This window comes from Sciurus carolinensis, chromosome 8 (genome assembly GCF_902686445.1).
Source record: "Sciurus carolinensis chromosome 8, mSciCar1.2, whole genome shotgun sequence".
Classification (NCBI taxonomy): domain Eukaryota; kingdom Metazoa; phylum Chordata; class Mammalia; order Rodentia; family Sciuridae; genus Sciurus; species Sciurus carolinensis.
In genome coordinates this window covers 125,024,414-125,096,502 of record NC_062220.1, presented here as the reverse complement: position 1 = coordinate 125,096,502, position 72,089 = coordinate 125,024,414, and the positions used below count along the sequence as shown (strand labels likewise).

At 37.7% G+C, this 72,089-nt stretch overlaps 2 protein-coding genes and 2 pseudogenes across 2 annotated transcripts; all 4 read left to right on the top strand.

Annotated features, from left to right (window-relative positions):
• Positions 1-27,596: 27,596 nt before the first annotated feature.
• LOC124991506 (olfactory receptor 2L13-like) lies at positions 27,597-28,523 on the top strand (annotated as a pseudogene).
• Positions 28,524-31,174: 2,651 nt separating this feature from the next.
• On the top strand, positions 31,175-32,067 carry LOC124991656 (sideroflexin-1-like). The gene is given in 2 exon segments (XM_047562390.1): positions 31,175-31,847; positions 31,850-32,067. Coding segments are annotated over 2 exon segments (888 nt in total). The 5' UTR covers positions 31,175-31,177.
• An 8,477-nt stretch (positions 32,068-40,544) lies between these two features.
• On the top strand, positions 40,545-41,483 carry LOC124991902 (olfactory receptor 2L13-like). Its single transcript, XM_047562781.1, has one exon. It carries the CDS (start codon positions 40,545-40,547, stop codon positions 41,481-41,483), a length of 939 nt encoding a protein of 312 aa, XP_047418737.1.
• A 27,821-nt stretch (positions 41,484-69,304) lies between these two features.
• Positions 69,305-70,242, top strand: LOC124990186 (olfactory receptor 2L13-like; annotated as a pseudogene).
• The last annotated feature ends 1,847 nt before the right edge of the window (positions 70,243-72,089 follow it).

The window sequence follows — 72,089 nt, the reverse complement described above, 5'->3', positions numbered from 1 at the left end:
CAAGAGCGAATACACTTTCTTCTCAGCAGCACATGGATCCTTCTCTAAAATAGACCATATATTATGCCACAAAGCTAATGTCAGCAAATACAAGAAGATAGAGATACTACCTTGTATTCTATCAGATCATAATGGATTGAAGTTAGAAATAAATGAAAGAGTAAAAAACAGAAACTACTCCAACACCTGGAGATTAAACAATATGCTATTATATGATGAATGGATAACGGAAGATATTAGGAAGGAAATTAAAAAATTCTTAGAGGTCAATGAGAACAAAGAAACATCATATCAAAATCTCTGGGACAATATGAAAGCAGTACTAAGAGGAAAATTTATTTCATGGAGCGCATTTAATAAAAGAAGTAAAACTCAAAAAATAAATGACCTATCACTACAGCTCAAAGCCCTAGAAAAAGAAGAACAGACACACCAAAAGTAGTAGAAGAGAGGAAATAGTTAAACTCAGAGCTGAAATCAACAAAATTGAAACAAAAGAAACGATACAAAAAATTGACAAAATAAATAGTTTGTTCTTCGAAAAAATAAACAAAATTGATAAACCCTTGGCCACACTAACAAAGAGAAGACAAGAGAAAACCCAAATCACTAAAATTCAGAATGAACAAGGAAATATCACAACAGACACGACTGAAATACAAAACATAATTAGAAGCTATTTTGAAAATCTATACTCCAACAAAATAGAAAATTTTGAAGACATCAACAGGTTTCTAGAGACATATGAATTGCCTAAACTGAACGAGGAGGACATACACAATTTAAATAGACCAATTTCAAGTAATGAAATAGAAGAAGTCATCAAAAGCCTACCAACAAAAAAAAGTCCAGGACGAGATGGGTTCTCAGCCGAGTCCTACAAAACCTTTAAAGAAGAGCTCATTGCAATACTTCTCAAAGTATTCCATAAAATAGAAGAGGAGGGAACTCTCCCAAACTCAGTCTATGAAGCCAATATTACCCTGATACCTAAACCAGACAGAGACACATCGAGGAAAGAAAATTTCAGACCAATATCCTTAATGCACATCAACGCAAAAATTCTAAACAAAATTTTAGCAAATTGCAAACAAAAACATATTAAAAAGATAGTGCACCATGATCAAGTGGGTTTCATCCCAGGGATGCAAGGTTGGTTCAACATCAGGAAATCGATAAATGTAATTCACCATATCAATAGACTTAAAGTCAAGAATCACATGAATATTTCAATAGATGCAGAAAAAGTATTTGATAAAATACGGCACCCCTTCTTGCTCAAAACACTAGAAAAAATAGGGATAGTGGGAACATTCCTTAACATTGTAAAGGCCATCTATGCTAAGCCCATGGCTAATATCATTCTAAATGGTGAAAATCTGAAAGCATTCCCCCTAAAAACTGGAACAAGGCAGGGATGCCCTCTTTCACCACTCCTATTCAATATCGTCCTTGAAACTCTAGCCAGAGCAATTAGACAGACCAAAGAAATTAAAGGGATACGAATAGGAAAAGAAGAACTCAAACTATCCCTATTTGCTGATGATATGATTATATACTTAGAGGAACCAGGAAATTCCACCAGAAAACTTTTAGATCTCATAAGTGAATTCAGTAAAGTAGCAGGATATAAGATCAATGCACATAAATCTAAGGCATTTTTATATATAAGTGATGAATGTTCAGAAAGAGAAATTAGGAAAACTACCCCATTCACAATAGCATCAAAAAAAAAATACTTGGGAATCAATCTCACAAAAGAGGTGAAAGACCTCTATAATGAGAACTACGGAACACTAAAGAAAGAAATTAAAGAAAACCTTAGAAGATGGAAAGATCTCCCATGTTCTTGGATAGGAAGAATTAATATTGTCAAAATGGCCATACTACCAAAAGTGCTATACAGATTCAATGCAATTCCAATTAAAATCCCAATAATGTACCTTACAGAAATAAAGCAAGCAATTATGAAATTCATCTGGAAGAATAAAAAACCCAGAATAGCTAAAGCAATCCTTGGCAGAAAGAGTGAACCAGGGGGTATCACAATACCAGATCTTCAACTCTACTACAAAGCAATAGTAACAAAAACGGCATGGTACTGGTACCAAAATAGAAAGGTTGATCAATGGTACAGAATAGAGGACACAGACACAAACCCAAATAAATACAATTTTCTCATACTAGACAAAGGTGCCAAAAATATGTAATGGAGAAAAATAGCCTCTTCAACAAATGGTGCTGGGAGAATTGGAAATCCATATGCAACAGAATGAAAGTAAACCCATATCTCTCACCATGTACGAAACTAAACTCAAAATGGAGTATGGACCTTGGAATCAGACCAGAGACCATGCATCTTATAGAAGAAAAAGTAGGTCCAGATCTTCAACATGTCGGCTTAGGACCAGAGTTCCTCAGCAGGACTCCCATAGCACAAGAAATAAAAGCAAGAATTAATAACTGGGATAGATTCAAACTAAAAAGCTTTCTCTCAGTAAAGGAAACGATCAGCAATGCAAAGAAAGAGCCTACAGAGTGCGAGAAAATCTTTGCCAACAATATATCAGATATAGCACTAATCTCCAGAATCTATAAAGAACTCAAAAAACTCTACACCAAGAATGCAAATAATGCAATCGACAACTGGCTAAGGAAATGAATAGACACTTCACAGAAGATCTACAAGCAATCAACAATCATATGGAAAATTGTTTAACATCTCTAGTTATAAGAGAAATGCAAATCAAAACTACACTAAGATTCCATCTCACCCCAATTAGAATGGTGATTATCAAGAATACAAGCAACAATTGGTATTTGAGAGGATGTGGGGAAAAAGGTACATTCATACATTGCTGGTGGGGCTGCAAATTAGTGCAGCCACTCTGGAAAGCAATGTGGAGTCTCCTTAGAAAACTTGGAATGGAACCACCATTTGACTCAGCTATCCCACTCCTTGGCCTATACCCAAAGGTCTTAAAATCAGCATATTACAGAGATACAGCCACATCAATGTTCATAGCTGCTCAGTTCACAATACCCAGATTGTGGAACCAACTTAGATGTCCATCAATTGGTGAATGGATAAAGAAACTGAGGTATATATATATACAATGGAATATTACTCAGCCATAAAGAATGATAAAATTATGGCATTTGCAGGCAAATGGATGAAATTGGAAAATATCTTGGTAAGTGAGATAAGCCAATCTCAAAAAACCAAAGGACGAATGATATCGTTAATAAGTAGATGATGACACATAATGGGGGGTGGGAGGGGTTAGTGTTAGGGTTATAGTTAGGATTAGGGAGGGGGGCAAGAATGAAGGAAGGAAGGACTGTATAGAGGGAAAAGAGGGATGGGAGGTGTGGGGGGGAAGGGAAAAAATAACAGAATGAATCAAACAACATTACTCTATGTAAATTTATGATTACACAAATGGTATGACTTTACGCCATGTACAAACAGAGAAACAACATGTATCCCATTTGTTTACAATAAAAATAGGAGCATTGGTGTTGATTTTCCCTTGAAGAACTTCCTTTGTAGAACTCAGCTCAGAATCCATCTAGTACTGGGCTTTTCTTAATTGGTAGGCTTTTAATGATGTTTTTGATTTCATTACTTGAAATTGTTCTGTTTAAATTGTGTGTAGTTTAAACTCTAGCCAGAGCAATTAGACAGAAGTAAGAAATTAAATATATACAAATAGGCAAAGAACTACCCAAGCTATCATTATTTGCCAAAGATATAATCTATATTGAACAATCCAAAAAATTCCAACAAAATTCTTCTAGAACTAATAAATGAATTCAGCAAAGTAGCAGGATATAAAATCAATACCCATATGTCAAATGCATTACTATACATCAGTAATGAGTCCACTGAAAGATAAATACAGAACACTACCCCATTCACAATCATCTCAAAAAAATACTTGGGAATCAATTTAACGAAAGAGATGGAAGTCCTCTACAATGACAATTACAGAACACTAAAAAAAGAAATTGAAGAGGGAAAGACCTCCCAAGTTCCTGGATAGGCAGAATTAATATTGTCAAAATGGTCATACTACCAAAAACATATACAGATTTAATGCAATTCCTATTAAAATCCCAAAGACATTATTCACTGGGCTAGAAAAAGCAATCATGAAATTCATCTGGAAAAATAAGAGACCCAGAATAGCCAAAGCAATCTTTAACAAGACAAGTGAAGCAGGAAATAGTGCAATACCAGACCTTTAACTATACTACAGAGCTATCATAATAAAAGCAGCATGGCATTGGCACTAAAACAGACATTTATATCAATTTTAGAGAATAGAAGACACAGAGACAAACCCATGTAAATACAGGTATCTTATACTAAACAAATGTGCCAAAAACAATCACTGGAGAAAAGATAGTTTATACAAAAAATAGTGCTGGGAAAACTGCAAAGCCATACATAACTAAATTAAAATAAACTCTTATCTCTCTCCCTGCATGAAATCAACTCACTGTGGATCACAGGCTTAGGCAAAAACAGACACCCTGCAACTACTAGAAGAATAAGTAGGCCCAAATCTTCACAATGTCTGTCTAGGTCCTGACTTCCTTAACAAGACCCCTAATATGCAAGAAGTTAAATCAAGAATCAATAAATGGGATGGACTCGACCTAAAAAGTTCTTCTCAGCAGAATAAACAATGAATCATGTGAAGAGAGAGTCTACAAATTAGGAGAAAATTTTACCACATGCATCTCAGTTAAAGAATTAATATCTAGGATATATAAATAACTCAAAAATCTTAACCCCATAAAAACAAATAACGCAGTCAATAAATGGGCTAAGAAATAGAACACAGACATTTCACAGAAGTTATACAATCAGTCAATAAACATTAGAAAATATTCAACATTTCTAGCAATTAGAGAAATACAAATCAAAGCTACTCTAAGATTTCATCTCACTCCAGTCAGATTGGCAATTATCAAGAATACAAGAAAGAATAAATATTGGTGATGATGTGGGGGAAAATGTACAATCATACAATGTTGGTGGAAATGAAAATTGGTGCAAACATTGTGGAAAGGAGTATGAAGATTTCTCAGAAAACTTGTAATTGAACCACCATTTGACCTAGTTATCTCACTCCTTGGTTTATACCCAAAGGACTTAAAATTAACATACTACAGTGACACAGCCACATCAATGTTTATAGCTGCTCAATTCACAATAGCTAAACTACAGAACCAACATAAATACCCTTCAACACATAAATGGATAAAAAAGTCCTCTCTCCTCTCTCTCTCTCTCTCTCTCTCTCTCTCTCTCTCTCTATATATATATATATATATATATATATATGATTGAATATTACTCAGCTTTAAAAAAAGAATGAGATTCTGGCATTTGCTGGTAAATGGATGGAGTTAGAGAATATCATGCTAAGTGAAGTAAGTCAAACCAAAAGAGTCAAAGGCCAAATGTTTTCCCTGATATGGGGAAGCTAATTCACAATGTGGCATGGAGTAAGGAAGAATACAGTAACTTTATATTAGGTAGAGGGGAGTGAAAAGAGGGGAAGGGGTATGGGGAAGGAATAATAGTAGAGTGAAACATACATTAACACTTTATGTTAATACTTCATATATGTGTATGACTGCATGACTAATGTAATCCTGCAATATGTATAATCAGAAAAATGAGAGATAACACCCCATTTATGTATTATCTATCAAAATGTTTAAATGCATACTACTATCATGTAAACCTAATTAGAACAAAAAAATTTTAGAAAATTTTAAAAATGTTCATTACCTGTTACTTTTGCAAGATAGGCACAGGGCTCTACACTTGCTACACCTAATATTTATTAAACCCTAGGGTTTGGCTGTCTCTACATATTTGAGCAATGTGACTCAGGAGGATCAAGGTAAACGCTAATCTTAGACTCAACATATAGTCATAGGAAAAGTATTATCCAAGGGTTAATGTCCCCAAGAGTGTGGCGTTTCACGTATGAAATAAGTTCCCATATCCAATAAAGAAAGTCACTTGTCATTCATGGAAATAAACACTCATGTCTAACTCGAATGTTACAGATCCTAAAAGCCTTAATTACAAACACATGGAAACCCAGAAGGAACTATACTCATTAATTTCCTGAAAATAAGGAAGTTTTCTTATTAGAAATAAATCATTATTATACCAAGTACCATCAAACAATTTTTATGATACTCTGACCTGTAACCCACACAGCAGAGAATCTCATTGTAAGCATATGTTTCCCTTTAAAATGACTAACATATGGAATTCATAAACTTGATCCACAGTGTGTTCACTGCTTGGCATGGTCAGGGTTGTTGGCACCTTTCTTCCTCTGAAATTGAATATGAACTGAGCAAAGGAAAGAAGAGGTACTACAAGAGGTTCTCATGTCTTCTTTTTCAGGTGTGTACACTATTGATTAAGAAAATTATCTAGTTACTTTTTATTAGTTTGGTCAATATTACTAATTTATTCCTAAGGCTATTATTTGGTTCAGTTAATCAGCAGATCTGCTGAGATCCTACTATACATAGCTCCTGGGCCAGGAGACAGAGACAGAGGATTCAATGGTCCCTAAGCAGCACCCAGCTGTGCCAACGTGCCCAGGCTTCAGGGGTCCCTAGCATGACTGGCTTCCTTTGCTCAATCCAGGGTAGCCCTGCTGACCTCATTGCCCACTGCCCAGTCTCTGCCATGGATCCTCCACTCAGCTCTCTGCTCAACCAGAGCCTCCTGTGTGATCTCTAGGAGGGCACCTGATCCATGACACACCCACTGGTCCTCCACCCTGTCCAGAACAGAGTCCTCCCTATACATTTGCCCTGGTGCCTGGTGCTTCCAGAACACTCTTGTCTCTACTGCTCTGCTGAGGACCCAAGCAGGCTCCCTCCAGTACTGGTCCTGCTCTGCAGGCTGTGCAGAGTATTCCAGAGCCTGAGGCTGCTCCAGCACCATCTCAGAGTGGTTCTCTGTGCTCTGCCCAGCTGTCCCTCTGAACTTCCTTCGTGCTTTATCTTTTTCTAATATGAATGAATATAAAACCTCATGGTATATATTTGAACTTGTGGTTTTATTATCTATCCCAACCATTAAATTTTAGCTACAGATTGCAGGATCTTGTATATTTTAATCACTAACAAGTCTATACCTAAGAGAACTGGCTTAAAACAGAAACAGTGAGGATATTTTTAAAGAATGAATGCATCATAGTGATGGGAATTTTGTTTTATAACTTTTTCTATGAGGTCATGAGTTTTTGCTTCTAATAATGTTAGGAGCAGAGGAGCCTGTGATTCCACCTTTCATGCCTGCCCAGTGACTCTGCTCCTGTTGGGTTCCTGACCACACACTTCTCACTCTTGGCTATTCATCAATTAGACAGCAATAAAAATGCATTCACAATTTTTATTACAATCTCTATTTCACAATTTTACTCATGTTTACCTAACTATGGAAAAAAATTGATCTTAAGTTGCTAAATGGGAATAATGGCAGTAGAATATTATTTGCTGTTTTTTTCTGTTGAAGAAGCAATAATCCAAAATGAGTACCCAAATTAATATCTGGGGACAGGATGTGACATCTGTGTGTATTACAGATGAAAGAACACAAACATAGAAAGCAGAAAGTCACACTGAGAACAGATGAGGGAAGAAGTTAAACATTTGTATTGCAAATATAAGAAATAACAAAATTACAGATAATGTGTATTTGGGAGAATGAATGAAAGAAAAATATAATTTCCAGAACTGAGACAACATAAAGAGAAAAAGAGAGACTGTGAAGAGTTGAGGTGCAGATGTACATTCCTATATATACTTTTCTTTTATTTATATAAATAACTTTTAGGGGGGACTGGGAATTGAACTCAGCACTCAATAACTGAACCACATCCCCAGTCCTATTTTGTATTTTATTTAGAGACAGGGTTTCACTGAGTTGACTGTCACCTCACTTTTGCTGAGGCTGGCATTGAACTAGTGATCCTCCTGCCTCAGTCTCCTAAGCTGCTGGGAATACAGGCATGTGCCACCATGCCCGGCTTCATTTTTAAATTTTTGATTTGTGCTTTCTACATACACACAAAAGTCAAGTTCTCCATGTATATTTATATACACCCATAATGTAATTTTGTTAAATTTATTCTGCATTCCCTCCCTTTGCCCATCCCTCCTCCCTCTGTCTCAATCTACTTCTTAATCTTCACTGATCTTCTGGACATATTTACAATATCAATTCCTCCCCTTTTTATTCCTATTTTGCTCAACCTTCTACATATGTGATACAGCACTGGATCCTTGATTTTCTGAGTCTGGCTTATTTCACTCAGCATGATGTCCCCCACTTTTATCCATTTATAGACAAATTCCATAATTTTAGTATTCTTTGTGGTTAAGTAAAACTTAATTGTACATATATTCCATGTTTTCTTAATCTATTCTTCTATGAATGGCCACCTGGGTGGGTTCTATGACTTGGCCATTGTGAATTGTGCTGTTATAAACATTCATGTGACTGTATTGCTACAGTATGCTGACTTCAGTTCTTTGGAGAAATACTGAATAGTGGGATAGATGGGTCTTATGGTGATTTCATTACTAGTTTTATGAGGAATCTCCCTACTTCTTTCCAGAGGGGTTTCACTAATTTGCAATCCCACCAACAATGAAAGATTGTGCATTTCCCCCAAATCCCCAACAACATTTATTATTTGTTTTCTTGATAATGGTTCTTATGACTATAGTGACATGGAATCTTAATGTAGTTTTATTTTGCATTTTCATGATTGCTAGAAATATCAAACATTTTCCCACATTCTTTCATGGCCATTTCTTCTTCTGAGAAATGTCTGTTTAGTTCTTTAACATATTTTTATTGGGTTATTTGTTTTGGCGATAAGCTTTTTGTGTTCTTTATATATTCTGGATACTATTACCCTGTCAGAGGAGAGGCTGGCAAACATTTTCTCCCATTCTATAGGCTATTTACACTCTTAACCATTTACTTTTCAGCACTGAGTCTTTTTATTTTGATCAATCCAACTTGTTTATTCTTTATCTCTTGAGTTTTAGGGTTTGTATGAAGGAAGTTGGTGTCTGCATTGCTATGTTGGAGTATAGATGCTAACATTTTTCTGAATGCTTGCACATATTCTGATTTGATTTCTGAGTTTTTAATCCACTTTGTTTTGGATTTTGTTAAGGATGAGATATAGGGATCTCATTTCAATCTTTTACTTATTTCCCAGCACTATTTGTTAAAAAGATTATTTTTTCCAACTTTTCTGCACCTTTGTCAAGTATCACATGACTGTAAGTATGTGAGTTTTCTTAGTGTCTTAAATTCCATTCTGTTGGTATTCATTTCTGTTTTGATATCATTAATGTACTATTTTTATTACTATAGTTCTATAGCATAATTTGAAATCAAGTATTCTGATATGTTCAGCATCACTCTTCTTACTCAGATTCATTTTTGTTATTCTGGATCTCTTACTCTTTCAAATGAATTTTAGAACTTGATGATGTTGTTGTTCTGTGAAGAATGCCATTGGTATTTTGATGGAGATTGCATTGAATGTGTATACTGATTTTGACAATATTGGTTATGTTTATCCATGAACGTGGAAGGCCTTTCCATATTCTAAGGTCTTCTTCAATTTTTTTCTTCATTGTTCTACAATTTTAATTGTGAAGATCTTTCAACTACTTTGTTAGATTAATTTCTGAGTATTTTACTTTATTTGCTTGAGGTTATTGTGAATGGAATTATTTTCCTGATTTCTTTCTCAGCAGAATAACTGTTGGAGTATGTAGAAAAGCTATTGACTTATCAGTGTTGATCTTGTATCCAGCTACTTTGCTAAATTCATTTATCAGCTCTAGAAGACTTCTGGTGCTAACAATGGTCCCAGTCTTTCAATGGTCCCAGTCTTTCAATGTTACCAGTCTTTCAAATACCAACAACAAGTTGGTATTTAAAAAAATACATGAGATTTAAAAATTCTTCACCAAATTAACCAAAATGAGAGAGGGAAGACCCCACACAGGTCTACATGTGGAAGTATTATTGAGGTTCGCGTGGGGCTAGTATATGTGTAGACTTAAACTGCTATTACTTGGAAGAGTTTTGAATATTGTTCAGCAGCAAGACCTCTACTCCATTAACTTGAACTTGAATGAGTGTTCTGATCATTTTCTAGCCCCTCTTAAAGAAGGGGGGAGCCAGAAATACTGTTATCAACAGATGTACAGTCTTAAAATAAATGTCTAGGAATAGTGGGATCAGATTTAATATCAGCATCACTAAACAATCACGAATTAGATCAAACATGAAGCAGAAAGTGTTTACTATGTCATTCACTACATTAAAAATTACAACAGAGTGAATGTGTTAGGAAGTACATAAACCACATAATTCTATAAGATTGTGTAATTACTAGTTTTATGTAGGTGCAGAGACAACAGGGTAGTAAGGCAAGGGAAATTTTGAAACATATAAAGAATGAACAGAAGAGAAACAGAATATAAGTAGTAGATGGTGGTTATAAGGAGAGAGGAGTAGAACATAATTAAGAGCAATAAAATAATGAAAGAGAAGGAGGTAGAACAGGAAAGTTTGGCTATTAGTGGAGAAAGAAGTGAAGAAGAGGTAGTAAGAGGGAAAAAAATCAAGGTAGAAACAAATGAATGTAAGATCAAAACAACACAAGCTTCATATAATCTTACCCCACCAAAGTCAAACCAAGACTATATAATAAGTGGGTAAAGAAAGCAATTGAAATGAATGTAAAATTATATAACTATATACATTTACTGTAACTATCTGCACAGTGAGAACAAACTCATATACTCACAATCATTGAAAATGATAAAACATAACAAATAAAATAAAAAGTACAATTTAAAAGAGTAAGTGAATAGAGAATAAAAATGGTAAAAATATTTAATGAAAAACAAAGGACTTGTTTCCATGAAGGCAAACAAAACTTTTGTCCACAATGGATATTCATTGCCTTTGCAGTTGGCCATTCATTGTTTTTATTTTTTGTCTCTGTAGGGGACCTGGTGGTGGTTGTGTCCAGTTTTTTTCTTTTTCTCACAAAGGTGCCAGGTTTGGGCTGGAGTCAGAGTGGTGGTAGCAGCTGCAAGTTTTCCATCTCCCAGTTTGTATGACACAGAATGGGGAGTGATAACCAGTGGTGTACTCCCATAACAAGATTTGTGCAGAGTTCTAAACTGGAAGTTCCTGTAGTCAGGATTAGGTGTGGCTGACCTTTGGAACTCTTTTGATGGGTATGTGAAATTTGATCCATAACCCCTGTTGCTGGGAGATGCTGATTTCTACTGCACATCTGGGTCTCTGGGGCTTCCTGTAAATTCACTTTTAGGATCCGAATCTAAACCTCCACAGATCTCACATTCACTGCCATGAATATGAATCACCTATGGTTATTCCTTGGAATGTATAGACACTCTTGTCTGATTCATTGCCATCTTACCAGTAGTAGCTTGCATGGGATTCCAGCAATTAGGAAGACCTCTCTCCTTGATATCTCAAGCTTGGATCACCTGAGGCACAATTCTGTCTGTTCCTATTTCACTCACACTGACTCAGGCACAATCACCCCCCAGTAGGTGACTACTATGTCTGGCTGGCAGCTCCTTCATGAGTGAACCTCCTGCCTCTGCTTGCTGCTGTGAGGCCACTTATAAATGGTGCCCACTTTCAGTGACCCTGATTCCCCCGATCTCTCAAACAACCTTGTTTGCCTTATACTCAGCAACTTTCCTCGCCAACTCTGAGTTCATTAAGGTCAGCCTCTCTCAGTATTTTAGAATCTCCCCCACCTCAACTTTTCCGTATTCTTTCCCTCTCTCTCCTCCTATGCTTTTCTTCCTCTCAGCAGTTGTGGCTGCCACCTGCCAAGCCAATGCAAGTCTAAGGCATGACTTCTCATATTGTGCAAAAAGCATCCAAATTTCTGTGTCTCTATGCTTGTTTTCTTTTGATTTGTATTATTGTTCACCATGAATTTTAGTTAATTCCCCTAGGACCCACCTTGCTCAAGAGCAGTCTTTTCTTTTTTAAATCTTGAGTTAAGGAAATGCTGGGAATAGCACCCTTCCTCTAATGTGCCATCTTTCCTTCCACTAATTTTTAGTTTAAATTCTTCTAGGGATATTAAATTCCAAGTGGATCATAGAAATCATGATTATTTATATCTATGATTATTCTCCTGGCATACAATATGTAAAGAAACTCTTTCTGTCATGGGGAGAGTTCCTACACTTTTCTTTCTTTGACCATTTCAAATTCTTGATCCAACACTGTCCATTGTCCTTGAACTTCACAGAGACATTCATCCTTGATTTTAATCATCAGTGACTCATCTGAGCTGGATTCTAGGGTGTCTGCTTTGCTAAAATCTATGCTGTTAGTACCTTTTGCTTCTCAAAGGGCACAGGACTTTACAATCCAAAGTCTCATTGACAGGCTCTATATACAACATTCACTATGTTCTCATTCTTTCTAAGCTACTTGTTTGTTCAGTTCCATGAGCTATCAGCCACACAACTAATTCCTTCCTGGATGTAATTCTGAAATCTGTGCTCTTTCCACATTTCACCAAACCATGCTCATGTGCTGTCTTGAGGTCCTTTGATCCTAGAATGAGATAAAACAATTCATTTGCTATTTGACCTGGTGATATCTTTTATTAATCCTATTTCTTGCAAGTGCTTTGTTCTTGGTGTGTATATATCCAGCCTGATTCCTCTGTGTTTCTGAAGATTTTAAGGACCACCACATATCTTTAAATATGTTCCTTTTTTTAATCAATGGAGATGAATTTATTTTTAATTTTTTAAATTTGTTCTAATTAGTTATATAATTCCTTTTTTTCTCTCTCAACTAAGAACTCTGACTGATACAATCATAATCCAATGTCATTTTGAATATAATTGGAAAAACCTACAGAAAGTAAAGGCAGTGATTATAATGAAGGAGGGGTATAAAGATGTCTTACATACTTAGAAAACAGAGAAAAGATGATTTTATGATTGTTTAGAGTGGTAGCAATAGAATAAAAGGACTCTGTTTAAGATCCAAATGCCACACTTGCCTCCAATTTATGAGACACTTACCTACACCACTGTGCCCTTCACAATGTAATAAGTACTCAGGATTTATTGACTGATAAAGCTTCCACTCTTAAAAGTAATTGCTCTTTTTTTCTCCAGATTTTAAGGGCAACAAACAGTGGAATTTTGTCCCCTGAGAGCCCTGTTCTGAGCTGCTTTCCTCCTCCGTGTACTTCTGCCATGATCTCTGCCTCACCTTGGTGCCCAGAGCTATTGAGCCAGCCATCTGTGGACTGAGACCTCTGAAATCATGACCCCAAATAAAATTTGCCTCTTCTGTGTACTTCTTGTCAGTTCTTTTGGTTACAGGGTTTTAAAAAAACTGACTAAAACAGAAGCTGGTACCAAGAATTGTGTTGTGAAACAGGCATGAGCTTTTCAGGGCCAGACATGTTATGGTTTGATATCCCTGCAAAACTTGTGTGTGAGATATTATAAGAATGTTCAGAGGTAAAGGGATTAAATTATGAGACTTTGACTAATTGGTGACTTTTTCCACTGTATGCATAAACTGGATGGTAGCATAGATGGGTGGAATGTGGCTAGAGGAGTGGGCCACTGGGAATATGCCTTTGGGCAGTGTTTTGTCCCCAGTGGGCAGAGCTTTCTCTCTTTTTCGTGCTTACAATGTCCTGAGCTGCTTTTCTCAGCCACAACCTTCTGTTATGATGTTCTGCCTCACCTCAAAAGAGCAGTGAGTTCAGCTTTTGTATGAACTGAGATGTCTAAAACTGTGCCAAAGGAACTTTCTCCCCCAACACAAGTGAGCAATATAAGTAGTAGGGTTGAGCAAATCATATAGCAGGAAGATAATCATTACTATATTACACATTATCCCACTGCTGAATTACAATTGTGATGAGAAAGATATCCATCCTTCAATATAGGAAGAGAGGAAAAACATATTTTTATTTCAATAATTCATGTTTTGCTAAACAAAAAAGGAGAAAATTGAAAATGCACACAATAGGCATTATAAAATCATTCAAATATGATGTGGTTTAAAATTTACATCTCAGTATTGGAGGCAAAAAGTTTAATGAGCAGAAGTGCAAAATAATGACTGTAGATTATTATTTACATGAAAAATGGTAAAATGATGAACAACAAAGAGGGAGTTGGGAATACTGCAAAAAGGAGAAGAGTTGGGTAATTGTCTCCAAGAGGAATCAGTGTCTAACATTCAAGACAATCTGAAGTAGATGATAGGAAAGAATATAGTGGATTGCAAAATTTGAGCAATGCTACTTCTTTCTACATTACTTCTCTACATGAGGTGAATTTTAAGGGAAAGGAGGGCGTGTGGTTGGAGTCACATGATAGTGGGCCTTATATTATTTTTCTGAGTCTGAGAACTTTCTAGGTCAAATTTAAACAGATCAATTTCAAGCAACAACATTGAAGATGCCATCAAAACCCTACCAACAAAGAAAAGTGCAGATGGATTCTCAGCTGAGTTCTACCAGATCTTCAAAGAAAAGCTAACACAAATCCTCCTCAAATTTTCTCCTGAAATAGAAAATGAGGGAACTCTTCCAAACTCATTCTATGAGGCTAGTATCACTGTGATACCCAAGCAGACAAAGATGCATCAAGGAAAGAAAACTACACACCAATATCCCTGATGAATATACATGCAAAAATCTTAATAAGAACATGGAAAATCATATACAAAATTATATTAAAAAGAGAAACAAGATCAAGTGAGGTTTATCCTAGGGATTCAAGGTGGGTTCAACATATGGAAATCGAAAAACACAATTCATCACATCAATAGAATAAAGACAAGAATCGCATGATTATCTCAAAAGATGCAGAAAAAGAATTTGACAAAATACAACAACCCTTCATGATCAAAACACGAAAAAATGGGGGGCACTAGGAACATACCTCAACATTGTAAAAGCTATATATGCTAAGCCCAAGGACAACATAATTCTAAATGGAGAAAAATTGAAAGCATTCACTCTAAAACCTAGAACAAGGCAAGTATGCCCTCTTACACCACTTTTATTCAACACAGTCCTTGACATCCTAGTCAGAGCAAGTAGAAAAAGAAAGAAATTAAAGTGATACCAAAAGAAAAAGAACTCGCCCACCAGCTTGCTCCGTAACTGCAACTCACCAGTGATTCAATGCAATTCCAATTAAAATCCAATTCCAATAAATTCCAATTAAAATGATGTACCTTACAGAAATAGAGCAAGCAATCAACCCAGAATAGCTAAAGCAATCCTTAGCAGGAAGAGTGAATCAGGGGGTATCACAACACCAGACCTTCAACTATACTACAAAGCAATAGTAACAAAAAAGGCATGGTATTGGCACCAAAATAGACAGGTAGATCAACGGTACAGAATAGAGGACATGGACACAAACCCAAATAAATACAATTTTCTCATACTAGACAAAGGGGCCAAAAATATGCAATGGAGAAAAGAGCCTCTTCAACAAATGGTGCTGGGAAAACTGGAAATTCATATGCAACAGAATGAAACTAAACCCCTATCTCTCACCCTGCACAAAAATCAACTCAAAATGAATCAAGGACCTTGGAATCAGACAAGAGACCCTGCATCTTATAGAAGAAATAGTCGGTCCAAATCTTCAACATGTTGGCTTAGGATCAGACCTCCTTAACAGGACTTCCATAGCACAAGAAATAAAAGCAAGAATCAATAACTGGGATAGATTCAAACTAAAAAGCTTTCTTTCAGCAAAGGAGACTATCAGCAATGCAAAGAGAGAACCTACAGAGTGGGAGAAAATCTTTGCCACTCTTACTTCAGATACAGCACTAATTTCCAGAATATACAAAAAACTCAAAAAACTCTACACCAAGAATACAAATAACCCAATCAACAAATGGGCTAAAGAAATAGACACTTCACAGAAGAGGATCTATAAGCAATCAACAGATATATGAAAAAATGTTCACCATCTTTAGTAATAAGAGAAATGCAAATCAAAACTACCCTAAGATTCCATCTCACCCCAATTAGAATGGCGATTATCAAGAATACAAGCAACAATAGGTGTTGAAGAGGATGTGGGGAAAAAGGTACACTCATACATTGCTGGTAGGGATGCAAATTAGTGCAGCCACTCTAGAAAGCACTGTGGAGATTCCTTAGAAAACTTGTAATGGAATCTGAATTTCACCCAGCTATCCCACTCCTTGGCCTATACCCAAAGGACTTAAAATCAGCATACTACAGAGACACAGCCACATCAATGTTCATAGCTGCTCAATTCACAATAGGCAGATTGTGGAACCAACCTAGATGCCCCTCAATTGATGAATGGATAAAGAAACCTTGGTATATATATATATATATATATATATATATATATATATATATATATATACAATGGAATATTACTCAGCCATAAACAATATTAAAATTATGGCATTTGCAGGCAAATGGATACAGTTGGAGAATATCATGCTGAGATGAGCCAATCTCAAAAAAACAAAGGACGAATGATCTCGCTGATAAGTGGATGATGCCACATATAGGAGGTGGGAAGGGGGCAGGAATGGAGGAAGGAGGGATTCCATAGAGGGATAAGAGTGGTTGGAGGGGTGGGGGGGGATAACAGAATGAATCAAAAACTATTATCCTAGGTATATGTATGAGTACACAAATGGTATGTCTCTACTTCATGTACAAACAGAAAAACAAGATGTATCCCATTTGTTTAAAATAAAAATGAATTAAAAAAACAAAAAAGAAAAAAAAAGAAGAACAAAATTATGACATTTGTAGGCAAATGGATGAAGTTGGAGAATATCATGCTAAGTGAGATAAGCAAATCTCAAAAAATCAAAGTCCGAATGATCTCTCTGATAAGTGGATGATGACACATAATGGGAGGTGGGAGGGGGGCAAGAATGGAGGAAGGAGGAACTTTATAGAGGGAAAAGAGGGGTGGGAGGGGTGGGGCAAAAATAACAGAATGAATCAAAACTATTACCCTAGTTAAATGTATGAGTACACAAATGATATGCCTCTAGTTCATGTACAAACAGAGAAACAAGATGTATTCCATTTATTTACAATAAAAATAAATTTTAAAAAAGAAAAAGAACTCAAAATATCCCTATTTGTCAATTACATGATTCTATATTTAGAAGACCCAAAAATCTCTACCAGAAAACTTTTAGGACACACAAATGAATTCAGCAAAGTAGCATGATATAAAAGGAACACCCATAAATCAATTGTGTTCCTATACACCAATGATGAGTCAGCTGAAAGAGAAATTAGGAAAATTATCCCATTCACGATAGCCTCAAAAAAAAAATACTTGGGAGTTCATCTAACAAAAGAGATGAAAGGCCTCCACAAGGAAAACTACAGAACACTAGAAAAGAAATTGAAGAAACCTAAGAAGATGGAAAGTTCTCAGATGTTCTTGGATAGAAAGAATTAATGTTGTCACAATGGTTATATTACCAAAAGCATTATACAGATTTAATGCAGTTCCAATTAAAATCCCAATGACATTCCTCATATAACTAGAAAAAACAATCATGAAATTCATTTGGAAAAATATGAAACCCAGAATAGCCCAAGCATTCCTTATCAAGAAAAGTGAGGCAGGAGGCATCAAAATACCAGATCTTAAATTATACTACAGAGCTATAGTAACAAAAATGGCATGATATTGGCACCAAAAGAGAAATGAAGACCAATAGAACAGACTAGAAGACACAGAGACAAACCCACAGAAATACACTTACCTCATACTAAAAATATGGCACCATAAAACATACATTGTAGAAAAGATAGCCTCTTCAAAAAATGGTGCTGGGAAAACTGGAAATCCATATGGACTAGAAAAAAAAATTAATCCCTTTCACCTTGTGCAAAACTCAACTCAAAGTGGATCAAAGATGCAGTCATTGGAGTAGAGATACTACACAGACTAGAAGAAAATGTAGGCCCAACTCTTCATCAGGTCAACTTAGGAACTGAGTTCCTCAACAAGACTCATAAAGTGCAAGCATTAAAATCAAGGATCAGTAAACGGGATGATACTGAACTAAGAAACTTCTTCACAGCAAAGGATCCAATCCGAACATGAATAGAAAGCCTACAGAATGGAAAAAATATCTTTACCACATGTACCTCAGATAGACCATTAATCTCCAGGATATACAAAGATTCCCAAACAACACCAAAAAACCCCAAATAACTGAATCAATAAATGAGCAAAGGAAATGAACATACATTTCAAAGAAGAATAAATTGAATGGTCAGCAAACATGAAAAATGATCAACATCTATAGCAGTTAGAGAAATGGGAATTAAAATTAAACCGATAATTCATCTCACTTCACTGAATGGCAGTTACCAAGAATACATGTAACAAAAAATGCTGACAAGGATATGGGGAAAAATGTACACTCATGCACTGCTGGTGGGACTGCAAATTGGTGCAACCACTCTGAAAAGCAGTATGGAGATTCCTCAGCAAACTTGGAATGGAACCTCCATTTGACCCAGTCATCCCACTCCTCAGTATATAGCTAAAGGCTTTTAAATCAGTACACTAAATTGAAGCAGCCACATCAATGTTTATAGCAGCTCAATTCACTATAGCTAAGCTATGAAACCAAACTAGGGGCCCTTCGACAAATTAAAGAACAAAGAAAATGTGACATATGTACACCATGGAATATTACTCAGCCATAAAGAAGAATGGAATTAATACAACTGCAGGTAAATGGATGGAACTGGAGACTAACATGCTAAATAAAATAAACCAAACACAAAAAACTAAGTCCCATTGTTCTCTCTGATATGTTGATGCTAATATATAGTAAGCAGGGGAGGGAAGAATAGAAGTTCATTGGATTAGACAAAGGGAATGAAGGGAAGGGAAAGGAATGGGGAAAATAAGAAATTGCTAAGTCAAGGATTTCCCAAAATCATTTCTGATAGCCTTGGAGTTCTACATATTTGTTTGTAATAAAGTTACTGGTAAGAAAAATTACATTATCTCTGCCTTTTGTAGGAATGTTGATGTGAAAATCAATCATAAAATCAAAGACAATTGACAGATGAGTCTTCAAAATCAGAATTTTATGTGGGAATAAAGAATAGGGTTGTAGCTCAGGACACTGATGCACAGACTTGGGTGAACTCTGCTAAGTTTGAAGAACAAAGGAAAGATGCAAAGGTTTATTAGGAAGGGGAATGTGCACACACCCTTCATGGAGCTGTCAAGTGATGAAGCATGTGTTCAGCAGCTACTTGTGAAGCCAGTCTTAAGGTCATGGTTGGCAGTTCCATAAATAGATGCTAAGGGAAAAAAATATAGTCTTAAAGATAATGGCTCTTTCCCTGCACTGCTGGGTCAGTTCCTGGAAGAGCTGTCATTAACCTATAGTTTAGGAATTTGTGAGACAACTAGTTATGACTAAAATATTTTGCAAGAAATTTGAAAATGTATGGTACAAAACCATCTTTAATTTCAATAGACTATGAATGCTTTATAGCAACACAGAAACTTACAAAGTACCTAAGTCAGAAGCTGGACTCAACATATGGAAAATCAGTAAGTGCATACTGCATTGGTATATTCTAGTTAGATTTTTTGTTGTTGTTGTGTCCAAAACCTGGCAAGAACAAGAGAGATGAGAAAAAGGTTATTTTGGCTAAGAGTATTTTTTTTACTTCTAAAAATTTACTTTTAGATGTACATAACAGTAGAATATATTTTGACATTTTGTACATACATGGAGTATAATTTATTCTAATTAGGATCCCATTCTTCTATATGTATATGATGTGGTATTTCACTGGTGGTTTATTCACATATGCACATAAGAAAGTTATGTCCAATTTATTCTACTGTCTTTCCTATTCCCAACCTCCTCCCTTCCCTTCATTCATTTATTGTAATCCAATGGATTTGTATTATAACCCCCACACACTCACATTATTGTGTGTTATCATCCTACCAGAAAGAACATTTGGTCTCTTTTTTTGTTTGGAATTGGCTTATTTCACCTAGGATGATGGAATATAAGACTATCAGTTTACAAAAAAAGTCATAAGATAATTCTTCTGTAGGACTGAGTAATATTCCATTGTGTATATGTACCACATTTTCTTTATCCATTCATCCACTGAAGGGCATCTAGGTTGGTTCCATAGCTTATCTATTGTATACTGTTGGCTCATGGTTTTCAAGGTTCAGTCCATGGTTGGGTGACTCCGCAGTTATGGGCCTGAGTGTGAGGTGGAAGATGTGATAAAGGAAAGCAGCTCAGGTCAGGGCACGTGTGACTATGCATATGGACATGTTGAGGGCTAGTACTTAACGTTTCACACCAGGACCTGGGAGAAAGAAACCTGTACAATGCAGTTCCTATTTTTAATAGGAAATTGTGCACTTGCACACACCCCCAGTACACTTTTTTTTTAAAAAAAACAAGTATTGTTTGGCCTGGGAAAAGATGTGCTGTCATTGTAATTTTAAAACCTTAAAAAATTTGGGAAAATGAAAAGAAAGAATGTAGAAGGCTACTGGCATTTTGACAAAAAACGTTTTACTGAGTTTTGGAGAGTAAGAAAATACTATGATGTGCCAAAGTGTCAGCCTGGCATCCATGTTCATAAATGTGAGCTAAGAACTCTCCTTCCAGCAGGCACTCTTCTCCAGTCATATTTCCTGTTTCCCTGTGGACTTCACAGGTAGCAGATGTGGGGTGGGTTTGGCTGGCCGAGGGTTCTGCAGGCCTGTACCAAGGGAACCTCACTGCATGGGGTAGAGAGAAGGCATCCACAAAAGATCAATAGAAATGACAAAGTGCTCTTCATGTTTATCACTGATCCACTCCTGAGATTTAAAGCAATGGAACTCACTTGCTAAGGCTGGTACATCATGATATTTCCATCATATGGGACACAAATATTTATTGAATTAAAATCTCATTAAATAATATTCCATCATGTCTTCCTATGATAAATGCCTCTATGTTGCAGACGAGTATCCAAAATAAGTTGAAATATGCACTTCTCTGCTTTGACAACCTGTAGACTGAAGAAGACAGTAACACATTCTCATGTCTGTTCATTCTTACCTCTGGGACAGACATTTTTTGAGCACTTGGTATACATACTTCCACTTAATTTCCAGAAAGAAATTAGTCATTTTTAAAAGAATTTGGCAACAAACTATCGTTTAAAAAATTTTCAACTCAGTCTCCTAGTCAGTGATGGATGTGGCAGGCTAGACTCATCTTTCTGTCTAAATTCTCACTGTCTCACGAGACCTCTGATCAACTTTTAACTTTATTAGAATGTCTGACTGTGTTAGAATGTTCATGAATCAATTACCTACCTCTTCTCAAATAGAAGAAAGGATTTTGTCCTAGCATAATTTAAATTAGTCACAAACATTTTACCTGCTAGTTCCATCCACTGGAATAATATTAGTCACAAACAGCAATTTCCTCTGGAAACTGAGTATACTGTAGAAGATAATTGCTCCTGCTACTAATGCTGCTGATACTCAGCTGAAGATTCATAAGTGATTTCTGCATATTGTTGATCCTGAAGTTTCTGATGTACAAAAAAAGAGATTTCAGTAATCATTACCTAACACCACTTATAGCTCTCCATCCTGTTCTGAAATAGCTGAGTTTTTTCCTCTTGAGACTAATTCTGGGCAGCAAGTAAGAACTGTAGAGATGAGCAGGTTAGTGAATTTACTCTAACATTGAGCTGAGTTCATCTCCATTCAGCAAAGTAGGGCAAAATGGCTTTGGCTTCTGTTCCTGTGGGCTTGGACACTGGGGATCAATTAGAAGGCAAAGGAGGAGACATAAGGCTTGCTGGAGGAAGGCTCTGCACACAAGGTGCAGCACCTCCTCCTTCTGTCCCCCTACAGAACAGAGGAAGGAAGTGTGACATGTCTCATTGTTCCCACTTGAACAAGGTAATAGCAAAGGAGAATGTGTGAACAAAGAAATAACATAGGGGACACTGCACAAGGGTAAAAAACTTTGTGTTTTCAGCATAAGATGATACTAGAAGAGAAAGCAGTGAGCACTGAATGTGTTCTGAGTATGCTTTCTTAGTGACTTTGGCTTCTTGTGGCAGGAGAACTTGATGACATCAGGGCTGCTGCTCAATGGCAGGACCTAGTTGCTTAGCCTGGCCAACTGGAACACAGCTTGGGGTTTTAATATTTTAAAATCTCAATAAACTTTCAGCAGTGAATGTCATAATTATGAAAATATTCCTCTTGGAGTACAAACTCAGAAACTTCAGACAAAGTGAGACTAGGTGATATTATTGAATTGAGTTGATTTGGTTTAGGTTTAAATAAGGGGGACATTTTGGAGGTGTGATTTTCCTATCATAAGGATACACGTTTTGTTTTTTAAAGAACAGGCACTTTCATAACAAATTGGAAATGCTAAGAGTAAGCTTGCACTTAAATTTAGGTGATGGGAACTTGTCAAAATTCCACAGTACACTGCTCTCAAGGGGTTAACCTTAATTGAGACAATAAATATCTTGGACCTGAGTCTCCTCCATGTTTGAAGCATGGAAGGAAGAGGGGAGATGAATTTACCTTCAATCCCCAAGTTGTTCTGGACACATGGAGCTCACTTACTCCCTCCTGACTTCTGTCACCTGAGGCAGTTGTGAAAGAGTTGGGTGAGGCTCAAACAGCTTGCTCATTGGACTTGTGGTGCTTGGCTGTGATGTATTTAAAACTGTGTTACTCATAACTTTGGCAAGGCAAACTCAAACCCAGTGTCCTACCCTTGCTACATGACATGTCCCTGTCAATGAGGGTTGTTTGTTTAACTATGTATTTGAGTGATGTGCTTTGTAGGGTAGTCAAGGGAGACTCTCATCCTAAACCCAACTTGAAGCCACAGGAACTGTATTCTCCAAGTTTTATTGTAACCAAGAGGGTGTAGTATCACGTAAATCTGGTGCAAAAAACAAATCTCAAATCATAAAGAATGAATAGACCCTCACATCTAACACCAAAGTCACAGATCCTATAAGTTTCAAGTCCAAACTGGAATACAGGTCCTGACAGTAACTATACACATTTATTTCTTGAACACATAAATGTTTTTAATTTAGGAAAAAATAGTTTTACTAGAAACTAACATCAACTCATTTTATGATACTCTGAACTCTATGCAACAGAGATCCTAATAGTAAACACAGCCTACTTTTAAAATGACTGAACCAAGGATAAGATAACTTAAAGCACGTGTGTGTTCAGGACTTGGTTCTACCAGGGCTTCTGGCACTTTTCTTCTTCTCAAGTTGAACCTGAAATAAGCAAAGGAATGAGGAAAGAACCTCAAGACTCTGCCATGCCCTTATTTCTAGGATATGTATGCCAAAATGGAGTTATAAAATGATCTAGTCACTCTTTGTTTTTTGAAATAATTTAGAAATTTATTTCTAAGGCTATTTTTGTTTTTTTGTAATCAGCAGATTCGCTTAGAACCAACTATGCAGAAGCCTCTAAGCCAGGGGGCAGAGACAGAGAATTCAATGGGTTCCACTCTGTACCTAAGCAGCACTTAGCTGTGCTGATGTGCTCAGGACTCAGGGATACCTAGCATGCTTGTCTTCCTTTGTTAAACCCAGAGTAGCCCCACTGTCCTCAATGCCCACTGCCCAATCTCTGACATGGGTTCATCCCCTCAGCTCTCTGCTCAACCAGAGCCTCCTGGGTGATCTCCAGAGTGGACCTGACCTCCATGCCATACCCACTGACTTGCTCTGGTCCAGAACAGAGTCTAAGTCCTCCTTCCCCCACTTGCCCTGGTGCCTGGAGCTTCCAGAGCACTCTTGTCTCTGCTGCTATGCTGAGGACCCAGGCAGGCTCCCTCCGGGGTTGGTCCTGCTCCTCAGTCTGTGCAGAGTTTTCAGACCCTGAGGCTCCAACAGCACCTCCTTGGAGTGGTTCTCAGTGCTCTTCCCAGCTGTCCCTCTGTCCTTTCTCCCTGCTCTATTGTTCTTCCTATTACTGATGTCCACACACCTCATAATTTGTTTGAGCTGCTGCTCTATTGTCTGCGTCACCCACTAAATATGAACTCCGGATTGTGAAATGTTGTGTATTTAAACCATTAAAGCAAGACAATAGCCAACAGCACTGCCACAAAACAGAAGCAGTGAGTGTATGTTGAAGGTACATTGTGAAGATTTGGGCCTTGTAGTTATCTTTTTCTGTGATGTTATGAGTTTTTACCTCTAAGATACTGAGCACAGAACTGACTATGACCCCATTTCTCCTGTTGCTCAGTGACCTACTGTTGAATTTTTTTCCAAACAGTTTTTCACTGTCATTATTTGTCAACTAGATAGTTCTAACAATGCATTGCTGTTTTTTATTATAAGCGCTCATGGGCAATTATTCATGATTACCACATTTACATGAAGCAACAATTGTTTTGTTACTAAATGTGAATTTTGGCAAGAAAGTTTGAGTTATTGTTCTTTTTTTTAAAATCGATAACACAATTTGGTTAACTATGTTAATATGTGGTACAGGATAGGACATAAGTATTTCTTTCAGATGGAAGAGCACACATATATTAAGCAGAAAACTCCATAGTTAACAAGCTGTGATAAGAAGGTAATCACATATGTTGGGAATTCAAGGAATGACTCATTCACAGTATAAGCATACTTTGAGAATGAAAGAAAAAAAATTGTCAGTGTTGAGATGACTTAAAGTGGAAAAGATGCTACAAAGAGTTGAATGACAGGTAAAAGTTCCCAATTAAAGACCTAGACATAATAATTCAGAAAAAAGAATTATTTAGGAAGGAAAAGTTAACCATTGATTTTTTCATATAGATTTCTTTACTGTGAATACTTGACATATAATTTATGTTGCTTAACTTAAATAAATACCTCTGATCAAGGAAAGTGCACACATGTGTAAGCTACAGTCAGGAAGCTGCCTCTGTTCAGGTTCCTTCCTGGTTGAAGAGCTAAGCAGCAGGGTCACCTCCTGCCTGCATCTTAGGAAACTAAAGTTTAAGACAGGAAGTGAAATTTCCAAGATCCAGGTGCCTGACCTAGACTGAAGTATGGAATTAGGCCTGAAATTATGGAGGAGAGTCATAGCTAAACAAACTGATTGAATGATTCCTTATACACACAGTAAAACACTTAATAAACTCTTATCATACCATTAGAAGTGTGAAGTAGGGGCACAGTCTCAAAATGTGATCCTAAGCAAAATTGCACTTGAAAACCCTATTATTCCTATCAATGAATTCTACTGGTAATTTATGGAAAATGAAGACATTAAGACCTAAATTTGCAGAATTGTGTCTAGACAGATTGTAATGTATGAAGTAATGTGAATGATTCACAGAAGATTGGGCATCTCAAAGAATCTAATAACCACAGAAAAATTTCTGTATGTGATTCTGATTTTTGTACCTATGCTATATGTCCATGATCATACTACTTCTACATGGCTGTTGTGAAAAATAGGGTGAAAGCCTTGCATAATATTTCATCTTTATCATGTGCGCTTTGCATATATATATATATATATATATATATATATATATATAAAGAAAACTATGGAAATAGATGTGTTTTATTTTTTTAATTGTAAACAAATAGGTTACAACTTGTTTCTCTTATTGTACATGAAGTGGTGGTGTACCATTTGTGTAATCACACATTTACGTAGGGTAATGATGTTTGATTTATTCTGTTATTTTTCCTTCCCCCCCCCTCCCACCCCTCTTTTACCTCTATAAAGTTCCTCCTTCCTCCATTCTTGCATCCTCCCACCCCCCATTATATATCATCATCTGCTTATGAGCAAGATCATTTGTCCTTTGGTTTGTTGGGATTGGCTTATCTCACTTAGCATGATATTCTCCAACTTCATCCATTTGCCTGTAAATGCCATAATTTTATTCTTCCCTATGACTGAGTAATATCCCATTGTATGTATATACCAGTTTCTTTATCCATTCATCAATTGAAGGGCATCTCGGTTGGTTCCAAAATCTAGCTATTGTGAATTGAGCAGCTAGGAACATTGATGTGGCTGCATCACTGTAGTAGGCTGATATTAAGTCCTTTGGGTACAGGCCAAGGGGTGGGATAGTTGGGTCAAGTGGTGGTTCCTTTTCAAGTTTTCTAAGAAAACTCCACACTGCTTTTCAGAGTGGCTGCACCAATTAGCAACTTCACCAGCAATGTATCAATGCACCTTTTTACCCACATTCTCACCAACACTTATTGTTGCTTGTATTCTTGATAATAGACATTCTAATTTGGGTGAAATGAAATCTTAGGATAGTTTTGATTTGCATTTCTCTTATTACTAGAGATGTTGAACATTTTTTCATGTATCTGTTGATTGCTTGTAGATCTTCTTCTGTGAAGTGTCTATTCATTTCCTTAGTCCATTTGTTCATTGGGTAATTTGAATTCTTGGTGTAAGTTTTTGAGTTCTTTATATATTCTGGAGATTGATTTTCTTTTGGTATGGGCTGCTTTTGTATTTTATTTAGAGACAGGATCTTACTGAGTTGCTTAGGGCCTCACTAGGTTTTGAGAGTGTCTTTGAAATTGTGATTCCCCTGCCTTAGCCTACAAAGTGAGTGGGATTACAGGCATGCAACATCACACCTGTGTTTTGATTTTGCAATTGTGGGGGTACAAAAACGAAAATATCATTGGTTAAGAGAGACTGTCCAAAGAGGATATTATAATTGGGATGGATCTCATAGGACACATGATACTTTCACAGTTCAAGAACAATATCTTTGGATGGTGACCCACATTTAGGACCAGCAGAGAACCTTCTGTTGAGAAGGTGCGCAGCACAGCTCTTGGGAGAAGACCCTGGTTATTCAGCTGTAGTAGAGCCCATGGGGAGGGAAGAGCAGGAACTAAAGATGTGGATCAGGCAAGGTCACTGAGAATGCAGATGCAAACACACATGGACCTTCTGAGCCACACAGCCCAGATCTGTGGTAAACATGAGTGCTGAGTTGAGGAGGGGAGAAGCAGGACCCTGGTTTCCTCAGGTGCTGAGACTGGGTCATAATTTTGAGGAATGGTCCTGCCAGGAGAAATCAGGAAGGAAGGTTCTAGTTACCTCATAGGGTTTGATATATGTGGTACTAGAGATTATATATTAAGACCTTACATCTGACTTGCTGAGATGATTAGCAGAGAGAGAACTGGGGCAGGAACATTCAATTCAGTAATTAAAACAATCAAACAAAGGCTACAGTGTTGAAGAAAAAATAATGCATTCCTTAAAACACTAATAATATCAATTCCTTTTATCTATTTTTCTGTTTTAATTAATGTTTTGCATTAGTTTTTATTTTTGTTTTTCTTTCAAGGAAATGAAAGCAGTGCATTTTCATGGAGAAATGGAGCCAAAATTCAAATGATTTTATTTTGTTGGGGTTGTTTCCCCAGAATTAAACTGGCCTACTTCTCTTGTTATTGATTATCTTTGTATTTGTTCTTGCCTTGGTGGGGAACTCAGCAATGACTGCCCTCATCTTCTTGGACCCCTGGCTCTGCACCCCCTTGTACTTTCTCCTCTGCCAGCCCTCCCTCATAGATGTGATATACATCTCTTCCACTGTACCCAAGATGGTGATCAACTTCCTCTCTGGCCAGAAGAGCATCTCCTTCATGGCCTGTGATGTGCAATTGTTCTTCATGACCATGGAAAGCTTAGAAGCTTTAATCTTGGCCTCCATGGCCTATGACCACTTTGTGGTCATTTGCCAGCCCCTCCAATATCCCATCCACATGAGTATAAGGATGTGTGTGAAGAAGATCCTGGGGTCCTGGACACTGGGCTCCATCAACTCTACATCAAACACTGCCTGTACACTACATCTTCCTTATTGCAAGTCTAGGGCCATCAATCACTTCTGTGATATTACACTCATGGTGCCTCTGGTCTGCACGGACACTTGGGTCTATGAGTACATAGTTATTTTTAGTTCAGTTCTGTTTCTCCTCCTGCCTTTCCTTGGCATCACTGCCTCCTTCAGACACATCCTTTTTGCTGTCTTCCAAACATGCTCAAAAGAGAGAAGAAAGTCCTTCACCATGTGCTCCACACATTTAAATGTTGTGATATTTTGCCATGCTCCATTTGCCTACACTTATTTCCAGCCAAAGAGTCTCTGCTCACTTGCAGAGGATAAGAACATGGCTGTCTTTTATACCATCCTCACCCCCATGTTCAATCCCATTGTCTACAGCCTGAAGAACAAGGAAGTTCTGGAGGCCACGAGAAGAGTGTGTGGGATGTTCTCCCACAGGAAGTAATGAGCATGGCTGTCTCTGTTCCTCTGAATTTCTTCTTTCCATGCTGATTAAAACATTCCAGAGCAGAAATAACCAATACTTGTATAATGCTAGTCATCTATGTAATTAAAGTTTTCTAATGACATAAAGTAAAATTAATTAAATAATGCATTGATTATTATGCACAGTTATCTTAATTATTTATATAATAATTCATACAGAATACTTCCATAAATGTTAACATAAACAATGTTCATATTAATCTTTTATTATTTTATATTATATATAATATATTACACTTTTTCTTCTATTAATATCAATATATTATCTTGGTTTAGATATGAGGTGTCCCCTAAAAACTCATGTGTGAGAAAATATAAAAATGTCCAGAGGTGTAATGATTGCACTATGAGAAGTATAACTTAATTGATGTCTAAATTCACTGATATGGATTAATTGGGTAGTTACTGTAGCCAAGTAGGGGGTGAATGAAAAAGGTAGATCACGGGGGACATGTTTTTTGTATACATATTTTTCCCTTTTGAGATGAGTTCTCTCTGCTTCCTGGAGCCATTTCCTGAACTTCTTTCCTCCTCCATGCACTTCTGTCATGATATTATGCCTCACTTGGCCCAGAGCAATGGAATCTGCTATCTATGGAATGAGACCTCTGAATCTGTGAGACCCAAATAAACTTTTTGTCCTCATTCTTCTTTGTCACAACTTTTGTTCACAGTGAAAAGAAAGATGACTGAAGCATTTAATATTATTTGTAAATGATATTAACATTATCTTTTCTCCATATTGGACATGAAATTATTACTGTGCTTGTATGCTTTGCTTTCATACTCCATTGTCAAGAACTTGTGTTAAGTTTATAGATGTAGCCAAAAACAGTTTGCTCCATACAGAATTGTATTGTCCCTTAGCCACATCAAGCCAGTGTCTACAAAACTTCAGGACATCTAAGTGCCTTTTATATTCTTTTAATTTCTAGTTTTGATTCTTTTAGAGATATTTAATTCAAGTGACTTGTATAAACCACAGTTATCCACATCTCTAATTATTCTCCTTCCATGTGATATGTAAAGAAGCTCCTTCTGCCATTAGGACAGATGCTACATTTTTCTTTCATTGCTGTTTTCAAATTCTTGACAATCATGGTACCTGGTCCTTGACTTCACTGAGAGATTCCCCTTGGCTCTTATCATCAGTGGTTAATCAGAACACCTCTTTGGGGTATTCTTTCCTACAATCAGGGCAGTCAATGTAGTATGTATCTCTAAGGTGTGTGGTTTTGCTCTCCCCAGCCTCACAAGTAGCCCTGTGCATTCAGGTATCACTGTGACTCATCCTTTCTAATCTGTCTGCTTGGTCAGTGCAACAAGCCATCTGCAACATGTCCAGCTTATTCCTGGATGGAACTCTTCATCCCATGACCTGTTCCATTTCCCCAAACCTGGGCTTATGGGCTGTCTTGAGGTTCCTTGATCTTATAGTTCTGAAATGGGTTAATGCCATATTTCTCCCATTTAACCATTCTGTCTCATACATGTTCTCAGAATTGCTCTTGATGTGGAAATATGCAGCCTGATTACTCAGTGTTTCTGAAGATTTTATGGACCACCAGATAACTTTCAATATGTTTCTTTTCTGTCTCAAGGGGTATTATTTATTTTTTTCTTTTCCTTTCAATGAAGAATCCTGGCTGATAAAATCAGATCCTAATTGTCAGTTGGGATGTAACTAGAAAATCCTGTAGAATATATGGGTAGTAATTATAGTGATATAGGAGCATAAGTTACTTTTAAATATTTAGGACAAAAAAGTAAGACTATGCAATTCTTTAGAGTTGTGCAAGGTGATGAAAGGGCTTTGTTTAAGACCCAAATAACAAATTGGTCTCCAATTTATGGGAAATTTGCATTCATCTCTGTGTCCCCTATAATGTGATAGGTACTCAGTATTTAGTAATTGATAAAATATTTACAATTAAAAAAGAAAATATGAGTAGTAACATTGATGACTCTTACAGCAGGAAATTTAGTTACTTCATTCCCCAATGTCATACTGTGAAGATCACTGGTCCTGAGAAAGATACTCATTCTTCAAAACAGGAAGAAAATACTCACTTACCTTTCTCTAATTCAAATCCTACTAAGTAAATGAGAGGAAGAGAAAAATAATGACAAGAAATTAATAACTGGGTGAAAAATGACTAAAATGCTGCCAAATGGAAATGAAATTAGGGACACTGAGAAGTGGGGGAAATTGGGTTATTCTCTCCTAAGAGGCATCACTCTGTCCAATATTCAAGATTGTCTGAGGTAAAGGGTAATAAAGTATATAGCATGTGGCTAAAACTTGAACAAGTTGCTTTTTTCTACATTCTTGTGTTGAAAGTTGTACATTGGACAATTTCTCAAAATAACCGCAGGTTTTAGACTTGTATATTATTTTAGAGCCAAAGGTCACCAGACTTTTGTGGAAACTAACATCATAAAACAGTCAGATCCACATATTGGGCCTGGGCACGCCCACACACACACAAAAACACACAAACAGGCGCCAGGAATGCACGCGGAGGACGCGCTGCGAGGCGCCGGGCCCGTGACGATTCCGGTGGCGGCGGCTGCGGCGGTGGCTGCGGCGGCGGCGAGTCTCAGCTCCGGACGATGTCTGGGGAATTGCCACTGAACATCAACATCCAGGAACCTCCATGGGATCAGAGCACTTTTATCAGACTAGTCAATCAATTCTTCACTGTGACGGATCCCAGGAACATTCTGTTAACAAATGAGCAACTTGAGAACGCAAAGAAAATAGTACATGACTACAGACAAGGAGTTGTCCCTCCGGGTCTTACAGAGAAGGAGCTGTGGAGAGCCAAGTACGTGTACGAGTCTGCCTTCCACCCGGACACCGGCGAGAAGATGGTCCTGATCGGGCGGATGTCAGCCCAGGTGCCCATGAACATGACCATCACCGGCTGCATGATGACCTTCTACAGGATCACACCAGCCGTGCTGTTCTGGCAGTGGATTAACCAGTCCTTCAACGCCATCGTCAACTACACCAACAGAAGCAGAGATGCTCCTTTCACTGTGAACGAACTGGGAACAGCTTACCTTTCTGCGACAACTGGTGCTGTGGCCACCGCGCTGGGGCTGAACGCGCTCACCAAGCAAGTGTCTCCGCTCATTGGACGCTTTGTGCCCTTCGCGGCGGTCGCCGCTGCCAATTGCATTAACATTCCGCTGATGCGGCAAAGGGAGCTCAAAGCTGGCATTCCGGTCACCGACGACAGTGGGACCCGCTTGGCCATCCCTCCATTCATCATGAACACTGGAGAAGAAGGCCTTCCTTTAAGAGGTTCCCGTGGCTGAGCGCGCCCATCCAAGTCAGTCTCGTGGGCTTCTGCTTGGTGTTCGCCAAGCCCCTGGGCTGTGCCCTGTTTCCTCTGAAAAGTTTCATGTCTGTGACAAGCTTGGAGGCCGAACCGCAAGCCAGGATCCAAGAGAGCCATCCTGAACTGCGGCGTGTGTACTTCAATAAGGGGCTGTGAATTGGGACAGAAACCTCGCTAGCTGATCCTGCCAGCTGCAAGCCCGCCGTAGCCCTGTCGGTGAGGAAGGCCCTGGTCAGCCTGTCTTCTCCTGGCTTCTCCAAGCTCCATGTTAGCTTTTTAGAATAAAGCTGCTGTGACAACGCTGCCCCTTGCCCGGGCCAGGGCCTGACACCCATTGGTCCCTCATGTTAGAATCATGTCTGACTTAGAGAACACCCTTCCCATAGATTTCAGAGACTGCTTTTCAAACACAATGCCCCAGCCTGTGCCAAGGGTTTCAGAAAGGTTCTGCGGGCATTGAGTAGGAGCTCAGGACGGACTTGGTGAATACTTGCAGATGACCAGTCCAGTCCCAGTCCACCTGTGCTTCCGACAAGGCGATCTCAGCCACGAGCTGGGAGCGCGGGCATTCGCTCCCAGTACTAAGGGGCCCTGCTTCCTGTGCGGGCAGTGGGCAGGCCTGATGTGGTGGTGCAGACTCTGGAATTGTAGGTAAGGTGCCTTCACAGACCTCCAGAAGCACAGCAACGGGCCAGGCATCTCACCCCGCGGCTGACGGTTGGGCACATTCATATCGTGGGTGCATTTTCTTGATTGACTTTTATTCTTATAAACATGTTTATATTACTTTGCAGTTGTTGGCTTTATATTTGATGACTTCCATCCAGTAATCAAGTAGCTTAAATATAACAAATGCCACCGTTTGGAAGTGTAATCTGTGCCAGGGCTACGTGACAGGCATGAATCTGGTGGGCTGGATTTTCTAGAAGTGACAGTCCCCCTCCCTGTGTGGCTCCCCCTGCCACCCTTGTAGAGCGGGGTGGCTCTCAGAAGGATACAGAGTAGACACGCATGTGAATCAGCTAGATGTGGTGCATTACATTCCATCCTGTGTGAAGGCTGGACCACAGGACGCTGTTGACACCATGGTGGTGATTTCATGTAGAGTACTTAACATAACAGAGGACCTCCGGTCTGTAGCTGTTCAACAAGGCACTTGTTTCATTGAGTGTACGTGGATGTCATTGTAATTCAGAGATTTGTAAGCATAAAAACATTCAGAAACTATTTACTTTGATAGATCCTTTTCTCTGAAGTGTGTCCAGACTGAATTTCCTGATAGAGCAAAGCTGTGGTGCCTTGTGTCCATGTCTCTTTTCTCTGAAAGGGTTAGGAGATCTGAAGCTCTGAGCCTCCCGGTGCCACGGGAATCTCTGCTATATCTGCTGTCACAGCAGAGTGGCTTCCCCATGGTGTTCTGGTCTTGGACAGATTTTGCAGCCATCAATCCTTCTCTCTTAAACTCAGCAAAAAGCCTGAGAGTCCCAGCAGAGTTCGGTGAGGTGCTCGAAAGCACTGCTGGCTCCTCCCTGTCACACCACCCAGCTAGCCCAGGCTCTGGCGAGCCTGCACCTTCTGAGACAGTTTTTTATTTTATTTTATTTTAAAAAATAAAAATAAATAAAAATAAATAAATAAACACACACAAACACACAAACTTGCCCTTAAACATACACATACTCAACACTGAGTTGAAAATCATTGGAAAAATGTAGAAAATGAACATTTTAAATAAAAGTTCACAATGTAAGAGAAGAACAAGATGGTATTAAATTTATAAAGCACATATCATTAGATTTATGAAAGGAAGAGAATAACAAAAGAAAGTTGGAAAGTGAAATATAATGATTGATAAAAATATGAAATAAAAGTTTTAAAGGAAAAACTGGGTAAAATCTCTCAGAAAGAAATGAAAATAGAAGTAATAACATGAGAGAACTGACATTTAGAAAAAGTAGAAAATCTAGGGAAATAACATAGAACTAATGGATGCTGATGGGCATTCCTAGAAATGTCAATGACAAATTAATAATAAATTTCAACCTGTGAAAAAATTCTCAGAAATTAAATATGTGTGCAATTGCATAAAAACAACATGAAAATGTTGCACAAATGAACTAGAAATGTTTTATTGAAAGTATTTTCCTGAGATATTCTCCTTGGGAACAGAGCCTAAAGCATCTGAGGGAACACTACTATTGAGAGTGAGAGGCGTGGAATCCATCCACCTCTGATTCATCAGGAGGACACAGTCCTTGAGAGCTGGGAGGAGGGTGAGCACCATGAAGTGGGTCAGTGCCCAGTTCAGTGCTAAGTGCTGAGTCAGGGGATGGTATGTGGACTGGGAATTCAGGTAGAGGAGATGCATGTGACTTAGTCAACTTTCCATCACTGTGAACAAAAGATCTCATAAGAACAACTAAGAGGAGGAAAATGTTATATGGGGCTCACAGTCTCTGAGATCTCAGTCCATATACAACTCCAAAATTCTGTGCCCATGTGAAGCAGAACATCAGGACAGAAGAGCATGGTGCAGGTAAACAACTCAGGTTATGATCATCAGAAAGCAGAGAAAGCCTGTCTCACCACAGACAAAATACAAACTCCAAAGTCACACCCCATGACATACTTCCTCCAGCTATACACTACCTGCCTAAGGCCACCAGTCAGTTAATTCATGTCAGTGGATTGACTCAGCAATCAGGTTAAACCTCACATAATCTCATCATTTCACCTCTGCAAATCCTTTCATTTTCTCACTCATGAACTTTTTGTGTCCCCTTCATGTCTAAACTTCTGCATTGTATGACAGGAGAACAAGAAGTCAAATATAAAGAAAAAAGTAGATTTATGAAGTTATTGCCTTCTGTTGGAAAGATGTTGGTTCTGGGAACAAATTTTGTCCCGTGGGCTGCTGATCTCATGTCCAGGCATTACTTGAATTTAACCTGAAATTGGTAAAAATAAAAATTAAGCTTCACTTGAGAATTTAACATGTGATTGTGTCATATAAGTTGATATAATATTAAAAACTTCTTTAAGATGCAGATTACATGCCTTTGTAATTATATCAAAATAGATTCTGTTGTCATATGTAACTAAAAAGAACCAATAAAAAAGTTCTATTAAAAAGAAGATGTAGAATAAGGTAAGTATTCCTTGTTGCTGGCGCCATTCAGTATACAAAAAGAAGTTGTACAATAGAAAATTAAAAAGAAAAAAGAATAAAAGGACTCCTAATTTTGAAAAAAAAAGAATGTATAATCCTTGCTATTTGGACAGTAAACATGATTAAGATTAAAATTTTAGAAAAGAACAAAGTTTCATTCACTCTGTAGCCTTTCTCTTATTGTTTCCTTTGTTTTTTAGTTTTAATCCATCCCATTTACTGATTCTTGTTTTTATTTGTTGGGTTTTTGGAGTCTTTTTAAGGAAGTCTGGTTCTAAGCTGACATGATGAAGAATTGGGCCTACTTCTTCTATTTTGTGCAGTATCTCTGGCTTAATTTCTAGGTCTTTGATCCATTTAAGTTGAGTTTTGTGCAGGGTGAGAGATAGGGGTTTCATTTAATTTTGCTGCATATGGATTTCCAGTCTTCCCTGCTCCATTTGTTGAAGAGTCTAAATTTTCTACTGTGTTTTTGGCACCTTAGTGTAGTATGAAGTAACTGTATTTATATGGATTTTTCTGTGTCTTCTATTTGGTACCATTGGTCTACCTGCCTATTTCGGTGTCCATATTATGCCATTATTTTTTTTTTACTATTGCTCTGTAGTATAGTTTTTGGTCTGGTATTGTGACACCTCCTGTGTCACTCTTCCTGCTCAGGATTGATTTGACTATTCTGGGTTTCTTATTTTTCCAAATAAATTTCATGACTCTTCTCTATTTCTCCATCATTGGAATTTTAATTGGAATTCCATTGGTTCTGTATAGTGCTTTTGGTAGAATGACCATTTTGACAACATTAATTCTGCCTATCCAAGAACATGGGAGATCTTTCCATCTTATAAGTTTGTTTTTCAAATTTCTTTCTTTACTGTTCTGTAGGTCTCATTGTAGCTGTCTTTCAGCTCTTTTGTAAGATTGATCCCCAAGTATTTTATTTTCTTTTTTGAGGCTATTGTGATTGGAGTACTCTTCCTAAATTCTCTTTCAGAGGATTCACCAATTATGAATAGAAATGCATTAGATTGATGAGTATTGACTTTTTATCCTGTTACTTTGCTGAATTAATTTATTAATTTTAGAAATTTTCTGGTGAAATTTTTGGATCCTCTAAATATAGAATCATGTCATCAGCAAACATTGATAGTTTGATTTCTTCTTTTCGCATTTGTATCCCTTTAATTTCTTTTGACTGTTTAATTGCTCTGGCTAGATTTTCAAGAAAATGTTGAATAGAAGTAGTGTAAAAGGGCATCCCTGTTTTGTTCCAGTTCTTAGAGGGAATGATTTCAGTTTTTTTCCATTTAAAGTGATATTGGTCTTGGACTTAGCATAGATAGCTTTTACAATGTTGAAGTATGTTACTACCATCCCTATTTTTTCTAGTGTTTTGAGCAAAAAAGGGGTTTGTATTTTATCAGATACTTTTACTGAATCTATTGAAATGATTATATGATTCTTAATTTTATATCTATTGATGTTATGAATTATTTTTATTGAATTCCAAATATTGAAACAACTTTGTATCCCTGTGATGAACCCGACTTGATCATGATGCACTATTTTTTAAATATATTCTCTATGTCATTTACCAGGATTTTGTTAAGAATTTTTGGATTGATATTTATCAGGGATACTGGTCTGAAGTTTGCTTTTCTTGATTTGTCTTTGTCTGCTTTAGGTATCAGGCTGATACTAGCTCCAAAGATTGAGTTTGGTAGAGTTCCCTCCTTTTCTATCTCATGGAATACTTTGAGGAGTATTGGTATTAGTTCTTCTTTGAAGGTATTTTTGAACTTGGTTGAGAGTCTATCTCCTCTGAGATTTTGTTGTTGTTGGTAGACTTTTGATGGCATCATCTATTTCATTGCTTGAAATTGATCTGTATAAATTGTATATGTCCTTCTGATTTAGTATGGGTGGATGATATGTCTCTAGAAATGTGTCAATGTCTTCAAGAAAACATTGTGCTATGTGAAAAAGACAAACTCAGAAAGTCAAATGGTGAATATTTTCTTCATACATTATAAGATCCAGGTTACACTTAAGTACCATAGATAATGTGAAATGTACCCTTCCCTGATGTACAAATCTCTGCTTTGCTAGGATAGTAAGAGATCCTCATGTCTACCAGTGCAACCCTTGCAAAAGATACTTTGAACACATCCACATTCACACTTGCACTCAGTTCCCACAATGTTCCTACTATTAGTCTTGTTTAAAGATTTGACAACATTCAGGGATGGTGGTGCATGCCTGTAATTCCAGCAATTTAGGAGGCTGAGGAAGCAGGATCACACATTCAAATGCAGCCTCAGCATTTTAGAAAGGCCCTGAGCAATTGAATGAGATCCTATTTCAAATAAAACATAGAAAAATGACTGGGGATGTATCTTAGTGTTTAGGTGCCCCTGGGTTCAACCTCTCATAAAAACAACAAAAGAAATTGACAAAAGAATAATGTCTAAATGGATTTTCCAAGTTGAACCCCCTAGTCAGTGGTGGAGTCACTCATTTTATCACAAAACCTTGAAGTCACATTTTCACTTTAGGAGAATTGCTGACTTAATTAACATTTTCACAAATCAATTTATATATTTCCTCATATAGGAAAGTATTTGTCATGGCATAATTTAATTTAGTCACAATTACCCATAATTTGCTTTAGAAACTGACTAAGCTGTATGCTCCTGCTTCTAACATGCTATTTACCCAACTGAACATTGCATCTTGTTGATCTTGAGAATCTAACTTAAAAACGGGAGGATTTCAGTAGATGTTACCTAACACCCCCTATAGCTCTCCATCATGTTCTGGAATAACCGAACTCATCCCTCTTGAGATGAATTCTGTACAGCAGGCTAGAGTAGCAATACTGAGTGGGTTGACTGATTTGTTCCAAACATCAACCGAGTTCACCTTGAAGCCAGCAAAATCAGGTGAAATGACTAAGTTTTCTCTTCCCAATGTCTGCTTGGACATTGGGGATCAATTAGAGGAAGGAGGACATATAAGGCTTGAAGGAGGAAGGTTCTGCACACCAGAAACAGATTCATCCTTCCTGCCTATTGTCCACATTTGATGAAGTCAGTGTTTCATGTTTGACTGTTTCACTTGAACAAGGCAAAAGCAAAGGGAGAGGACTGAGGAAAGCAATGACGTAAGAAAGTACTTTCCATGTTGAAGAGCTCTGTGAGTTTAGCATAAGAGAATACTAGACGTGGGAGTAGTGTGTTCTGAGAATTCTCTCCTGGTGCCTTTGGTTTCCAACATCAGGGGAATTTGGTGAGATCCAGGTCTGCTGCTCAGTGGCAGGACCTAGTTGCTTAGCATGGCAGAGTGGGAATACAGCTTGGATCTTAAACACTTTCAGAATTCAATGCACTATAGTCATGGTATGTTGTAATTAAAAATGCTTCTCTCAAAACACAGTCTTAGAATTTCAGATGATGTAAGGTAAAATAATATGATTGTACTAAACTGATTTGTGTCAGCTTATTTAGAAAACTCCACCAGAAATCTTCTAGACCTCATAAATGATTTCAGAAAACTAGCAGGATATAAAATCAACATTCATAAATCTAAAGCATTTTTATTCATAAGCAATGAAACATCTAAAAGGGAAATGAGGAAAGTAACACCGTTCACAATAGCCTCAACAAAAAAATACTTGGGAATCAATCTAACCAAAGAGGTGAAAGATTTCTACAATGAAAACTACAGAACATTAAAGAATTAAACTGAAGAAGACCTTAGAAGATGGAAAGATCACCCATGTTCTTGGAGAGGCAGCATTAACATTATCAAAATGACCATATTTCCAAAGGTGCTATACAGATTTAATGCAATTCCAACTAAAATCACAATGATATTTCTCATATAAATAGAGAAAGCAATCATGAAATTTATGTGGAAGAACAAAAGACCCAGAATAGCCAAAGCAATCCTGGGAAGGAAGAGTGATGCAGGAGTTATCATAATACCAGACCTTAAACTCTACTCTAGAGCAATAGTAAGAAAAGCAACATGAAATTGGCACCAAAATAGACAGGTACAGGATAGAAGACACAGAGACACACCCACATAAGTACAGTTATCTTATACTAGACAAAGGTGCCAAAAACTTACAATGGAGAAAAGATAGCCTCTTCCAAAAATGGTGCTGGCAAAACTGGAAATCCATATGCAGTAAAATAAAATTAAACCCCTATCTCTCACCCTGTACAAAAATCAACTCAAAATGGATCAATGATTTAGGAATTAGACCACAGATTCTTCACCAAATAGAAGAAAAAGTAGGCCCAAATCTTCATCACATTGACTTAGGACCAGACTTCCTTAACAAGACCCCCAAGGCACAAGAAATAAAATCATGAATCAACAAATGGAATAGATTCAAAGTAAAATGCTTTTTATCAGCAAAGGAAACTATCAGCAATGTGAAAGAGAGCCTTCAGAGTGGGAGAAAATCTTTTCCACACACACGTCAGACAGATCTCTAATCTCCAAAGTTTATAAAGAACTTAAAATACTTTATACCAAAAATACAAAGAACCCAATCAATAAATGGGTTAAGGAACTGGGCAGACACATCTCAGAAGAAGATATACTGATGATCAGCAATATATGAAAAATTGCTCATCATTCCTAAGAAGATTTTGGAGACTAGGTTTTCTAGTCCTAAGGATACATTTATTTGCATATAGAATAGGCCATGCCATAACAAATTATAAAATATAAAAAATAAGTTTAAAGTTAATGTGAACTTGTTAAAATTCCAGAATGTGTCACAGTTCATATAGAGAAGTGTTATTTAGATTATATAGGATACACCATACCTTCACAGTTTTAAAACAATACTTTTGGACAGTGACACAAGTTCATGAGCAGCAGAGAAGATTCTGCTGAGAAGGTGAGCAACACAGTTCCTGGGAGAACACGTTGGTTACTCAGGTGTAGTAATGTCCATGCAGAGGGAAGAGCTGAAACTGAAGCTGTGGGCCAGGCAAGGTGACTGAGGATGCAGATTCAAGCACACAAGGACCTTCTGAGCCACACATCTCATGTCTGTGGTAAACAGGAGTGCTGAATTGAGGAGGGGGGAAGCAGGACTCTGACTTCCTCAGGTGCTGAGACTGGTGCATAGTCCTGAGGAATACTCCTTCCAGGTTTCAGCAGGAAGGAAGGATCTACCTCATTCTGTTTGACACATGTGGTAATAGAGTTTATTTATTAAGACCTTACATCTGTCTATGACTTGTTGAGATGGTTACCAAAGAGAACCAGGGCAGAAACATTAAATTCAGATTTTAAAATAAATTTAATAAAGGCTATGGTATTGAAGGAAAAAGAATTTATTAACAGACTATAAAATCAATTTATTTTTATTTTCCTTTTCTACTTTACTTCATATTTATTGCTTAGTTTTTGCTTTCTTTGAAGGAAATTAAGGCAGAAGGTTTTCATGGAGAAATGGAACCAAACTTCAAATGACTTTATTTTAGTGGGGTTGTTTCCCCCAAATCAGAAAGGTCTAATTCCCTTGCTTCTGATCATTTCTGTATTTGTTTTTGCCTGTTTGGGGAACTCAGGAATGACTGCCCTCATCTTCATGGAGCCCCGGCTCCACACCCCCATGTACTTTCTCCTCAGCCAGCTCTCCCTCATGGACCTGATGTTCATCTCCACCACTGTCCCCAAGATGGCATACAACTTCCTATCTGACCAGAAGAGCATCTCCTTCCTGGGCTGTGGCATACAAAGCTTCTTCTTTGTGACCATGGCCGGTTCTGAAGGTTTAATCCTAGCCTCTATGGCCTATGACCGCTTTGTGGCCATCTGCCACCCACTCCACTATCCCATTCGCATGAGTAAAAGGATTTGTTTGAAGTTGATCATAGGAACCTGGATACTGGGCTCCATCAACTCCCTGGCCCATACCATGTATGCTCTTCATCTTCCTTATTGCAGGTCCAGGGCCATCAATCACTTCTACTGTGACATCCCAGTCATGTTGCCTCTGGCCTGTGTGGACACCTGGGTCTATGAGTACATGGTATTTGTGAGCACAAGTCTGTTTCTCCTTGTCCCTTTCCTTGGCATCACTGCCTCATATGGACGGGTCCTTCTTGCTGTCTTCAATATACACTCAAAAGAGGGAAGAAGAAAAGCCTTCACCATGTGCTCCACACATATAACTGTGGTGATATTTTACTATGCACCTTTCGTCTATACTTATATCTGGTCCAGGAGTCTTCACTCACCAGGAGAGGATCAGAACCTGGCTGTCTTCTACACCATCCTCACTCCCATGCTCAATTCCATCATCTACAGCCTGAGAAACAAGGAGATCCTAGGGGCCATGAGAAGAGTGTGTGGAATGTTCTCCTCCAGGAAGAAATGAGCATGGCTGTCCCTGCTCCTTTGTATGACTTCATTCCATGCAGATTCCTGAATAGTGCAGACTAATAGAAGTATAATGCAAGCCACCTATGGAAATTAAATTTTCTAATGACACATTTAAAAGCAAAATTAATTTAAATTATATGTTGGTTATTATACAGAACTATGATTATTAAATATAGTTATATTAAGAAATATTATAATTAATGTCAATATTAGCAATGTTGACATTAATCATATATTATTTCATCTTTTATACATTAAGTTATATATGTATTACTATAAAATATGTGATAATATTTATAATGATATTGACATGTTTTATTTTGAAATATTTCAGATGAGATTATTAATATTTTTGCATAGTGTTTTTTCTTTCTAATACAAAGTCTTGTATAAATTTTGAGCTTATACCATGTAACAATTTCTACCCTACACTTTTCAAGTGTCCCAGAGAAATATGGGGCATGTGTTTGTAAAAGCACAGCAACACTGAGTGACTTATAATACTCTCCTTTAGGGTAGGATGGAGTTTCTCTTTCAGATTGTAATTTTTGGTCATGGAAGTGCAAAGAATTGCACTGTTCACTTTTATAAGCAACCATCTATTTTCTTTTAAATTTTGACTTTAATTCTTGTAGTGATACTGAATGCCAAGTGACTCCTAGAAACCACAAGTATTCTTAAAGAATTATTTATTCAAGTCAAGAATCACATGATTATTTCAATAGATGCATAAAAAGCATTTGACAAAATACAGCACCCCTTCATGCTCAAAACACTAAGAAAAATAGGGATAGTAGGAACATTCCTTAACTTTGTAAAGGCCATCTATTATAAGCCCATGGCTAATATAATTCTAAATGGTGAAAAAATGAAAACATTCCCCCTAAAAACTGGAACAAGGCAGGGATGCCCTCTTTCACCACTTCTACTCAATATCATCCTTGAAACTCTAGCCAGAGCAATTAGACAGACCAAAGAAATTAAAGGGATACAAATAGGAAAAGAAGAACTCAAACTATCCCTATTTGCTGATGATATGATTATATACTTATAGGAACCAGGAAATTGCACCAGAAAACTTTTAGAACTCATAAGTGAATTCAGTAAAGTAGCAGGATAAAAGATCAATGCTCATAATCTAATGCATTTTTATACATAAGTGATGAAACTTTGGAAAGAAAAATTAGGAAAACTACCCCATTCACAATAGCTTTGCAAAAAATAAAATACTTGGGAATCGATCTAACAAAAGAGGTGAAAGATCTCTTCAATGAGAACTACAGAAAACTAAAGAAAGAAATTAAAGAAAATCTTAGAAGATGGAAAGATCTCCCATTTTCTTGGATAGGCAGAATTAATATTGTCAAAATGACCATACTACCAAAAGTGCTATACAGATTCAATGCAATTCCAAATAAAATCCCAATGATGTACCTTATAGAAATAGAGCAAGCAATCATGAAATTCATCTGGAAGAATAAGAAACCCAGAATAGCTGAAGCAATCCTTCGCAGGAATAATGAAGCTGGGGTATCACAATACCAGAACTTCAACTATACTACAAAGCAATAGTAACAAAAACAGCATGGTATTGGTACCAAAATAGACAGGTAGATCAATGGTACAGAATAGAGGACACGGACACAAACCCAAATAAATACAATTTTCTCATACTAGACAAAGGGGTCAAAAATATGCAATGGAGAAAAGATAGCCTCTTCAACAAATGGAGCTGGGAAAACTGGAAATCCTTATGCAACAGAATGAAACTAAACCCATACCTCTCACCATGCACAAAACTAAACTCAAAATGGATTAGGACCTTGGAATCAGACCAGAGACCCTGCATCTTATAGAAGAAAAAGTAGGTCCAAATCTTCAACAATCAGCTTAGGACCAGACTTCCTCAACAGGACTCCCATATCACAAGAAATAAAAGCAAGAATCAGTAACTGGAATAGATTCAAACTAAAAAGCTTTCTCTCAGCAAAGGAAACTATCAGCAATGCGAAGAAGGAGCCTACAGAGTGCGAGAATATCTTTGCCAATCATACTTCAGATAGAGCACTAATTTCCAGAATCTATAAAGAACTCATAAAACTCTACACCAAGAATACAAATAACCCAATCAACAAATGGGCTAAGGAAATGAACAGACACTTCACAGAAGATGATCTACAAGCAATCAACAAACATACGAAAAAATGCTCCACATCTCTAGTAATAAGAGAAATGCAAATCAAAACCACCCTAAGATTCCATCTCACTCCAATTAGAATGGTGATTATCAAAAATACAAGCAACAACAGGTGTTGGAGAGGATGTGGGGAGAAACGTACTCTCATACATTGCTGGTGGGTGTGCAAATTAGTGCAGCCACTCTGGAAAGCAGTGTGGAGATTCCTTAGAAAACTTGGAATGGAACCACCATTTGACCCAGCTATCCCACTCCTTGGCCTATACCCAAAGGACTTAAAATCAGCATACTACAGAGATACAGCCACATCAATGTTCATAGCTACTCAATTCACAATAGCCAGATTGTGGAACCAACCTGGATGCCCTTCAATTGATGAATGGATAAAGAAACTGTGGTATATATATATATATATACAATGGAATATTACTCAGCCATAAAGAATGATAAAATTATGGCATTTGCAGGCAAATGGATGAAATTGGAGAATATCATGCTAACTGAGATAAGTCAATCTCAAAAAAGTTAAGGACGAATGATCTCGCTGATAAGTGGATGATGACACTTAATGGGGGGTTGGAGGGATTAGTGTTAGGGTTAGATTTAGGGTTAGGGAGGGGGGCAAGAATGGAGGAAGGAAGGACTGTATAGAGAGAAAAGAGGGGTATGAGGGGTGGGGGAAGGAAAAAAAGTAACAGAATGAATCAAACAACATTACCCTATGTAAATTTTTGATTACACAAATGGTATGCCTTTATGCCACGTACAAGCAGAGAAACAACATGTATCCCATTTGTTTACAATAAAAAAAATTTTAAAAATTATTTATTCAATAAGTACTTTGGTATATAGTATATAAAATAGTTCTTTCTAACATGGAGACAGCTGCTTCATTTTTATTTCATTGCTATTTTTAAATTCTTTAACCCAGTACTCTGTCTTATCCCCAATATCATTAAAAGAACATTTTTTAAAATTTAATTTTCAACAGTTCTTTTATTTCTACATAATATTAGACCTTATTTTGATGTAATTATAGAAGCATGAACTGTAATAGGCTACAAATTAGTCCTGGTACTTCTCATTTCCTTTCCCCTCCTTCTCTCATTCCCTTTCCTTGACCGTATGCATGTTTCTTGTGTTTAAAGTTTTTTTTTTCAATTAGTGCCTTGTGGATATGGTTGAGTAATATTTCATTGTGTACATATGCCACATTTTCATTTTCCATTAATCTATTGATTGGAATTTAGGTTGGTTCCATAATCTGGCTCTTGTAAATTGTGCTGCTTTAATCATTGATGTGGCTAAATCCCTATAATATGCTGATTTAGATCTTTTGGATACTGAGGACTGGGAAAGCAGAGTGATATGGTGGTTCCTTTCCTAGTTTTTTGGAGAATTCCTACACTGCTTTACAGAATTGTTACACTAGTTTGAAGTCCCACCAAAAATGTATGAGTGTACCTTTTCCTTCACACCCTCACCAACATTTATTGTTATGATTCATATTCTTGATACTTGCCATTCTGGCTAGAGTAAGATAAAATCTCAAGGTGGTTTTGACTTGTATTTCCCTGATAAAGATTTTGAACATTTTTTATATTCTTATTGGCCATTTGTTTCTTCTTTTGATGAGTGTCTGTTTAGTTCTTTTTCCTATTTATTAATTAGGCTAATTTTTGTTATTGTTGGTGTTTGGTGTTAAGTTTGCTAATTTTTTAAGTTTTCTAGATATTAAACCTCTTTCTGAAGTGCACATAGCTAGGATCTCCTATTCTGCAGGCTACCTCTTCATGTTTCCTTTGCTGTTCACAAGGTTTATAATTCGATGTCATCTCACTTATTTACTCTTGGTTTTATTTCTTATGCTTACAAGTTTTGTTAAGGAAGTTAATGCCTGTGGTAGTATATTGGAGAGGTGAGCCTGTAACATTTTCTAGCATTATCAGGGTTTCTTGTCTAATTTCTTAGTCTTTAGTCCACTATGAGTTGAGTTTTGTACAGGGTGAGATATAGGGTTCAAATTTTATTCTTCTACATATGGATATCCTGTTTTTTAAAAAACTTTTTAAAAAGATTATATTTCCACTAATGTATGTTTTTGACACCTGTGTTGAATATCAGATAACTATATGTTTGTGGGTTTGTCTCTATGACACTATTCTATTCAATTGGTCTTCATGTCTGTTTCAATGCTGGTTTTGTTGGTAAAGCTCTGTAGTATATTTTGAGATCTGCTATTTTGATGTCTCCAATATAGCTCTTCTTGCTCAGGACTGCTTTGTCTGTTATGGGTCTCTTACTCTTCCAGATGAATTTTAGAACTCTTATTAGTCTGTGAATAATATTAATGGTATTTTTATGGGGATTGCATTGAATATGTATAACATGTTTGGTAGTATGGCCATATTAACAACTTTTTGAAAAATTTTTTAGATGTCAATAGAACTTATTTATTTTAGTCATTTATTTATATGTGGTGCAGAGAATCGAATCCAGTGCCTTACACATACTAGGCAAGCACTCTACCACTGAACCACTTTCCTAGCCCTCATATGACAATATTAATTATGTCTATTCAAAAGCATGAAAAGTCTTTTCATATGCTAAGGTCTTCAATTTCTTTATTTAGTGGCCTATGGTTTTTCACTGTAGAGGTATTTCACTTTCTTCATCAGATTAACTTTCAATTATTTTGGAGATTATTGTGAATGGGATAGTTTTACCAATTTCATTTTTCAGTAGTAATTAATGGAGTGAAGGAAAATGATTGACTTACGCTTGTTAGTCTTGTATCCTGCTACTTTATCAAAATTGATTATCAACTCTAGCAATCTTCTGATGGATTTTTTTTCATATTCTAAATGTTGCAAAATGTTGTTGCAAACAGTTAATTTAACTTCTTTTTTTCCTATTTCTCTTTAAGTTCCTTCTCTTACATGATCTGGCTAGAGTTTCAAGGATTCTGTTGAAGAGGAGTGGTGAGAGTGGACACTCTTGCATTGTTCCTCATTTTAGAGGAATTGCTTTCTGTTTTCTCTATTTAATATGATATCTGTTTTGCCATAGATAACTTTTACAATGTTGAAGTAAGTTCCTTGTATTCCTAGATTCTCCAGTGTTTTTAACATGAATGAGTGCTAGACATTTTCATAGGCTCTCTCTGCATCTATTGGGATAGTCCTGTGATTCTTATCCTTAACTTTATTCATGTGGCAAGTTACATTTTTGATTTGTGTATTGTAAACTGTACTTGCATCCTTTGAATGAAATACAATTTTTCATGATACACTATTTTATAGTGTTTTTGAATGCAGTTTGTCAATATTACATTAAGAAGTTTTACATCTGTATTCATCAAGGATGTTTGCCTGAATTTTTCTTTCCTTTGTGTGACTTTGTTCATTTTCATATTAAGGTAACACTGACTTTGTAGGATGAATTTTGCTCTTTGCTCCCTTTCGAATTCATGGAATAATTTGAGGAGGATTTTCGTTAAAGGCCTAGTAAAAGTTAGCTAAGAATGTATCTGGTTCTGGGTTTTTGTTAGAAATATTTTAATAACTGCTTCTAATTTATTTCTTTATATTGGTCTTTTTAAGTTTTCCACATTCTCATGGTTTAATTTAGGTAGGTCATATATCTCTAGGAATCTGTCAGTATCTTTGAGATTTTCTAGCTTATTGGAGTATAAAACTCCAAATAGTTTCTCAAAATAGTCTGACTTTCCATAGTATCTGTCATGATATTTATCTTTTTTTTATCTCCAATATTGTTAATTTGGTTCTTCTCTTCCTTTCTTTGGGGTTTGTTTGACTAAACATTTATCAATATTGTTTATCAATTTTGAACCAACTCTTTGTCTCATTTATCCTTTGCATTTGTTTTATTAGTCACAATTTAATTGATTTGGGCTATTATTTTAAATATTTCCTGTCTTCAACTGATTTTGGTGTTACTTTGTTCTTCTTTTCCTAGATCCCTGAGGTGTAATGTTATATTATTTACTTGGTATCTTTCTATTTTTTTAAATGTAGGAACTCAGTACTATAAACTTTTCTCTTATAAGTGCCTCCATACTGTCTCAGAGATTTTGATATGCTGTATCTCTATTCTTATTTTTTTCTAATTGTATTATTTTTACCCTGATTTCTTCTGTGACCCATTCCTTAAGCTAAAGTGTATTATTCAATTTTTAGGCATTAGAATTGTTTGCTTTCATTCCTGTCATTTTTAAATTGCATTCATTTTGATCTGATAGGTTGCAAGGCATTATCTTGTTTTTATTGCATTTGCTAAGATTTGTTTTGTGCCCTAAAATATGATTTATTTTAGAGAATGTTCCATGTACTGCCGAGAAGTAGGAATTCAGTTGTCAATGGATGAAATATTCTATAAATATCTGGTAGGTTCTTTTGATTAATCATATTTTTAGTACTAAATTAATCATTTTTTTAGTTTAATCTCAACCTATGTAGTGGTGAGAGGGGTGTGTTAAAAATGATGAAGTAATATTTTATCACACTTTACTTGTTTCTTTATATTGAGAAGCATTTATTTTATATGAGTAGATGACCATAATTTGGATCATAAATATATAAATCACATATCTTTTTAGATGAGGCCCTTAACCAGTACAAAGTGACTTAGTTGTGTCTTCTGATTAAATTGACCTAATCGATGTCTACTTTGTCTGAGATAAGAGTAGCTACCTCTGCTTGATTTCAGCTACCATTTGCATGTTATAACTTTTCTCATTTTTTTTCACCTTCATCTGTTGATATCTTTGTAATTGTGAGTCTCCTGCAAACAGCAAATGGTAATGGTCTTGATTTTTTAATCCAATCTGCCAGTGTATGTCTTTTGATGAAACAGTATAGACCATTTACCTTTAATGTTATTATAGAGAGATTTTTTTCTAGTGCATAATTCAGACTTTATTCTCCTTTAATTGACTATTCTTCTGCTATAGTTTATCCCCATGCTGGTTTTCCTTTTTCATTTTTTATATCTTATGCATGAAATATTTCATTGAATATGTTTTGTAGTACAGGGTTGGTGGTTAAGAACTCCTTTGGTTTCTTCTTATCATGGAAGTTTTTTATTTTGTCTTATATTCTAAAGAATAATTTGACTGAATGCAGTAATATTTGTTGGCACCCACTTTCTTTTAGGTCTTGTTTTATATTATTTCAATCCCTCCAGGCTTTTAAGGTCTGAGTTGAGATATCAGTTGATATGTGACCTGCTGTCTTTCTTTTATAGCTTTTAAAATTCCACCCTTATTCTGTATCTTAGTTATTTTTAACATAATATGTCTTGGAAAGGATCTCTTTTGATCTTGCCTATTTGGAGTTCTATATGCTTATTGTATTTGGATTTCTATCTTGTTCCTAAGAATTGGAAGGTTTTCTAATGTAATTTCATTACAAAGATTATTCATTCCTTTAGTTTACTTCAGAGCCTTCATCCACTCCAATTATTTTTAAATTTGTTCTGTTGACATTATCCCAGATTTTGGTCATAATTGTTTAACTTCTTTTCTTTATATTTTACTTTACTATAAAGATTGTACACTTTGCCTTTAAAGCCTGAAAATAAGTCTTTAAAGGCATATAATCTATTAATGATGCTTTTTAATTAAAATTTTAATAGAATTCATTGGGTCTTATTTCCATGATTTCTGTTTGGCTCTTTTTCATAATCTCTATAACTTTAATGAAATGGTCTTCAATTCCTGTATTTTCTCTCTAATTTCATTTTTTACATCTTCTTTAAGCTCATTGTATATTTTAACTATGAATTTTCTAAATTCTTTTTCCAACATTTTATCCACAGTGGTATCAATATAGTCAATTGTTGAAGAGTTGTGGACTGTTAAAGGGTGGTTTGTTCCCTCACTTTTTCAAACCATACATTTGCCCATCGATTGGGATGATTATCACGTTTTTTATCCAAGGGACTATTTCATGACCTTCTTTCTCTTAGAAGCCCTGGATTGGGTGAATATCTGAGGATTCATATTTCAATTCCTCTGCTGTTCCCTGTATCAGGACCACTTTGACAGAAGTCACAAAAACTGCAATTCCTTCAAAGCATAGCCACATACTATTCAACCTCATGAAAAATGGAAAAGGTGATACTGTTCTTCATAGGTTTTCCAGTTCAAGTATGAACTTGTGATATAGCTCTGGAATAGGTTGAAAAATCTATTATTAAATAGAGTAAAATTGATAAAATCTTGTATAGGGAGTGAAAATGGGAGAAGAAAAATACTTGTCAAAAGAATAAAAGGAAAAAAAAATAGGAAAAAGAAAGAAAAGATTTAAGAATAATACATACCAAGACAAAAGAAGGAAAAGATAATTAAGGGGATTTGGGACAGTGGCAGGTAATGTATGAGGGAAAAGAGGGATAAGAGAAAACTGTGTGAACCTCATCTAGGAAAGCAGAAAGAGAGAATAATTCCAATTAATGCTTTAAATCTTTAGAAGAGAGCTGGATATGGTGGTGCAAATAGATAATCCCTGTGACTTGGGAGGCTGAAGCATGATGATTGCAAGTTCAAAGCCAGTCTTAGCAACTTAGAGAGGCCATAAGCAACTTAGCCAGACCCTGAAGTTGTGCTGAGGATGTGGGGATGCGACTCAGTGTTTAAGCACCCTTAGATTCAAACCTCTAATACAAAATTTTAAAAATAGAAGAAATACAATAAAGGGGTTGAGGACACAATGTTGACTACCATGGTAACAACTATCAAATAAAAATGAAGAATGATATATATAGAATCAAATTTGAGCTATTCACAAAAAATGTTAGAGCTATTTATAGTAAACTATGCCAAAATGAAAAAAATTTCTTTTTGAGTTTGGTTGGGCTTTCTTCAGAATTTGGGACCTTTAGAAGATGTCCATCATTCTTTCGCTTTGGGTCCCCCCAGTGGTGTTGGAGCACAGGAACGACTCCACTAGTTGCCATGAACTTCCTACCAGCTGCTTCTCATTTGTCACTCAGGGTCTGAGGTGGGTTGCTCAGAAGATGCGGGTGGTGCCCATTGTGTCTTTCTGTGGTGTGTAGGAGCTTAGGATGTAGGGCTCCTGGCTGTTGTGGTGACTACTGAGGGTGGCCATGAACCTCCTCCCCTCCACAGGGTCTTTTTCAGAGTGGCATGAAGCCTGGTGAATGTCTGCAAACCTTGGCCCCATGGTGGTGAATTTTCCATGGGTGGTCTGTGGTGCATAAGCATGCCCCCCCCATCAACACCACTTGCCTGGGCACCATCTCTGCTGCCAGGTCCAGACTTAGCTGTTTTGCCTGGGTTCTACCTTCCACTGCCCAAGGTCCTGAACCATGAGTGATACTTCCTCTGCTTATTGGGATTGAGGCAGCACCCAGTGTCCAAATAGCCTTGGCTTGGTCCTAGGGTCACGATCCAGTCCCTTCTCACTGCCCAGGACCTAGGTTACCTTACTGACTCCTTTCATGCCACTGTGAATTGCTGCATCTTCACTCTCTGGGCCCAGTTCCCAGGCTGTGAGGGGTTGATTAGACCAGCGCTTCCCAGGGGACCTGCTCCTCCCTGCTCCCCTTGTCTGAATGGGAGGGAGTTGCAGCAGCTTTGGGTTGCAGTGAACCTCTAGAAGTTCCTCATAGTTGGATCACTAAAATGTCCACTGCAGGGCTCCATCTGGTTTGATAGTTAACACTCTTCAGGTGTTAGATGCAGGTGATTATGTTCTTCTCAGGCAGCAGACTAGATGTGGGCTCCATGAGATGACTGTCCTGCCATACTCCACAGTCTGTCCATGATTGAGTTGAAATGCTGGATCTCATTCTGGGTCCCTGCTCCTGCCTGCTTACCTTGGTCAGCTTTCATTCAGTCCCAGTGGGGAGGGAGTGATGGGTTTCTCCTTCCCCTCTCCACTGCCCTCCCCATGCTGGTCCAGGTGTGAGGTTGGGGAACTCAGTCCTTGATTGCCTCTCCTGTAACCCAACTTCAAGCCCTGCAGGACTCAGAATGTCTAATACTGGCTCTTGGGGCTTCTGTTCTGTCATCCACCCCTCTGGTCAGCTGTTCCTCATGGCTCTTTTCTGTGCTGGGGAGGGGTCGGGGTCGCCACCTTGCTCTGTTCCGTCTTCTTCCCAGGACAGAGAAATTTTCTTTGGGAACAATGTCCTAAAGCATTCTATGTAACAGTAGTATTTATAATGAGAGGCCTGGAGTTCCCCCTCCCCTGAGCCATCATGAGGGACATAGCCCCTTGAGAGACTGGGAGGAGGGTGAGCTCCATGCAGGTGGTCACATGGTCAGGAGCCAGTCCCCAGCCGAGTGCCCAGAGTGCTGAGTCGGGGAATGGTGTGCAAGCTGTGGGAATCAATCTAGGTGGAGGAGATGTGTGTGATTTGAATAAGTGGGGAAAAAAAGAGAAATGTAAAATTGTTTGAAATTGTTGTCCTGGATCAGGAAGTATTGATCTGTTGTCAGCAAAGCGATCCTTACCATGATCATAATCAACTTTTAAAAAAATAGAACAAAATTTCAAGACTGACACTTCCTGAGCTATAGCACTTGATAACAGCTAAAATAATCACAACAGTGTGGTGTGAAATAAAGGTAGACACACAGACCAATCAAAATAGTAGAGTCAGTGAATGAATGCTCCCATGCACCATAACATTTTTTTAACAAGGGGTCCCAGGCCTCTCAGTGTGAAAATGACAGTGTTCCACAAATGGAGATGGAAAGACTAGATACTCAGGTTCAAAATGGTGAACCTTCATGTTTATCTTTACATCACATGGGAAAATAAAATAGATTAAAACCTACATGTGGAAAATAAAATTATAAAAAATATTGAATGAAAAGTTAGGGGAAACATTGATGATTGTGAAAATTGGCAGTGATTTCTTGGGTATGACACCAAAGGTACAAATGACATAGAAAAAAAAAGAAACTTTAATTTTATCAGAAAAACCAAAAGGATTTTTACCTCATAGGATACTACCAAGAAGTGAAAGTGCATTGAACAGAATGTGAAGAGATGTATGTCATCCAAATCAGTTAAGAGATAAATATCCAGAATGAACTTCCTACACTCTCCCAGTCAAGGGTAAAACTGCACTGGACACCCCACAGCAGCCTGTGTAACAGCCCTGAGCCCTGTGTCCTGTGCCCCTGCACCCAACAGGAAGAGAGATCAGGCACAGCACAGCACCCTCCAAGCAGGCAGGCTCAGGCCCCAGGAACAGTGCACATCAACCTGCTGGGGAGAATCCATAACAACCAGGGAAGGAGCTTCTGGGCCCCAGCACTTCTGCTAGGATCCACATCCGTGAACTCACATTTGACAGGTCAATCCTCACTCAGATGCTTGGAACCACAAAAGACAATTCCTATGAATAACCTCAGGCAGTCAGTGGAGAACCTTGCACATGCAGGGCAGTACACCCCACAAAGGAGCTTACAGAGGGGCAACCCACAGCCACTAGTGGGCAACCAGTGAGTTCTCATACAAGCCAATGACTTACAACCCACACACTCCAGAGAGGGCTGAAGCCCTTCTCCACCCTCATGGACCTCCTAATGCCACAAACAAACTATGATGCCTCTATTTCAGATCTCTGAACCCCACACACTCCAAAATACACAGAGGGTAGCCCACATGGATTTTATGGTGTTGGATACATGGAACTATTTTTCAAAGGGAACAAAAGACTAGAACCTCTATGGTAAATAACTAGGCTTCTAAGTCCCATAAAATTAGGGAACATCTCCTCTATCCCCAAATAAAGCTGGAGGAAACCTAGACATCAAGGACTCAAGGGGTCTCCCAGAATGGCATGGGAAGTGGGTTACTGCGGTCACTACCTTCACACTGAGGAAGACAGAGGGAAAGCAGAATAGTTGTGGGCATCTTCTGTAGGTCCCAAATCCTTATAAAATCCCAACCAGAAAGAGTCAATAAGAAATCTGTTCATGCCAGTTTTGAATTAATGGATATACCCCTATAATTCAAAATTACACTCTCAGCCCCTTTGTATATTTTCTAGTGTTTTAAATCATGAACTGGAATCATTCTACTTTGTTTTCCTAGCTCAGGTTTTCACTAGTTCTTTGATTCCTCTTTTCTCTTGCATAACCTGCTCCTGCCTCAATCCAATCCACATGCATACTTTTCTTATTTTTATTTTTATGTTATTTGTTTCAAAATATCTTTTCTATATTTTTTCCCCAATATTTTCTCCACCCTTTTTCAGGTCCTACATATTATAATAGTAATTTACTATCTTTAGTAAAGAATTTCTCAACCTGATCCAGAACATAACTGCAACTTTATGCCAAGATTAGAGGAACTGTGGAGAACATTTTCAACAAATTTCCTGTTGTTGTTGTTGTTGTTTCTGTAAAATTTATTCATAAGCGACTATAGTCTAAAATGATCATAGTCAATAGGGTTTAGTTATCCTCTCTCAAAGTGTCACTGATACTGGGAACAGCAGAAGATACACACTGAGTGCAAACATCAATACCTGGTGTACTTAGTAGGAAGAATCTCACTAAATAGTCCATTACATAAAAATAGAAGTGATCATCATCCTGAAATAGGGGTAGACATAAAGACAATGTGAAAAAAAGACACAGGGAACAAACCGCACCAAACAATCCACAAGATGTCAACAACTTATCCCTTTGACACCAAATTAGAGGAAAAGTCAGAGGAAGATTATTAGAAAATTCATACTTAAAATTTTCAGTGAATTAAAAGAAAATGTAAGGAATTAACCTAGAAAATACAGGAAGTGAAAGATCATTCAATAGAGAGAAAGTTCCTGAAAAATAATCAAACAGAAATTCTGGAAAAGCAAATCTCAGTAAATCAAATTAAAAACACTATTGAAAATATCACCAATAGATTAGATCACACTGAAGACAGATTCTCAGGCCTTGAAAACAAAGGATATAAACTTTAAAATAAAGTTGACAATAAAGAAAATATGTTGAGACCATGACTAAAATGTTCAACATTAAAATCACATTAAGACACCAAATTTGAGAACTGCTGGGGTAGAATAGTCCAAAATATAAACAAAATGATTGCACACATATCTCACTGAAATAAAATTTTAAAACTTCCAAATCTTATAAATGAGGTGGAAATCCAAACACAAGAGGCATTTAGAACTCCTAACATGCAAGAATAAAAAAAAATCCTCTCCTAGGTACATTTTGAATAAAATGCCAAATGTATAGGATAAGAATAAATTTTTTGGTGGGGAGTACCTGGGATTGAACTCAGGGATACTCAATCACTGAGCCACATCCCTAGCCCCATTTTGTATTTTATTTAGAAACAAGGCCTCACTGAGTTGTTCAGCACCTCATTTTTGCTAAGGCTGGCTTTGAAGTTGCAATCCTTCTGTCTTAGCCTCCCAAGCAGCTGGGATTATAGGCCTGTGCCACCTTACTGGGCGAGAATAGATTTTATAAATGTGCAAGTAAAAGCAGCAGATCATATTTAGAGGTAAGTCAATTAGAATTTTAACTGTTTTCCCTGCCCAGAACCTAAAAGCCAGAAACCCTTGGAATAACATATACCTCGTCCTCAAAGAATGGGCGCCAACCACCATTACTCCAACTTTTTTTTTTTTTACAAGGATCTATCAACTCCAGGAGTCATTGATTTACTGAACAGGTGATTTCTAGGTTGTCATGGATATTTACTGAGCATCTTCTGTACATAATGTGACTCCGTGGGGATCAAAGTGATTGAGAAACATTCACTGTGTTTAGAAAAAGGTAAAATTAGAAAGAAAATCAAGCTGGGTAAAAACAAAATTACAGTGAGCCAAATATCATTAGAGGGCAAGAGCTGAGGATTGCATTATATGGACAGAATTAAGACAATGGCCACTAGGATGTTAAAATTGATTTTGAAAAAAGTCTACAAATTTTTAAACCAGAAAAAAAAATGAGGAGGTCACTTCTGGCAAGAGAAAGCACTTTTGAAATATTATGAATGACACGATAGACTTTCATATATTTGGGCAACAGTGATAGCTTTAGTATGGCTGGAGGTCATGCTCATCGGGAAGAGTAACAGGAGCTGGAGCTGGAGAATGAGGTTTGGGTGAGATGGTGGGTGACCCGAGGTGCCACAATAAGGTTTTTATCTTGGAAGAAATAGAGAGGTGAGAGGCAGGGAGTGTACTTAATAGAATATGGTGGTAGACTCTATATTATAGATAGTGAGAAGCTGAAAAAAGATACTGTGCTGCTGGTGGAAGCAGATCTAGTAACAAGGATGTATACTCAAGTGATATATAAGGGCAAAGGGCAGTGCTTTCTTTTTTTTTATTGTAAACAAATGGGATACATGTTGTTTCTCTGTTTGTACATAGGCATATCATTTGTGTAATCATAAATTTACATAGGGTAATGTTGGTTGATTCATTCTGTTATTTTTTCCCTTCCCCCCATCCCTCCCACCCCTCTTTTCCCTCTATACAGTCCTTCCTTCCCCCATTCTTGCCCTCCTCCCTAACCCTAACTCTAAGCCTAAAACTAACCCCTCCCACGCCCCATTATGTGTCATCATCCACTTATCAGCGAATTCATTCTTCCTTTGGTTTTTTGAGATTGGCTTATCTCAGCATGATATTCTCCAATTTCATCCATTTGCCTGCAAATGCCATAATTTTATCATTCTTTATGGCTGAGTAATATTCCTTTGTATATATATATGCCACAGTTTCTTTATCCATTCATCAACTGAAGGGCATTTGGTTGGTTCCACAATTTGGCTTTGGTGAATTCAGCAGCAATGATCATTGATGTGGCTGTATCTCTGTAGTGTGCTGATTGTAAGTCCTTTGGGTATAGGCCAAGGAGTGGGATAGCTGGGTCAAATGGTGGTTCCATTCCAAGTTTTCTAAGGAATCTCCATACTGCTTTCCTGAGTGGCTGCACTAATTTTCACACCCACCAGCAATGTAAGAGTGTATCTTTTTCCCCACATCCTCGCCAACACCTGTTGTTGCTTGTATTCTTGATATTCGCCATTCTAATTGGGGTGAGATGGAATCTTAGGGGGGTTTTCATTTGCATTTCTCTTATTACTAGAGATGTTGAACATTTTTCCATATGTTTGTTGATTGCTTGTAGGTCTTCTTCTGTGAAGTGTCTGTTCATTTCCTTAGACCATTTGTCAATTGGGTTATTTGTAATCTTAGTGTAGAGTTTTTTGAGTTCTTTATAGATTCTGGAGATTAGTGCTCTATCTGAAGTATGATTGGCAAAGATTTTCTCCCACTCTGTAGGCTCTTTCTTCGCATTGCTGATATTTTCTCTTGCTGAGAGAAAGCTTTTTAGTTTGAATCTATCCCAGTTGTTGATTCTTGCTTTTAATTCTTGTGCTATGGGAGTCCTGTTTAGGAAGTCTGGTCCAAAGCCGAAATGTTGAAGATCTGGACCTACTTTTTCTTCTATAAGATGCAGGGTCTCTGGTATGATTCCGAGGTACTTAATCCATTTTGAGTTTACTTTCATGCACGGTGAGAGATATGGGTTTAGTTTCATTCTGTTGCATATGAATTTCCAGTTTTCCCAGCACCATTTGTTGAAGAGGCTATCTTTTCTCCATTGCATATTTTTGGCACCTTTGTCTAGTATGAGAAAATTTTATTTATTTGGGTTTGTGTCCGTGTCCTCTATTCTATAGATACCTGTCTATTTTGGTACCAATACCATGCCGTTTTTGTTACTATTGCTTTGTAGTAGAGTTGAAGAAGATCTAGTATTGCGATACCCCCAGCTTCATTTTTCCTGCGATGGATTGCTTTAGGTATTCTGGGTTTCTTATTCTTCCAGATGAATTTCATGATTGCTTGTTCTATTTCTGTAAGGTACGTCATTGGGATTTTAATTGGAATTGCATTGAATCTGTATAGCACTTTTGGTAGTATGGCCATTTTGACAATATTAATTCTGCCTATCCAGGAACATGGGAGATCTTTCCATCCTCTAAGGTGTTCTTAGATTTCTTTCTTTAGTGTTCTGTAGTTCTCATTGTAGAGGTCTTTCACCTCTTTTGTGAGATTGATTCCCAAGTATTTTATTTTTTTCGAGGCTATTGTGAATGGGGTAGTTTTCCTAATTTCTCTTTCTGAAGATTCATCACTTATGTATAAAAATGCATTAGATTTATGAGCATTGATCTTATATCCTGCTACTTTACTGAATTCACTTATAAGTTCTAAAAGTTTTCTGGTGAATTTCCTAGTTCCTCTAAGTATATAATCATATCATCAGCAAATAGGGATAGTTTGAGTTCTTCTTTTCCTATTCGTATCCCTTTAATTTCTTTGGGCTCTCTAATTGCTCTGGCTAGAGTTTCAAGGACGATATTGAATAGGAGTGGTGAAAGAGGGCATCCCTGCCTTGTTCCAGATTTTAGGGGAAATGCTTTCAGTTTTTCACCATTTAGAATTATATTAGCCATGGTCTTAGTGTAGATGGCCTTTACAATGTTAAGGAATGTTCCCACTATCCCTATTTTTTCTAGTGTTTTGAACATGAAGTGGTGCTGTATTTTATCAAATGCTTTTTCTGCATCTATTGAAATAATCATGTGATTCTTGACTTTAAGTCTGTTGATATGGTGAATTACATTTATTGATTTCCAAATGTTGAACCAACCTTGCATCCCTGGGATGAAACCCACTTAATCATGGTGCACTATCTTTTAAATGTGTTTTTGTATGTGATTTGCTAAAATTTTGTTGAGAATTTTTGTGTCGATGTTTATTAAGGATATTGGTCTAAAATTTTCTTTCCTTGATGTGTCTCTTTCTAGTTTAGTTATCAGGGTGATATCGGCGTCATAGAATGAGTTTGGGAGAGTTTCCTCCTCTTCTATTTCATGGAATTCTTTGAAAAGTATTGGAATGAGCTCTTCTTTAAAGGTTTTGTAGAACTCGGCTGAGAACCCATCTGGTCCTGGACTTTTCTTTGTTGGTAGGCTTTTGATGACTTCTTCTATTTCATTACTTGAAATTGGTCTATTTAAATTGTGTATGTCCTCCTCGTTCAGTTTAGGCAATTCATATGGCTCTAGAAACTTGTTGATACCATCGAAATTTTCTATTTTGTTGGAGTATAGATTTTCAAAATTGCTTCTAATTATGTTTTGTATTTCAATCGTGTCTGTTGTGATATTTCCTTGTTCAATCCGAATTTTAGTGATTTGGGTTTTCTCTTGTCTTCTCTTTGTTAGTGTGGCCAAGGGTTTATCAATTTTGTTTATTTTTTCGAAGAACAAACTATTTATTTTGTCAATTTTTTGTATCGTTTCTTTTGTTTCAATTTTGTTGATTTCAGCTCTGAGTTTATTTCCTGTCTTCTACTACTTTTGTTGTTGGTCTGTTCTTCTTTTTCTACGGTTTTGAGCTGTAGTGTTAGGTCGTTTATTTTTTGAGTTTTACTTCTTTTATTAAATGCGCTCCATGAAATAAATTTTCCTCTAAGTATTGCTTTCATAGTGTCCCAGAAATTTTGATATGATGTTTCTTTGTTCTCATTGACCTCTAAGAATTTTTTAATTTCCTTCCTAATATCTTCTGTTATCCATTCATCATATAATAGCATATTGTTTAATCTCCAGGTGTTGAAATAGTTTCTGTTTTTACTCTTTCATTTGTTTCTAACTTCAATCCATTATGATCTTATAGAATACAACGTAGTGTCTCTATCTTCTTGTATTTGCTAACATTAGCTTTGTGGCATAATATATGGTCTATTTTAGAGAAGGATCCATGTGCTGCTGAGAAGAAAGTATATTCACTCCTTGTTGGATGGTATATTCTATAAATATCTGTTAAGTCTAAATTATTGATTGTGTTATTTAGATCTATGGTTTCTTTGTTCAATTTTTGTTTGGAAGATCTGTCCAGTGGTGAGACAGGTCTGTTAAAATCACCTAGTGTTATTGTATTATGGTCTATTTGGTTTCTGAGATTGAGAAGGATTTGTTTGACATACATGGATGAGCCACTGTTTGGGGCATACATACTTATGATTGTTATGTCTTGCTGATTTATGGTTCCCTTAAGCAATATGAAATGTCCTTCTTTATCCCTTTTGACTAACTTTGGCTTGATGTCCACATTATCTGAAATGAGGATGGATATTCCAGCTTTTTTGCTGAGTCCATGTGCATGGTATGTTTTTTCCCATCCTTTCACCTTTAGTCTATGGGTATCTCTTTCTATGAGATGAGTCTCTTGTAGGCAACATATTGTTGGATCTTTCTTTTTGATCCAATCTGCCAGTCTATGTCTTTTGATTGATGAATTCAGGCCATTAATATTCAGGGTTATTATTGAGATATGATTTGTATTCCCGGTCATTTGACTCATTTTATTTATTTATTTGTTTATTTTTGACACGACTTGGTTCCTCTTTATTTGAGAGTTCCTTTAGGATAATTCCTCCATTTGCTGATTTGCTTCTTTGTTTTTCATCTCTTCCTCATGGAATATTTTGCTGAGAATGTTCTGTAATGCTGGCTTTCTTTTTGTAAATTCTTTTAGCTTTTGTTTATCATGGAAGGATTTTATTTCATCGTCAAATCTGAAGGTAAGTTTTGCTGGGTGTAAGATTCTTCATTGGCATTCATTTTCTTTCAGGGCTTGAAAAATGTTGTTCCATGCCCTTCTAGCTTTTAGGGTCTGGATTGAAAAATCTGCTGATATCTGTATTGGTTTCCCCCTGAATGTAATTTGGTTCTTTTCTCTCACAGCCTTTAAAATTCAGTCTTTATTTTGTATGTTAGGTATTTTCATTATAATGTGCCTTGGTGTGGGTCTGTTGTAATTTTGTGTATTTGGAGTCCTATAAGCCTCTTGAACTTGATTTTCCATTTCATTCTTCAGATTTGGGAAATTTTCTGAAATTATTTCATTGAATAGATTGTTCATTCCTTTGGTTTGTTTCTCTAAGTCTTCCTCAATCCCAATAATTCTTAAATTTGGCCTTTTCATGATATCCCATAGTTCTTGGAGATTCTGTTCATGATTTCTTACCATCTTCTCTGTTTGTTCAACTTTGTTTTCAAGGTTAAATATTTCGCCTTCAATATCTGAAGTTCTGTCTTCCAGGTGTTCTATCCTATTGGTTTTGCTTTCTATGCAGTTCTTAATTTGGTTTATTGTTTCCTTCATTTCAAGGATTTCTGTTTGTTTTTTTTTTCAATATCTCTAACTCTTTATTGAAATGATCTTTTGCTTCCTGTATTTGCTCTTTTAACTGTCGATTGGTGCGATCATTCAATGCCTGCATTTGCTCTTTCATTTCATCGTTTGCTTCCCTTATCATGTTAATTATGTACACTCTGAACTCCCTTTCTGACATTTCTTTTGTCATGCTGTCATTGGATTTTATTGATGTAACATCTAGATTTGTTTGAGGCATTTTCTTCCCTTGTTTTATCATGTCGTTCCAGTATCAGTGGACTGCTGAGATGTTGCAGAGTTCCTCTATTGACTTATAATGTCCCTGAAGATTGCTGGTATATCCCCTCTTATCCTTCAGTAGCCTGAAGTCTTGGAGGAAGTTGATAATGTGGTGCTCCCCAAGGAAGTTGCCTCTCTAGTGGTGGTGGCCTTCAGGTGGGATATATTCCCTGCTAGTGGGCAGAGGTGCCTCCCCTTGTTGACCAATGGTCAACCAAAGGGGAACTAGGCTGCGGGCTGAGGGAAGGCCTGTTTGTTCCTTTGTTTCTGGTTTTACCGTCCTTGTGGGAAAACCTCTCCAGGCAGGGAAGACTCACCCAGTGGGGAGGTCTCGCTGGTCAATTCCCCTCCTGGAGGTTCCCCTCAGTCCACAACTACCACCTGGGCAAGGCAGCCTTCCCAGGCAACGTTCCCAGGGGCCCAGACCTACCTCCTGGGCCTGGGAGCCCTGCCCTTCACAGATGAGTCTCCTTAGGCTGCCCCTCCTCAGAGAAGTTGCCCACAGTCCTGGAACCTTCGCTCCGCCCCTCAGCTTGTCTCTGTGCTGCTCTTCCACCAAAAAGCACCTAGGTCCCCGGCCGTGCTTTGCACCTAATCGCCTGACTATGTGACCCTTCCTCTGAGCAGCCACCTGGAGCCTCATACAGATGCTCCAAGCCCCAGCCACCCGCCTCATGCCTCTTCTTCCAGGCAGCCACTTGGTGTTCTGTGTGGTCGCTTGGACACCAAGCAACTCACTGCGCACCTCCACCTCCTCAGGACAGCCCCCCGCTGTTTTTCAGGAGGTTGCTCTGATTCCAAACAGCTCGCTGCCCAGCTCTTCCTCTGGCAGCTGCCGGAGCCCTGGCGGGTTGCTCCAAAACCAAGTGTTGTGCTGAGCGGCCTCCTCTGCAAAGTTCCCAGCTGTCCGTGTTCACTGCTCCAGTGTGGGGAGGGGTATCTTGCCACCTGGGCAGGGCAGCCTTCCCAGGCAACGTTCCCAGGGGCCTGGACCTACCTCCTGGGCCTGGGAGCCTCACCCTTCACAGACGAGTCTCCTTAGGCTGCCTCTCCTCAGAGAATCTGCCCGCAGTCCTGGAATCTTCGCTCCACCCCTCAGCTTGTCTCTGCAGCTCTTCCACCAAAAAGCCACCTAGGTCCTGGGACCCTGCTCTGCACCTAATCACCTGCCTATGCGGCCCCTCCTCTGGGCAGCCGCCGAATCCCGGCGGGTTACTCTGAATCGAAGCGCTATGCGAGTGGCTTCCTCTATAAAGTTCCCAGTTGTCCGTGTTCACTGCTTCAGCTGGGGGAGGGGTGTCTCGCCGGCCAACTCTACTTCACAAAGTTCCCTGCGTTCCGGGACTATCGCCCCATCCCGGATGCCTCCCCAACAGGAGAGACTCACCCAGCGGCTTTGAGTTGGTCCCAAGTCTCTCAATATCTCCTCTTTTGAATCCTGAGTCCTGGAGCAACATGAAATGCAGCCGCCCTCGAGTCTGCCATCTTGAAACCCCCCCATTACTCCATCTTAATAATGAGAAAGTAACATCTCCACAGAAAAGCATGCACAATCTAATATCAGAGTCTTCAATTTTATATTGATTTGGAGAACAGTATTAAATTATGTATATTCATACTTTTCCTACAAAAAAATAACATTTACATTCCTATGAGAATGATCCAGCTGAGTGGAAATGGAAAGAGAAGATATAGAGATGGGCCCCTTGCAAAAGTAGAAGGGTGGATTTTCACAAGAGCAGGGCCACTTCCAGCAGTTTCCAGCCCATGGAAGGTTCCTGGAGTTTGGACAAGGCTTGCATACTAGATTTCTGAGAATAAGAACCAAACTAGATGCCCTTCAACAGATGAATGAATAAAGAAAATATTATATGTATATCATATTTTATATAAACCATGTATGTATTTTTATATATGGTCCACCATAGGGTGGAATATCACTCAGCTTTAAAGAAGAACAAAATTCTGGCATTTGCTGGTAAATGGATGAAGTTAGAGAATATTATGCTAAGTGAAATAAGCCAAACCCAAAAATCAAAGGCCAAATGTTTTCTCTAATATGTGGATGCTAATTCACAATCAGAGGGGGAGGATAGGAAAGAAGATAGTTACTTTATATTATGTAGATGGGAGTGAAAGGAGGGGAAGGGCTATGGGGGAAGGAAAGATTGTAGAGTGAAACAGACATCATTACCTCATGTACATATGACTGCATGACCAATGTAGCCCTACAATATGTATAATCAGAAAAATGAGAGATTATACTATGTATGTATGAGCTATCAAAATGTATAAATTCATTCTACTGTCATGTACAACTAATTTGAACAAAAAATAAAATAATTAAATTTTAAAAATGTATAAATGAACATACTATGACAAGCCAAAGTCATACATATGCGATTTTTGTTCCTAAATTTGAATTTAGTTTCATCATTATGACTTATACTCTTCTTCTGTCATTTTCTTATTACATATGGATTTTGTTGTCCTGGTAACAGACTGGAAGTGGAGAATAACTGAAGTGGAGTTCTTCAGGTAAACACAATGAGTTTGACTGTATACAAGGGGGAGACAGGAGGTATCCACAAAAGAGAACAAGGGTAATGAAAAGCCCCTGTGTATTTATGATACATTCCCTGAGATTTAAAGCAATGGAACTTCTTTGTTAAACTTTGTACTTCATATTTCCATCTAATGGAGGGGTATAATGTCCTTAAGCTATGTTCTGATAAAAGTCTGTAGGTCACAGATAAGTAACCAAAACATCTTGAAATATACATATCTTTGGTTTACCAATCTGTCCTTTAATAAGGTAGTAAGAGACCAGTATATTTATCCATTCCTACTACTGCAACACACATTTTGCAGACATTTGGCATATAAACATCCAGTTAGTTCCCAGAATGTCCCTCCAATTAGTCTTGTTTTAAAGATTTGGCAACAAACTAGTGTCTTATGAAACTGTCCCAACTCAGTCTCCTAGTCAAGGGTGGATCTAGCAGACTAGACTCCTCTATTTTACTCTAAATCCTCATTTTATCAAAAGATCTATAATTTTACTTTCTACTTTAGTATAATTGCTTATTACATTATATTTTCATGAATCAATTTTCTACCTCTCCTCAAACTGGGGAAAGTATCTTGTCAGCATAATTTAATTTAGTCACAAACACCAACAATCTACTCTGGGAACTGTCCAGACTGTACAAGGTAATTGATTCTGCTCCAATATAACTATTATCCAACTGAACACTCATATGCATTTTCTACATCTTGTTGATCCTTAGTCTCAACTTATGAAAGCAGAGGGTTTTGATGAATATTCCTAAATATCTCTTGAAGCTATTCATCTTGTTCTGTAATAGCTGGGTTTGTCCCTCCTGAGACTATTTCTGGGTAGCAGGCAAGAGCTGCATAGCAGAGCAGATTGGTAAATTTGCTCTTAAGTTTGAACTGTGTTCATCTCCAAGTCTGCACAGTCAGGTGAAATGGCCTAGGCTTCTGTCCCTGTGGACTTGGACATTGGGGATCAATTAGAGGAAAGGGAGGACAAGTAAGTCTTGCTGCACACCAGGTACAGTGGTTCATCCTGTCCCCCTGTAGAACCTGAGGAAGTAAGTGTGATGTGTCTTATTCTGTTTCCACTTGAACAGGGGAATAGCAAAGGAAGATTTATGAGCAAAGCAATAACATGGGGAACACTGCAGAAGGTGAAGGGCTTTGTGATTTCAGCATGTAGATGATGGCTAGAGGTGGGAGCAGTGAGCACTGAATCTGAGAATTCCTTCTTGGTGGCTTTGACTTCTTACATCAGGTGAGCTTGGTGAAGTCCAGGGCCTGCTGTTCAGTGGCAGAGTTGTTCATGGCTGGTTGCTTAGCCTGGCAGAGTGTGATCACTGCTTGGGAGTTTAATATTTTAAGGAATTCAATGGACTTTCAGTCACAAATGTTGTAATTATGAAATTACTGCTCTCAATTTACAAACACAATAACTTCAGACAAGGTGAGACTAGATGATGTTATTGAACTGAGATGATTTGTGTTAGATTTCACTAAGGAAAATATTTTGGAGATTAGTTTTCATATCATGAGAAAACACTCTGTTGCACACAGTATAGGCTATTTCATAACAAATGAAGAAGCTAAGAATGACCTTAAAAAGGTTTAAAATGTCTCTGATATGTGGACACTAACCCACAATAAGAGGGCGGGGGAAGAATAGAAGTTCATTGGATTAGACAAGAGGAATTAGGGGAAAGGAAGTGGGTAGGAAAAGGAAAGACAGTAAAATGAATCTGACAAAACTTTTGTATGTACGTATATGAGTATACCACAATGAATCCTACCATAATGTACATTCACAAGACTGAGGTCCTAATTAGAGTAAGATATATTCCATGCTTGTATAATCCTATCAAGATGGATTCTATTGTTATGTGTAACTAAAAAGAACCAATAAAATAAAATAAAAATGTATAAAAATTAGGTGATATAAACCTGTTAAAATTCTACAAGGCGCTGCTCTTAGAGAGGTGCAACCTTAGTTAAGGCAATGATTTCTCTGGATCTGAGTTTTTTCAATGTTAAAAGTATACAAGGAAGAGATGAGAGGGCACACATTCAGGAGCCTCTATGTACTAGACACACAGAATTTACTTACTTTCATCTCTATGGTTTTCATTAGAGAATTTTGGTTTAAGATAACTGAGGCCTAAACAGTTTACTTACTGGTCTTGCACTGGTTATCCACAATACTTTTAACACTGTGCAATACTTGTAACTTTTGCAAGGTAAACCAGTGGTACAACACTTGCTATGATTACATGTATTAAGCCCTGTCTAATGAGGTTTTCTTTGTTATTTAATCCTGTATATTTTAAGCTACATGCATTAGAGGAAGATCAAGGGAAGCACTAATCTTAGTCCCACCTTGTAGCCATCAGAACAATATTCTCCAAGAAGGTGTTGTTTCATGGGATAGTCATATATGAAATAATGTCCCATATCCAATGAAGAAAGTTGTTGGTCATCAATGGAAATAGATCCAATGTCTGACTCCAATATTCCTGATCCTAAAAGCTTCAAATCCTAGGTGTAGAGGGACTTGAAGATAACTATGATCATCAATTGCCTGACAAAATTAAAAATTTTAATTTAGGAAAATTGATTGTAATAACTACCATCAACCTATTTTTATGGCGTCCTATGCAGCAGAATGCCTGCCTTCAAAATGACTGGCCTGTGGATGTCATAAACTTACAGCAGACTGTGAGTTCAGGCCTTGGTATGACCAGAGATGCTGGCACCTTTCCTCCTCTGAAGTTAAACCTGGACTAAACTGAGGAATGAGGTAAATACCTAAGAGTCTCCATGCCCTGATTTCCAGGATGTGTATGATAAAGATTGATTTATGAAATTATCTAGTACATTTTCTTAGTTTGGTCTGTATTACTAATTTACTTCTGAGGCTAATATGTGACTCAGTTAATCAGCAGATCTGCTGAGAGCTTACTATGCTATAGCCCCTGAGCCATGAGGCAGAGACAGATGATTACATGGGATCCACCATGTTCCTAAGCAGCCCCAAGCTGTGCTAATGTGCCCAGGCCTCACGGGTCCCTAGTATGCTTGGCTTCCTTTGCTTAACCCTGGGTAGCCCCAGCTCTCCTCATTGCCCAATAACCTGTCTGTGCCATACACTCTTCCTCTCACCTCTCTCCTCAACCAGAGTCTCCTGCCTGAGCTCCAGGTAGGGACCTGACCCCATGACAAACCTACTGACCTCTCACCTGGTCCAGAAAAGTGTCTTAGTCCTCATTCCTCCCTACACACTTGCCCTGGTTACTGGACCTTCCAGAGCACTCTTGTCTCTGCTACTGTGCTGATGTGCCAGGCAGGCTCCCTCCAGGGCTGGTCCTGCTCCTCAGTCTGTGTAGAGTGTTCCAGAGCTTCAGGCTCCCACAGCACCTCCTCAGAGTTGTTCTCAGTGCTTTGCCAAGCTGTCCCTCTGTCCTTCCTCCCTGCTCTATTCTTCCTGTTATTACTGATATCCACATACCTCACATCATGTATGAGCTGCTATTCTGTTTTCTGTGTCACCCACTAAATATGAACTCCAGCTTATGGAATCTTGGGTCTTTTAACAGCTGAAGCACCAATGAGGCAAGTCAATAAGACCTGCTTCAGCACTGCCATTAAATGTGAACAATGAACTCTTTTTGAATGGATGGATTGATCACAGTGCTAGTGATCTTGGGTTCATCTTCTCTGTGAGTCATGAGTGTTTGTTATCCACAGTGGTGGAAGCAGAGGAGCCTGGATCCTGTCCCTCCTGCTGCCCAAGGACTCCTTGCTCCTGCTTGGTCCCAGTCGTGCAGTTGTCATGCTCAGTGTTTGTCCAGCATAAAATTCCAAATGTACATTCCCATTTGTATAACAAATAATAAGCTTGCTTTCACAATTCATGTTTATCACAGTTGTACAAAGTAAGATTTGCTTTTCAGTGACTAAATATGAATAATGGCAAAAAAAAACTATTAATTGTTTTTTTCCTGTTGAAAAATCAAAAATCTAATTTAACTACCCAAATTAATATCTGGAACAGGATGTGACATCAGTAGTTCTTTAAAAAGTAAGGCACAAAATTATAAACCAGAAAATCACACCAACACTAGATAGTTGAAGAAGTCAAGTACATATTTTGGAAACATAATAAATGTTATAATCAGAGTGTGTACATATTTGACAGACTAAATGAGAGAAAAAACAAGTGCTAGAAAGTACACATCTGCATAAGCTACAGTCAGGAAGCCATCTCTGCTCAGATTCCTTCCTAAGTGAACAGCTTAGCAGCAGAGTCACCTCCTGCCTTCATCTGGTGAAAATAAACTGCAGGACAAGAAGGGAAATGATCATCCTAAGATCTACTCATCTTGACCAGGTCTGAAGTTTGGAATTGGGCATGATCTTCAGGAGGACAGTAAAGATTACACTAGTTGAATCAAATGAGTTATTGTATGCACATTAAAACACACAGAAACTAAGTTAAATACTTTGAAATGATTAGAAATATGAAGTAGGCCACAGACTCTGATCCAAGGCATTACTGTGTTTGAGAATACTATGCTTCATATCTTTGAATTCTACTTTAAACACCTAGGAAACAATGACAATAGTGACTAAAACCTGTAGAGACAGAAAGAATATCTGAATGTGTGTATTTGTTTTATTGATACCTGTGTTATATTTACTAGTGCCAGTTTGATACTCTGCAAAATAAAATGAAAAGTTTGCATATTATTTAATCTGTCACCTTTATCATGTGGGATTTGCTTCCAAAAAGAAAAGAAAAATACATAACAATCTGTTTGATATTGAGTTTAGAAGGCTTCCACAAATGGAAACCTCATTAGGAAAGAGACAATACTCAAATAACATGTAATAATTAGGGTGGATGTTATAGGACATACCATGCCTCTACCATTAAAAAACAATGCTTTTGGGTGATGATGCATGTTTAGGACCAGCACAGAAGCTTCTGTTGAGAAGGTGAGCAGCACAGCTCCTGGGGAAAGACCCTGGTTACTCAGTCGCAGTAGTGCCCATGCAGAGGGAAGAGCCGGAACTGAAGCTGTGGAGCAGACAAGGTCACTGAGGATGCAGATTCAAGCACACATGGAACTTCTGAGTCACACTGCCTAGGCCTGTGAGTAAACATGAGTGCTGAGTTGAAGAGGGCGAAGCAGGACCCGGGCTTCCACAGAAGCTTACACTGATGTAATTCCTGAGGAATGCTTTGGCCAGGAGTAAGCATGAAGGAAGACTCCAACTACCTCATGTTTGCTGCACATGGTTTTGAGGCTGTATATTAAGACCTTTATCTGCCTATGACTTGCTGAGATGTTATCAGAGAAAACTTGGTCAGGAACATTCAATTCAGGTATTAAAATCATTTGAACAAAACCTACACTGTAGGAAGAAAAACAATTAATTCTAAACAAACACTAATAAATGCATTTCCTTTTTATTCTCCTTTTCTGCTTCATTTAATGTTTAGTTCTTAGATTTTTTTTCATTTTCTTTCAAGGGAGTTGAATCAATACATTTTCATGGAGAAATGGAACCAAACAACACATGGTTTTATTAAGTTGGGGTTGTTACCCCAAAACCAAACTGGTCTACTTCTCTTGTTCTTGATTATCTTTGTATTTTTTTTTTGCCTTTTTGGGGGATTCAGGAATGACTGACCTCATCTTCTTGGACCCCTGGCTCCACACCCCTATGTACTTTCTCCTCAACCAGCTCTCTCTCATCGACCTGATATATATCTCCACCACTGTCCCCAAGATTGTCACCAACTTTCTCTCTGACCAGAACAGCATCTCCTTCCTGGGTTGTGGTGTGCAAATGTTCTTCTTTGTGTCCATGGTATGTTCTAAATGTTTGCTTCTAGCCTGTATGGCCTATGAACACTTTGTGGTCATCTGTCACCCCCTCCACTATCCTACACGTATGAGTAAGAGGATGTGTGTAAAGATGATCCTGGGGTCCTGAATGCACAGTTCCATCAACTCCCTGGAACAGATAGTCTATGCTGTCAATCTTCCATACTGCAGGTCAAGGGCCATCAATCATTTCTACTGTGAAATCTCAGCTATGCTGCCTCTAGTCTGTATTGACACCTTGGTCTATGAATACATGGTGTATGTGAGTTCATTCCTATTTCTCTTCCTCCCTTTCCTTGGCATCACTGCCTCCTATGGATGGGTCTTTCCACTGTCTTCCACATGGGCTCAAAAGAGGGAAGAAGAAAGGCCTTCATCACATGCTCCACACATTTAACTGTGGTGACATTTTACTATGTGCCTTTTGCCTACAATAATTTCAACCCAGGAATCTCTGCTCACCAGCAGAGGATAAGAGTCTGGCAGTCTTCTACACCATTCTCACCCCCATGCTCAATCCCATCATCTACAGCCTGAGGAACAAGGAAGTCTTTGGGGCCATGAGAAGAGTGTGTGGGATGTTCATTTCCAGGAAGAAATGAGCATGGTTATCCCCACTCCTCTGTATGACTTCTTACCATGCTAACTAGAACACTCTAGAGCAGAGCTGACAAATAATAATTTAAAGTTTCCTAGTGACACATTTATAAGTAAAAATAATTTATTCAATATTATTTGAAACTACAATAATTACTAATATATTTATTTATTAGTAAGATATATTATAATTAAGGTTAATATTATTAACAATATTGATATTAATTTTATACTCTATTGAATACAATATATTATGTATTTTAACATGGAGTAATATCAAGATAATATTTTATAGATTGCACATATTCTACATGAAATTATTACCAAACCTGTATAGTTTGTTTTCATTCTACGTTGTCATAGCTTTGTGTGAATTTTAGGCTTAAAACACATATCAACTTGCACTGCACATGTACTAGTGTCCCATAGTCACATGGGGTCTGTGTCTATAGAAGTGCAGGACCGTGGGTGACTAGTATTCATCTTCTTCTGTGCCACATGTGCCCACTTGTTCTGACTGTGATTCCTGGTCTTGGGACAAAACACTGCACTCTGAACCTTTATTTCTTTTTAAATTTCAGTTGTAACTCTCGTAGATGTATTGCATTTTAAGCTGCTTCTATAAACCACAGCAATCCATATCTCCAATCATTCTCTTGGCATGTACTATGTAAAGAAGCTCTCCCATTGCCTTGAGAGCTGATTCTACGTTTCTTACATTGCTGTTTTCAAATTCTTTGACCAGCATGGTCCCTGGTCCTTGACTTCATTGAGTGATTCTCCTTGGCTTTTATCATCAGTGGCCTGCTCTTTGAGGTCTTCCTTCCTACAATCTGGGAAGTCAATGTAGTGTGTCCCTCTAAGGGTGCATGGCTTTGCTCTCCCAGCCTCACAGGCAGCCTGTGTCTGCAGGTGTCACTGTGTATCTTTCATTCTCATCTGACTGCCTGGTCAGTGCCATGAGCCATCAGTCACTTGCCTGGTTACTTCCAGGAGGGAATTCTCAACCACTCTTCTCTCCACATTTTCACAGACCTGTGCTCTGTGCTGTCTTGAGGTCCCTTTATCTGAAAGTCCTGGAAAGAGCTAAAAATTTATCTGCAACTTGACCAGGTGACATCTATGTATTCTCTGTTGTGCAAATGCTGGGCATTGTTCTTGGATTGTATACATCCACCTTGATTGCTGTGTGTTTCTGAAGATTTTATGGGAAACCAGATATCTCTCAATATGCTCCTTTTTGTCTAGATTATGGTTAGTTTGGTTTTTTTCCCTTTCAATTAAGAACTTTAGCTGATAACAATGAGATCCTACATGTCAGATTAAATGTGACTAGAAAATTCTATGGAAAGCAAGGTAGCAATTGTCATGACGGAGGAGAATAATGTATTTTTAAATATTTAGAGCAAGAAGGAAGAAAATATGAGTGCTTAGAGTGTGTCAATGGGATGAAAGGGTTCTGCCTAAGGACTCAATATCAAGTAGTCTCTGATTAGTGGGAGCCTTCCATGCAACTCTGCATCCCCTGCAATGCTCTAAATATGCTGTATTTAGTAACTGATAAAACACTTGCTCCAGATGTTAAGATTATTTAAAAATGAATAGTAGGATTGAGGTAAATCTTACAACGGGACATTAGCATTTATAAATTGCATATTATGACACTACTGAACCATAACTCTTGATTAGAAATACATTCATCCTTAAAAATATGAAGAAAAAATGGAGCATTGCTGCATGCCTCTAATCCAAGCAATTTAGAAGGCTGAGGCAGGAAGGTTACAGATTTGTAGTCAAATTCAGACCTCAGTGAGGCTCTAAGCAACTTTGGTAAGACCCTGTCTCAAAATTA

What these genes read in the sequence shown, in the direction of transcription:
- LOC124991902 (XM_047562781.1), top strand. Translation starts at nt 40,545, where the DNA reads ATGGAGAAATGGAACCAAACTTCAAATGACTTTATTTTAGTGGGGTTG.